A 67416-nucleotide genomic window follows, 5' to 3' on the forward strand; every position below is an offset into this window, starting at 1 on the left:
AGGGTGGTGTATTCATATGCAACTGAAGGGATGGATTTTAGTGAGCATTTATCATGTTTTTGTCTTCTGAATTTCTGCAACTCCTTCCAAAGCTTAGGTAATCTGTTGCCTCATAACTATTGGGAAAATAACTTATTTCTTATAAAACAGGAAATCCAGAATAACTGATTTCCCACCCTCTCTTGCCCCAAAGATGTGGGCATGTGACTGCCCATCAGTTACCGCTGACTCAGCCTTTGGCACAAAGAAGAAGAGATCAAGACGAACCTTTTCTGGCAGTGGTAGCCATTGCAGCAAGATGGATTCCTGGGGCAGCAGTGGCAGCAGTGCTACTAGTGTCACCCCATGTCCAGTGATAACTGTGTCAAAACTATGAGCAGCAACATTTATGCTTGGAGGCAGCAGCAGCATTGGCATTATTTTTTTCACTGTAGCTGCTGTGTGGTCTTCCGAGCCTGGTTCTCCAGCTACCCGGTGTTTTTGAAAGGTATCCATTATTATTTTCATGAAATCCTTCCCTGCTTAACTCAGCAAGAGTTGGTTTTTGTTATTTGCAACTAAGAACTGTGAATGAGGCCAGAATGTAACCAGTCATTAGAAAACGACTTGAACTATGAACTGGACAGCCATCAGTGCTTTCTCCAGCTCTTCTCTCTATGTGTTTACATCTTTTGCTCTTATCTATAGACTTTTGATTTTTATCAATCTATAAGTCAGCCAAAAGAGAGTTGCAACCTTCTGGGATTACCTGTGACAGGTCAAGTCCCAGTGAGTATGATCCATGGGCCCTCAGTCCCAGTTCCATTTGCCCTACTCCAATCATGAATCCTCACTGGGAAGGGGATGATAGAGTATAAACTGGGCTGCTGGAGTCCATACCCCTATGGATTAGGGGGCCATTTTCAGAAAAGGCTGACGCAATGTGAGCTAGGAAGGCATCCCCAAATGAAGTCTACTTTAGGAACATGGAGTTCTTCAGTCATGGAATGCTGTGCATCTCCTGATATATTCTCCCATTACAAAAAGGGTATCCTTTACACCAAACACTTTAAAAGATTAAACACAGGCCAGTGGCTCACGGCTGTAATCCCAGCACTTTGGGAGGCTGAGGCGGGCAGATCACCTGAGGTCAGGAGTTCAAGAACAGCCTGAGCAACATAGTGAAACCCTGTCTCTACTAAAAATACAAAAAGTAGCTGGGTGTGGTGGCATGCACCTGTAGTCCCCCCCTACTTGGGAGGCTGAGGCGGGAGAATCACTTGAACCCAGGAGGCAGAGGTTGCAGTGAGCCAAGATCACACTACTGCACTCCAGCCTGGGCAACAGAGCTAGACTGTGTCTCCAAAAAAAAAAAAAAAATTAAGCACAACTCTGCAATGCCACCCCTGCCCCACCCCTGCCCTTGCCCCACCCCTGCCCTTGCCCCACCCTTTTACCCGTGCCCCACCCCAGCCTCTGCATCTCTGTCTGCAAACGCATCATTAAGTCAATGCAGTAAATGATCATATATGGGAAAAAAAGGAAGGGTTCAGAATAACACTGCTGTAATCTCAGCTTCTGAGCTAGGAAGTTAAGAAGAACAACTTTTTGATAACCAACTTTTCAAACCTATAAACATAAGCCCAGATCAGCAAAGTGATGCAATTTGAGGTCTCAGTGAATTTTCTTTGGGACTTATCTCCACCAAGATTGCTTTATCTCCAAGTTCTGACCCAGGAGTTACAGAATATACTTTGTCATCATTGCTGGGTCCACAGGGACCAAGAAATAGGCGGGATAATTCATTTCTGCTTGTCTCTGATGAGACTCTCAGGGAATCTAGTCCCAATGGCCATGGAAGCTACTGTAAATACCTGTCTGTGATTCTCCTAAACATTCATCCTGCACAGAGGGATAAGGCCATGAACATCTGCTCTTCACTTGCTCAGGACTTGCCTGTATTTCTAAGACTTTGCCATCCTTAGAATAATTAGGAGCATTAACTAAGTTCCTTCAAGGTAAAATTATAACAGCAGAGATGTATATACATATGACTAATGAGTGGAGCTGAGAAAGCTCCTTTTCTAAATATGCGACATCCAGGGAGAAATAATAAGAGTCCTGAATCCATCAGCTGGAGCTTGACGTAGACATAGTAATAATCAGCTGTTTTGCCTCTGTGAGTGACTAGGGGGTGGGAGAAAGCCTGGAAATATTAAAAGAGACCTACATAATAGCACAGGAGGGCTGTGTATGTGTCTGCATGTTGTTTTTATGTTATATTTTATAAAATTGAAAGAATTAGTATAGAAGGACCCACATCATCCAGGACTGGACATCGGAAGTTGGGGGTGTAGGGACGAGGGGTGGATCCTGACCGAGCGACCCTAATACAGGTTTGTTAACATGGCCATGGTTGAAGCTTGATTTGTTGCGTCTAGAGCCTCAGCTTCTATAATGCTGGTCTGTGTCTTATCTGCATCTGGGATCAGGCCCATGAGCAGGACAAACCAGGCGAGCATCTCCGAGTTCCTCCTCCTGGGACTCTCCAGGCAGCCCCAGCAGCAGCATCTCCTCTTCGTGCTCTTCCTGAGCATGTACCTGGCCACCATCCTGGGGAACCTGCTCATCATCCTGGCCGTCAGCACAGACTCCCGCCTGCACACCCCCATGTACTTCTTCCTCAGCAACCTGTCCTTTGTGGACATCTGCTTCTCCTCCACCACCGTCCCCAAGATGCTGGCCAATCACATACTCGGGACTCAAACCGTCTCCTTCTCTGGCTGTCTCACGCAGATGTGTTTTCTCTGTGTGTTTGCTGACATGGACAATTACCTTCTGGCTGTGATGGCCTATGACCGCTTTGTCGCTGTGTGCCACCCCTTACATTACACAGCAAAGATGACCCATCAGCTCTGTGCCCTGCTGGTCACTGGATCATGGGTGGTTACCGACTTGAATGCTCTGCTGCACACCCTGCTGGTGGCTCGACTCTCATTCTGTGCAGACAACACCATCCCCCACGTCTTCTGCGATGTGACTCCCCTCCTGAAACTCTCCTGTTCAGACACACACCTCAGTGAAGTGATGATTCTTACTGAGGCTGCCCTAGTCATGATCACCCCATTTCTTCGCATCCTGGCTTCCTATATACACATCACCTGCGCTGTCCTGAGGGTCCCATCCACAAAGGGAAGATGGAAAGCCTTCTCCACCTGTGGCTCCCACCTGGCTGTGCCTCTCCTCTTCTACGGCACCATCATGTCTCTGTATTTCAGCCCTTCATCCTCCCACTCAGCTCAGAGAGATATAGCAGCTGCTGTGATGTTCACAGAGGTGACTCCCATGAAGAATCCTTTTATCTACAGCCTGAGGAACAAGGACATAAAAGGGGCTCTTGTAAAAGTGGTTGCTGTGAAATTTTTTTCTGTTCAATAATGTTATAGGCTTAAGAAATTCCTAGAAGGAGCTAATTTCTGAGATAATCCTGTTTATTTTTTCTACTGTGTGAAACTTAGCATTGTTTGTTTGTTTGTTTGTTTTGAGACGGAGTCTCTCTTTGTCACCCAGGCTGGAGTGCAGTCGTGCGATTTCGGCTCACTATAACCTCTGCCTCTTTGGGTTCAAGATATTCTCCTGCCTCAGCCTCCTTAGTAGATGAGATTACAGATGTGTGCCACCACAGGTTTTTTTTTTTTTTTTTTTTTTTTTTTTTTTTTGTATTTTTAGTAGAGACGGGGTTTCACCATGTTGGTCAGGCTGGTCTCGAACTCCTGACCTCAAATGATCCACCTGCCTTGGCCTCTCAAAGTGCTGGGATTACAGATGTGAGCCACCACGCCTGGCCAGCATTTGTTTTCATAATAGAAACATCTGGTATCTATTTTGGGAGAATGAAACCCTTCATATAGACTCTTTAGGTTAAAGATGGAAAGAGAGATCCTTTAAATGACCTGACAATTCCAATTGTCAATGCCCTCCTGCCAAAACCTAGAAGGAACACACCTGTAGTTGAATAAGTTGGATTTACTAATTATATAACAAGGGAGAATACACAGCATCGGGAATAGTGAGGTGTCTCAATAGAAGAGTCCTAAAAAGGACTTCTGCTTGTGTAATGTTGGTGAGGAGTCAGGAATGAGTCTGTGCTCTGGAGTAGATGCCATTACAGAATAGAGATAATTCTGACTGAGTATCTTTTCTTTTTTTTTTTGAGACAGAGTCTCACTCAGTCGCCCAGGCTGGAGTGCAGTAGCTCGATCTCCGCTCACTGCAAGCTCCGCCTCCTGGGTTCACGCCATTCTCCTGCCTCAGCCTCCTGAGTATCTGGGACTACAGGCGCCCGTCACCACGCCTGGCTAATTTTTTTGTATTTTTTTTAGTAGAGACGGGGTTTCACCATGTTAGCCAGGATGGTCTCGATCTCCTGTCGTGATTCACCCGCCTCTGCCTCCCGAAGTGCTGGGATTACAGGCGTGAGCCACTGCGCCCGGCCATGAAAGAGTGTCTTAATACATTTTATCTAGAAGGAAAGAAGAGGCCAAAGCTGTGATTGCCAAAGAAACAGCAGTCACTCATATCACCATCACAGGGTGATGTTTGGTTATTTTTGTGGCTATGACAATGTTCATGTTTTTGTGTTGAGACATCATTACAGAATGGTCTTGCTTTGTTTTTCTCTAGCACAGTCAGAGTGTGGCCTTATCTGATACTGATGTTCTGTGAAATTCTCTATGTTGAACACAAAAACCTTGCTGTGAGGGCCAGGCCAACTCCTATCAGGGTTGTTTACTCTTTCTCACAACAGAGACCTTGACATGAACACATCCGATGGAAAGATCAGACATTTGTTGGGGCAGGAAGGGGAGGATTCATTTTATTTTATTTTATTTGAGACGGAGTCTCGTTCTGTTGCTCAGGCTGGAGTGCAGTGGCGAGATCTCGGCTCACCGCAACCTCTGTCTCCCAGGTTGAAGTGATTCTCCTGATTCAGCCTCCTGAGTAGCTGGGATTACAGGTGCGTGTCACCACGCCTGGCTAATTTTTGTTATTTTTAGTAAAGATGGGTTTTCACTGTGTTAGCCAGGATGGTCTCGATTTCCTGACCTCGAGATCTGCCAGCCTCGGCCTCCCAAAGTGCTGGGATTACAGGCGTGAGCCACTGTGCCTGGCTGAAGGGAGGATTTATTTAGCATTTCAGAAAGCCCTAATTCTGCCACTCATTTAAGCTATTTTTATTTTCTTATCTAAGCTTTATATATCACACATTACAGCAGGAATATGGGTAAGTTAAACAAGAAAAATATCTTCCACAGTCCCAAATATCCAGCCATATCAATCAACTACATCTATTTTTTTACACTCTGTTCTGTGTCAATGCACACATATATTTTTATTTAGATACTGATTTATATCCTGGTTTTTCACCTTTCATTTTATAATAAAGCTTTTCCAAATCACTACATAGTCTCCACAATTTTATCTTAATACTTTATATGTCTCCATCAAGTTCTCTAGCAAAAGACTCTTACTAATAATTCTATTTCTAAATTAAAACATAAAGGAAATTTACTATTTAAGAGCGTGATTTGAATTTTACTTGTAGGCCAGGCGCAGTGGCTCACGCCTGTAATCCCAGCACTTTAGGAGGCTGAGGTGGGTGGATTACCTGAGGTCAGGAGTTTGAGACCAGCCTGGCCAATATGGTAAAACCCCGTCTCTACTAAAAATACAAAAATTAGCCGGGTGTGGTGGCGTGGTGCCTATAATCCCAGCTACTAGGGAGGCTGAGGCAGGAGAATTGCTTGACCCTGGGAGGCAGAGGTTGCAGTGAGCCGAGATCACGCCACTGCACTCCAGCCTGGGTGACAGACCGAGACTCTGTCTCAAAAAAAAAAAGAAAGTGATTGCAGAAAATAACAAAACTGACCAATTATGAAACTGGTTATTTTTTCCTTGTCTTTGACATTCAGCATTTCTTTCTTTCTTTTTTTTTTTTTGAGACGGAGTCTCGCTCTGTCGCCCAGGCTAGAGTGCAGTCTTGCGATCTCGGCTCACTGCAAGCTCCGCCTCCTGGGTTCACGCTAGTCTCCTGCCTCAGGCTCTCAAGTAGCTGGGACTGCAGGCGCCGGCCACCACGCCCGGCTATTTTTTTTTTGTATGACTGAGACGGGGTTTCACTGTGTTAGCTAGGATGGTCTCGATTTCCTGACTTTGTGATCCGCCCGCCTCGGCCTCCCAAAGTGCTGGGATTACAGGCGTGAGCCACCATGCCTGGCCAACATTCAGCATTTTTACTATGATGCATCTGTTTGTGGGTCTCTTTGTGTTTATCTTACTTGAAGTTTACTAAGCTTCCTGTTTGTATAGGTTATTATGTTTTAATAAATTTGGGGCCGGGCTCGGTGGCTCAAGCCTGTAATCCCAGCACTTTGGGAGGCCGAGGCGGGTGGATCACGAGGTCAGGAGATCGAGACCATCCTGGCTAACACGGTGAAACCCCATCTCTACTAAAAATACAAAAAAATTAGCCGGGCGTGATGGCGGGCGCCTGTAGTCCCAGCTACTCGGGAGGCTGAAGCAGGAGAATGGCGTGAACCCGGGAGGCGGAGCTTGCAGTGAGCCGAGATCTCGCCAGCCTGAGCGACAGAGTGAGACTCCGTCTCAAAAAATAAAAATAAATAAATCAATAAATAAATTTGGGAAATGTTTAGCCATTATTTTTCCAAAATTTTTTCCTCTCCTTTCTCTCTTCTCCTTCTGGTACTCCCATTGTGTGTATTTGGTGCACTTAATGATGTCCACATTTCTTTGAAGTTATATTCACTTGTCTTTTTTTTTTTTTTTTTTTTTCTTGAGATGGAGTCTTGCTCTGTCACCCAGGCTGGATCTCCCCTCACTGCGGGTTCAAGAGATTCTCCTGCCTCAGCCTCCCAAGTAGCTGGGACTACAGGCACTCTCCCACTGTCATGCTGGAGTCAACCTCCCATTTACTCTGATTTTTTTTTTTTCTTTTTAAAGGCATGAGCCCAGCGCTTTGGAAGGCCAAGGCAGGAGGATCACTTGGGCCCAGGAGTTTGAGGCCATCATGGACAACATAGCAAGACCTCGTTTCTAGAAAAATAAAAATAAAAAAATTAGGTGGGTGAGGTGGCATGTCCCTGTAGTCCCAGATACTTGGGAGAATTAGGCGGAAGGATCTCTTGAGTCTACGAGTTCAGGGCTGTAGTGAGCTATGATCACAGCTCTGTACTCCAGTCTGTGCAACAGAGTAAGACCCTGTTTCTTAAAAAAAAAAAAAAAAAAAAAAAGATGTGGTCTCAGTAAGTTGCCCAGGCTGGTCTCCAACTCCTGGATTCAAGGAATCCTCCCACCTCAGCTTCCAGAGTAGCTGGGACTACACGCACATGCCACCATGCCGTCTTGATATTGTTTTTTAGATTTTAAAAGTAATTGTTTTTTGAGACGGTATCTCACTCTATAGCCCAGGCTAGAGTGCAGTGGCACAGTCTCGGCTCACTGCAACTCCGCTTCCCGGATTCAAGCAATCCTCCTTCCTCAGCCTCCTGAGTAGCTGGGACTACAGATGCCTGCCACCGCATCTGGCTACTTTTTGTATTATTAGTAGAGATGGGGTTTCACCATATTGGCTAGGCTGGTCTTGAACTCCTGACCTCAGGTGATCCGCCTGCCTTGGCCTCCCAAAGTGCTGGGATTACAGGCGTGAGCCACTGCGCCTGGCCTATTTTGTGTAGTTACTACCAGAGTTGGATCTTTGGTCTCTTACATTTTCCAACTCTCGCTCTACCGCTATATTGCGAAACTGTTCACTGTTGTTTACTTTTTCAATTTAACTGGTGATCAGGCTCCTCAGGTAAGAGAACTTACTCATCCAACAACTTCCCAGGGGCTCTCGCGTTTGGGTGCGGCCCCTGGTCCTGGTCGGAGCGCTCCTCTCAGTCCCAACCGGCCTCACTAGTTGCGGAAGGAAACCCTGCAGCCCATGTCCTGCCCTCTGGGACATTGGGTGCGGATTGACGGCAACCCTGACCGTTGGCACCTCCCCAGTCCAGGAGATAGTGTGGGTTGTGGTGGCTTCACCCACCTACACTGAAAAGAACAGAAAGCTACGCAGGAGGCTGAGGCAGGAGGATTGCTTGAGCCTAGGAGGCGGAGGTTGCTGAGAGCCAAGATCGCCCCACTCCAGCCTTAGCAACAGAGCCAGTCTCAACTAAAGAAAAAAGTGTCTCAGGTACCGTGCCATGGCTTCATGAGAACTGATGTAACACCTGACTCTGGGCAGGGGTGCCAAAGAGTGAGTGAGTGGAGACTCTCACCACTCACTTCCTGGCAGCTACTTTTCTGGATGCATGGGGCAGGTCCCCTGCACATGAGATGGTGTGGGTTGTGGTGGCTTCACCCACCCACACTTAAAGAAAAAGCTACTCAAGAGGTTGAGGCAGGAAGATCGCTTGAGCCTAGCAGGTGGGAGGCTGCAGCGAGCCAAGATCACCCCACTCCAGCCTTAGCAACAGAGCCAGTCTCAAAGAAAAAATTAACTGTCTCGGGTACTGTGCCATGGCTGCATGAGGACTGATAAAATACCCGACTCTGGGCAGCAGTACCAAAGAGTGAGTGAGTGGAGACTCTCTCACCACTCACTGCCTGGCAGCTACTTTTCTGGGTGTACAGGCAGGTCCCCTGCACATGGTAACAGCCTGCCGACTCCAGAAACACAGTTCAGGATCCCAGTCCTAGTGCACTGGCCAGACTTTCAAATAAGCGAATAACGTTGTGGGCAGCCAGTTTTGTTGGCTTTGCTGGCTTTACAGGGTACCTCCTGTTGGCCTGAAATACAATGTTGGTAAAGACAGTTTTTCTGTGGCCTTTCTCTGTTGTGGAGGATTTGTTGTTTTTAAATTATGATTCAGGACTGAACTGTATCATAGAATGTCCTTCTTTCAGAATGCTTTGTGCCAAAACAAGAAACCTCAGAATTACATGTTAATAACAAACAAAACAAAAAAGACCAATAGGCAGAAGGCAAGAAACAAAACCATTCTTTGTAGATGGTGTCATTTTACCAAAAGTTGTAACAGAACTAAACCAAGAAACTATTGAAAATTAACAACATTCAGTGAGGTGACTAATTATACAAATATATAATTAAAAATAACTTTCCCATGTAAAAGCAATAATCAACTATAAAAATATAATGGAAAAAACAATAACAAAATTGTGTAAAACAAGCGAAGATAATTAGAAAAATTTTCACAGGAATATAATACTCTAATAAATAGAAAGGCATGTTTCCAGATGGGAAACATACACTATAATTTTTCCCAAATAGCGTATAGGATTTCTTTATTCCAATCAAAACACCAATGTATAACTTTTGGAAACCTAAAGCAAGCAAAACTGATCAAGAATCCCTAAATCGCACCACAGGATCAGTCTCGTAAAGGCACCGCTGGCCTTGCTTCTAGGCAGAAGACAGGAAGATAGGGATATCAAGAGGCTGAAGACAATGAATACCCACTACAATGAAGACACCTGGAAACCTGTCTCTTGAGGGGCAATGTGAGCTAACCACTAGAGACGTAATTTCTAATTATACAACACTTTGCCTTGTGAGGTAGTGACCACCCCATTGCCAAAGGTCTGATGACGGCAGAGGGGACCTAAGCATATGGTAAGGTTATTGATGAGACATGGATCCAAGCCAACTTTTTCCTGCCTCCAGGTTGACCCTTCCTCTCTGGGTCTTGGGGTTTCCTTCCTAGCACATGAGATCTGGGCTCAACAGAGGGACAAGATTCTGAAGAGCTTTTCTAGTGGTGGGGCTGGATGGCCCTGCCTGAGTAATCCAAACTTCTTTTAGCAAGGGAGAGGCATGAGACGGCTGCTGGAGAGATCAACAGCTGAACAAAATACAGTAAGAACAGTAGACACTTAAATTATGTTGTGAAAAGGAATCTGTAAAAGTCAGTTTTATCGCAAATTGCAAATATTATTGAAATTGATTGCAAATTTAGATCACATACAAATGAGAGTCTGACATTCAATTGTTTTTCTATATTCCAAAGTAAACAATTCCTTTCAACACTCAAGACTTAAACAGGTATTCTTAGAGGGTTATATGAATTGCTATCAGAAGCTGTTGGCTAACAAGCCAGTAGTTTGGTTCTTTCACCAGAACACAGTTCCAGATAAGCATCTTTGCACTATTTCTCAAGTATGAATCCCCATGTTGGGGGAAAATGGATATACTTTCAATAGACACAAGTCACTCTTTGCCTTGCAAGTAAGCAGACTCCAGATTCATCTTCAAAGTGTTGGGAAAGGGGATCTGTGACCTGTACATTATCATATAACTTCAAAAAGGAAAGCTCCTTAGTCCAAAAAGCCTAGATGCTGAGGTATAGCCGTTGAAATGTTTTCTTCCCTGTGAATTTTCTAGCAATTTGAGGTTTTAGCTAAGATGGACATTTATCCAATTTTGGCAATAATGAGGTTTTTACACATTTATATCTTTTTAGGCAGCTTGGGAATTCAGAACTACTTATGAAAGCTCTCCGGTTGAGGCAGCACCATCAGACCCAGAAAGGGTTCCCAGTATTACTTCTGCTTTCGGGTCTTACAGGCTGAGTGGGTTTTCTCATGCCGGGTACAGTTTGACAGCCGACCAAATCTTCTCCCACATTTTTTGCAACCATATGGTCTCTCAGCCTCATGACTCTGCAGATGAAGCACAAACTCCTCATTCTTTGGGAAGGTTTTCCCACATTCTGGACACTTAAATATCTTCTCCCTTATATGGATTCCTTCATGACGACTCCGATGAGAATTCTGACGAAAGTTTTTTCCACACTGAGAGCAGGAATAAGGTTTCTCTCCTGTATGAATTCGCTCATGTTTATTGAGGTTTGTTTTATGATTGAAGCTTTTCCCACAGTGACTACAGTCATAGGGTTTTTCTCCAGTGTGGGTCCTCTGGTGGGAAATGAGGTAAGAACTTTCATTAAACTGTTTCCCACACAGTGGACAAGTGTACCATCTCCTTGTCCTCCGATTTCGAGTAAGTGCAATAATACTGATGTCTACATATTTTGAGAGTTCCTCTAGAGGAGTATCATTCTCAATGGTAACTAACAGATTTCTCATTTTCCTTTTTTGTGGAATGGATGTATTTAGTCGTTCCTTTTCCTGGTTATCGGGAGGCTGCTGAGAGACCAAGGAAGAATCCATTTCATCATTATCTGAAGACTTTTCTCTATAATCTTCATTTTCTACAGGTTCCCTCTCAGGATCTTCACCTTCAGGATTACTGCCATTGACTGTTGAAACAAAGAGAGAATTTAACAACTTCTGAGAGATATGACAACACCAGGCAGGAAAAAACAAGTCAGGTTTCTTATGCCACAGCCACCTTGAAAGTCAATCTGAGGAGTGGCGGATACTGCCGTCGCACTCCTTTTCCATACTTATTGAGGGTGGGATACATAACTGATAAATCTTTCCATCTACCACAATGCAAGCACACTTCAAAGAAATAAAATGAGTGGGATTTCACTGAAAGACTTCATATGTTTGTTCTCTTCATAGGTGTTAATTACTCAACAAGTTCATATTCATCTTATACTCTGTAGAGCACTCAGCTAAGGACTTGGGATGAAGACTATAAATCTATACAGGGAACCACACTCATCATCTTGAAGCAGTCTGGTAACTGAATAGTAAGATGAACCGCTTGTAGGTTTTCACTATATTAAATATTATCACACTATTATAGCACTAAATAATATCATAATGTCTTACAATGAGAAAATTGAAACAATTCCAGTAACCAAAATTAAAGAGGGCACAGCATATTCATACAAAAGTTTATTATTGGCCAGGCGTGGTGGCTCACATCTGTAATCCCAGCACTTTGGGAGGTCAAGGCAAGCAGATCACCCAAGGCTGGGAGTTCAAGACCAGCCTGACCATCATGGAGAAACCCTGTCTCTACTAAAAATACAAAATTAGCTGGGCATGGTGGCACATGCTTGTAATCCCAGCTGCTAGGGAGGCCGAGACAGGAGAATCGCTTGAACCCGGGAGGCAGAGGTTGCGGTGAGCCGAGATCGCGCCATTGCACTCCAGCCTGGGCAACAAGAGTGAAACTGTCTCAAAACAAAAAAAAGTTTATTATTCGGCAATTAAAGAGATTACTACAACTAATGAAGCTTTGGGATTAGAAGTCAGTAGTGTTTCTCTTTGTGTAGGTAAGGAAGTAGTGACTGGGTACAGGGCACAAAAGGGATTTTTGGGATGCTAAGAAAAGTCCATTTTGGGTGGTGATTAGTGTGTACATTTTGTGAAAACTTGAGCTATATATTTATGATTGGTAGGCTTTTTCTATATTTCTATTATACTTCAGAAAAAAGTCAGTATAAGCAGATTATAAAGACTAGGTAACAGTGAAAAACAAGCATGCTGTGGATATACTTGTGTGACAAGGGACCCCTCAACTCAGGCCTGAGAGTCAAGGGTTCAAATCAACCACCAAGACATGGGGCTGATCCTGAAGCTGGAGTAGGAATCTCTGCTGGATTTAGCAGTTTCACACCAGTAGATTTTTTTTTTATTTCACTTTTTTTTTTGGCAGAGATAGGGTCTTGCTATGTTGCCCAGGCTGGTTTTGCACTCGTGTACTCAAGCAATCTTCCCAAAGTGCTGGGGATTACAGGTGTAAGCCCCCACACCCAGCCTTAATTATTCTTTTCCTTTTTTTTTTTTTTTTTTGAGACGGAGTCTCACTCTGTCGCCCAGGTTGGAGTGCAATGGCACCATCTCGGTTCACTGCAAGCTCTGCCTCCTGGGTTCACTCCATTCTCCTGCCTGAGCCTTCCCAGTAGCTGAGACTACAGATACCCACCACCATGCCCGGCTAATTTTTTGTATTTATAGTAGAGACAGGGTTTCATCGTGTTAGCCAGGATGGTCTCGATGATCTCCTGACCTCGTCATCTGTCCGCCTCGGCCTCCCAAAGTGCTGGGATTACAGGCATGAGCCACTGCGCCCGGCCTAATTATTCTTTTTAATCACTCCCTTAGGATAATGAAATGCCAATTTTTACCATAGCTCTTGACATGAACTACCATTCTGCTTTCAAAAGCAGCTCTACTAATTTCATGTGAATATTAACTTTACCTAATCTTGTTAGCATTAAATTTTAAAATATTTAATAGGTATAAAATGGTTTCTCATTGTAGTTTTACTTTAGATTTTGATTATGCAAAATAATCTACTGGTTTAAGGCTTTTATAAATGTATATCTCTGTCAATGATTTCTTGTCTAAATAATTTTTAACTGAACTCTTCCTCTTTAACTACACTTGGACTGCTTCCAACCTTGTGTTTTTACAAACAATATCACAGTGAATAATCTTGTTTGTACATCATTTCGAATGTGTTCTGTTCCTATATCTGTAGGTCAAATTCCCAGAATTGAACTGCTGGAACAAAGGATAAGATGGGTAGTTACAGATGCATTTACTCTTATACAGAGACTGTACCATTTTACATGCCCACCAGCAATATACCTGTTTCTCAACAACCTCATCATCAATGTGTTTTTATTTCTATAAATATGAAATACAAAAAATGTTAATTCACTAGAGGTTTAATTTGCACTTCTTTTTGCTCCTGTCACGCAGGCTGGAGTGCAGTGGCGCAATCTCGGCTCACTGCAACCTCCACCTCCCAGGTTCAAGTGATTCTCATTCCTCAGCCTCCCGAGTAGCTGGGATTATAGGCATGCCCCACCACACCCAGCTAATTTTTGTATTTTTAGTAGAGACGGGGTTTTGCCATGTTGGCCAGGCTGGTCTCAAAACTCCCGACCTCAGATGATCCACCTGCCTCGGCCTCCCAAAGTGCTGGGATTACAAGTGTGAGCCACCATGCCCAGCCTTTTGTATGTATTTGAATCTATCAATCTTTTCTTTCAAGGCTTCTGGGCTTTTGAGTCTTAATTACAAAAACTTCCTATCCCAGGTTATAAAGGAATCACTCATATTTTCTAAATGTGCTTTTTATATTTGTTTTAAACATTTAAAATCTTTGATCCATGTGGACATTTTCTTGGTATGTAAAGTAAGGTACTAATTTATCAAATGGCTATCAGTTGTCCTAACACCTTTTATCAGAAAGTCCCCCTTTATGGTTAGGCTTTGTGTCCTCACCCAAATCTCATCTTAAATTGTAATCCCCACATGTCAAGGAGACATCGGATGAAGGTAACTGAGTCATGGGTTGGGGGCCTTCCCCCATGCTATTCTCATGATAGTGAGTTCTCATGAGATCTGATGGTTTTATAAGGGGCTCTTCCCCCTTTACTCGTACTTCTCCCTCCTGCTGCCTTGTGAAGAAGGTGCCTTGCTTCTCCTTGCCTTTGCCATGATTTTAAGTTTCTGGAGGCCTCCCCAGCCAAGCTGAACTGTGAGTCAATTAAACCTGTTTCCTTTATAAATTACCAAGTCTTGGACAATTCTTTATAGCAGTGTGAAAATGGACTAATACACCAACTTTATCACACACTAAACTCCCATGTGTATTTGAGGCTATTTCGGGACTTTCTGAGATCACACTGTCTTGTTCCAAGGGAAAAATGCTATTGGTATTGTTGAAAAAAAGAACATGACATCAAATTCATAAATCAACAAGAGGAGAAATGACCTTTTTATGATATTGTCTCCCTAACCAAAAACATAGTATTTTTTTTTGCATTCATTGAAATCTACTCTTGTCCTTTAGCCTTGTTTTAAAGTTTCCTCATAAATTTGCACATTTCTTGAGTTTATTCCTAAGTATTTAAACTTTCATGTTTCTATTCTAATAGGGCCTTCCACTGTATCTTCTAAATGACCCCGTTTATATATGTGAAAGCCAATGATTTCTGTTTATTCACTTTATTTCCCACTACCTTAGTGAATGGTCTCATTTTTTCCCATGAGCGTAGCTAAGACAAATAAATGTTCTTATTTTTAAGTTTTCTGATTACTCTGTTCTACCTACTAAGGAAGTATCTGTTAACTACTATTTTGTTAAATGTTCTTATAAAGGAGAGGCTTCCATTTTGTCAAGTATCTTTTCAGTAACTATACAAGTAAACGAAGGATTTTTCTCCTTTATATGTAAGAAATATTAATAGATTTGTATTATTTCTAATTTTTTAATTTTTTTTTTTTGAGATGGAGTCTTGCTCTGTCCCCCAGGCTGGAGTACAATGATACGATCTCAGCTCACTGCAACCTCTGCCTCCCGAGTTCAAGTGATTCTCCTACCTCAGCCTCCAGAGTAACTGGGATTACAAGCACGCGCCACCACACCCGGCTAACTTTTGTATATATTTTTTTTTAGTAGAGATGGGGTTCTGCTATGTTGGACAGGCTGGTCTCGAACTCCTGACCTCAGGTATCACCTGCCTTTGCCTCCCAAAGTGCTGGGATTACAGGCGTGAACCACTGTGCCCAGCATGGGGACTGGATTTCAACACGAGATTTGGAGGGGACAAATATCCAAACTATATCAGCAACCTTGCGTCAGAGGGGTAAAGACAAATTAAAATTGCGTATTTTTTCTAGAAAACATTATACAGACCTTCATATTTATGGGTTCTGCATCTGAGGATTCAACCAACCAAGGATTGAAAATATTTGAGAGAAAAAAAAAAAGGATGGTTTTGTCTGTACATATTCAGTTTTTTTGTCATTCCCTAAACAATTTAGTATAACAACTATTTATGTAGCATTTACTTTGTATTAGGTATTATAATTAATCTAGAAATATGATATATGGTAGGATATGTGTGGAGTATATGTAAATGCTACACCATTTTATATAATGAATTTGAGCATCCATGGATTTTGGTATCTGAGTGGGGGTCCTGGAACCAATCCCCCATGAATATCAAGGACAAGTGTATATCAGCATCTATGGTATAACCTAAAGTGATGCTCATAAGAGAGTTCATGGCTGTAAAAACATGTATAATTTAGAAAAATGAGAATAATAAAGCCTCTGATTCAAAGTTAGAAAAATGATAGGATAAATTTAAAAGAATGAAGGTATTAATAAACACCAATTAGAAAGTAATGAGTTAAAAATTAAAAAAACTAATAAGATTTAAGCAAAAATAAACCAATTTCCATAGAGAAAATTGAAATTATCAAAAAAGACTAGCCACCTACCCAAGAAAAGCACCAGCCTCAGACAGTTCCACAGAAAATTCTTCTAAACTTTTAAAAATTAAATAATCCAAATGCTAGGAAAATTTCCAGAGTATAGAAAAAGAAGGTTGGGAGGCCAAGGCGGGCAGATCACAAGGTCAGGAGATCGAGACCATCCTGGCTAACATGGTGAAACCCCGTCTCTACTAAAAATACAAAAAATCAGCCGGGCGAGGTGGCAGGCGCCTGTAGTCCCAGCTACTCGGGAGGCCGAGGCAGGAGAATGGCGTGAACCGCAGGGGGCGGAGCCTGCAGTAAGCCAAGATTGCACCATTGTACTCCAGCCTAGGCGACAGTGAGACTCCATCTCAAAAGAAGGAAACTTGCAAATTCAAACAAGAGTGAAACTCTGTCTCCAAAAAAAAAAAAAAAAAAAAGAGAGAAATCTGATCCCCAGTGATGGAGGTGGGGCCTAGTCGGAGGTGTTTGCATCATGCGGGTAGATCCCTCATGAATGGCTTGATGCCACCTCAAGATAATAAATGATTTCTCACTCTTAGTTCACTAACGATGTGGCTGTTTAAAACAGCCTGGTACCTTCCTACTCTCTTCCTTCCTCTCTTGCCATGTGAAGTCTGCTCTCCTTCCACCATGAGTAGTTTCTTGAAGCCCTCACCAGAAGCAGATGCTGACACCATGCTTCTTGTACAGCCTACAGAAAACTGTGAGCCAAATAAACCTCTTTTCTTTATAAATTACCCAGCCTCAGGTATTCTTTTATAGCAGCACAAAATGGACTAAGACAGTTGCTTAAAAGTTTTAAATTTTCCAGGTGGAAAGAACTTTAATTTACTGATCTTTATTATTAATTTCTAGTTGTACTGCATTGTGACAGATCCTACTTTATTTCTACTCCTTGGAATCTGAGTCTTTCTTTGTTGCCTAGTATTTACTCAATTTTCTTCAATCTTGAAAAGGTGTATTCTCCTATCACAGCACACAGTAGCTATAGTAAGAATTATCTTACTGATAATCTAAGTGTTCTACGTTTTTCCTTATTTTTACGTGGTTCACTTGGCCAACACACACATTCTGTTTCCCTAGGTTATCAAGGACTCTCCTTTGATTCCTGCCACCACAATGTTCAATCTGTTATAGTTTTTCCTTTGCAAAAATTGGTTAAATGTTACTGTTTCAATTAGCATCACCTATAAACTGATGGCTCCCCAATCCCTATGTCCTCACATCTGAACTCCAATCCCCAATTTCCAAATATCTGGAGGATAATCTCATTTTATTTCCCATCATGGATTCAATCTCATCCAAAATCAATTCCACCTTCTTCCCTACTCTGCCCTGGGTCCAAATCTTGCCTCAGTCTTGCGATAGCTCATTATACCTACAAAAATTTCACACTGCTTATCATTTGATGAATGACTTGTCTTACAAACCAAATTGGAAGGTTACAAAAGGCAGGAATACAGCATCTTCGTAACCTGATGAATACAATTCCAGAACCCAATCCTGCCTGAGGAAAAAACAAGTACGTTTATGAAATGCCGGTAAATGACTAAGCTTAAGCCACCAGCTTCAGGGTACGGGTGGAGGAAGAGGGGAATAGAGGGTGAGGATTGGGTCTTAGGGGCCCCAAAGTGCATAGTTGAAGTGATCTTGGAGGCAATATATCCACTAACCGGTCACCCAAAATAAATGCCAGCTCTGCCCAAGAGTCAGGAAAAACTCAGTGTTAATAAATCTGATCTTTTTATACTCTTCTCTAAAATAAAGAAGATATCACATAGAGCAACCTGTGGGAAATTAACTACACTCATTACATACCAATACTTCTGACCATATGGTATAATTACAGCTAAGAGTTTGATAGTCATAATGCATTTTTGTCACCCCAGGCAACTTCTAAAACCTAGTCTCTGTACAACTTCACCCTCAGAAGCAAAAAGCCCCGAAGGCAAAGTAAAAAGTGTCCGGCACTCAGTAAAGACATTTGTGCGGGCCTCTGCCTCTAGAGTTGCAACATTTCTAGAGAAAAGGTAAAGCATCTCTAAGCAAATTATAGAGAGGCTGCTGCTTGATCAGTTCATACACAGCACTGGGGGACACTTGTCAACTACTACTGGGAAATGAGGACAAATAAAGAATGCCCCATTCACCAACCATATACGGAATTCACTGACAAAATTATGAGAAATGCGTCTAGGAGGCAGTACAGCCCTGGGCCATTACTGCAAATTCTGATGTCAGATTCCCTGAGTCTGAATCCGTGTTCCACCGCTTACAACTGTGTGAACTTTAGCAAATTTTGTAACCTCTCTCTGCCTCAGTTCTGTCACCTGTAAGGTGGCAGTAATTTCTATACCACTCAGTATTACTCTGAGAAGTACATGAGACAATAAACACATGAAAAGCATTTGGACTGGCGCTCAGCATGTAACAGCATATAAGCGCTCATTAAGTGTTAAACATTACTTTCACCAATAGTGGAATATATTTTCACTTAGGCTAGTAGTCTTCACATCTATTGAACATCAAAAAGGGGAGGGGGATTAGAAGAGTTAGTCATGTGTTCAATGAAAACATTCAAATATACCTGTTGAGAACAGAGTTCAGAAAATGGGTCCAGAACAGTTTCTATGTCCACAGTTTCTATGTCTGCAGGTTTTCCCTACCTCTCCCCTCACTGCCCACAAGATACAGGGAAAAATGGCCACCCACCCACAGCTGGAGTTCTGTGGCAAGGCTCTGCCACACTGAATAAAACAAAAGTAAAATAAAATGTGTGTGTGCACTTAGGCTTACCAGGCATGAATCGTCCCCCAAAGCTAAAGAGATGAAGGACGTGCTTTTCCCAAAGCAAACAACCTGAACACATAAAGGCTGTGATTTCTTACCCAGTAACATCATCTCCCCGACACTGCTGTCATCTTCCTTCTCTGAGGTGAGTTGTTGAGTAGGATCCAAGCTCACACATTCTTCCTGGCAGTGAAATACATTTAAATCCTCAAAGACCACCAGCTCCTGAAAGAGCAAGAGGCCCCTTTCATCTCAGTAACTGAGGTTCACTGACAGCCCTACTGGTAAGAAAAGCTGACACACAAAGATCAAGGGAAGGGATGGCAAGAGGGACCTATAAATCCCACAGAGGTGCAGCAAAGACAGGACGGCCAGGCTGAGAAGGGCTCAAGGAAAAAGCAGAAGAAAAACACCCAAGAAGGCCAACTCCTAAGAATGTGTTTTTACACACAGGTTGGCCAAGCACGGAAGGTGATGGATTCAGGCAGTAAATGGGAAAACCAAACCCACCTCAGGGTTAGCTTTCAAATACAGAGACACTGTCTCTTGTTCTTTTTGGACTCCTTTGGGCAGAAGCTTCACCAAGGGACGAGGATGCACTGGGGAAAGAGGAAGGTGTAGTTAGTGAAAAACTCAGTGACTCTAACACAGAGACTCCCCATACCATGAGGCCAGGCTGTCCTCATTCCTTTGACAGGTTAACTCATGGCCTTTTCTGCTCCTGTGAGCCCTTATAGAGTTCAAGCCATAAACTCTAGGGTCTTAAACCTACGGCATCTCCCTGTTATGAAAAGAATGACTTCTCCAAGCACCTTTCAGAATTTCCCATAGAGTATTACAAAAGGAGAGCTTAGGGCAACGTAAAGTGTGAAGATGCCCAGAAAAAACACAAAATTTCTAAAATTCCACATCAACCTAACTCAATAATTCATCTGATTTATCCTTAAAAGGTATTTCTCTCAGAATGTTTGGGTAAAACCGACACTCCAGAAAGACGCACACTGTTTATTCTGCGGCTTTACTCACACCCAGCACTTGAGAAGAACTTCCTCCTTCCAACACTAGAATTGACTCCTTTTCCAATATACACCATCCTAACTTGAATTTATAACTAACACACAAGCCCATCTTAGACTCCAGTACCTCCTCCTCCTCTTCTAGTGAAACAAGCATGTGCTTCTCACCTCTGTTCTGAAGGCTTGAGCTCACATCTTTCATAATAACCAAGGTCTCTTTGACTTTCTGACTGGGCTGGACCAGGCTTGGCTTGGGCAAGAAGGTGAGGAAGTGCTCCAGCACTAGCTGGTGGATGGTCTTGGGCCCATTAGTGGCATCTCGAAGTAGGTCTTGGCCCAGCTTGGAGTCTGGCGGAACTCTCAGTATAAAGGACTGCTTTGGCTTTGGGGGCATAGGAACCACTTTTGCAGCCATCATGCCTTGCAACCACACACCACACTCGTTTCGCGGGGCCTCCAGAGCCACCTCTTACTAGAGGAAATCTGCCAGAGAGCCAAGCTGTAGACAGAGAAACCAGGGATTACCCAAAAGACCAGGCAGGGCATTACTGCACTCCAATATGTGGCATGGGTAGTGAGGCTACATGAGATCTAAAGAAAACGACAGCTGGGGTAGGGAAATCATAACTGAAATGCAGTATTTGACAGGATATGCTTAGGAAGATGTGAAAGGAAGATCCTGAGAATGAAAAACAGAGACTGTGCAAACCTCAAGTCCAAAGGGAAGGGAGGGTGGTGCGGAGAAGGCCAAGGTCCAGCCTCCTGAGAAATACAAAGTGTGGCCAGGCACCGGTGGCTCACACCTGTAATCCCAGCACTTTGGAAGGCCCTGGCGGGTGGATCGCTTGAGTCCAGGAGTTCAAGAGCAGCCTGGGCAACACAGCAAGACCCCGACTCCATTAAAAAAAAAAAAATTAACTGGGCGTGGCGACACAAGCCTGTGGTCCCAGCTACTGGGGAGGTGGGAGGATTGCTTGTGCCCAGGAGGTCGAGGCTGCAGTGAACTGTGATCGCGCCACTGCACTGCAGTCTGAGCGACAAAGCAAGACCCTGACTCTAAAAAAAGAAAGGAAAAGAGAAAGGAAAGAAGGAGGAAGGGAATCAGGGAAGAGAAAGAAAATAAAAGGAGAAAGAAAGACAGAAAGAAAGACGGTGTGTAAAACCCACCAGGAAGAGGTTAAATCAGGCTTGGAGAAAGCAATGGGCTAGAAAACAGGAAATCTGGGGTCAATACCGAGGACATCTGCCTAGAAGCAGGTTGGTCACTGAATCTGGCCATACTGTACCCCTCGAACCGAAGCTCCCTCCGGTGCCCTTTGGGGGGGGAGGCGGTTGGTGACTCTCCCGGGGAGCAGACGCAAGGCCGAGGAGGTGTCCACACACCGCCTGCCGACTCCTCTCCGCCGTCAAAGCTCTGCTGAGAGCGGCAGGCGACATCCCACTAAGGCCCGCCGGGCCAGGCTCACTCTGGGGCCTCTTCCGCTGGTCAAGGAACACCTTTACCATAAAGCTCAGCGTGCGCCCCTGCCTGAGGCGCTCACCAGGCTCCCTACCCGGCCTCGCTCCCTCAGCAACGGACACGCTCCGCTCCCCAGAGGCGGCCTCAGCCTGGTTCCCGCCCTCACGGAGCCCCTCACCTCTCGGGGCCTCTGCAGCCCCTGAGCGTTTGCTGGGGACGGCTCAGAGACTCAAGCTCCGGGAGAGATAGAAAAACTAGGCGCGAGCGGCCGAGCCCTCCCCTCGCCCTTCCGAGTGCCCTCACAGGTCGCCGGCGACTATTCGTTCGCGCCGCTGCCAGTTGAGGAGAACCGCAGGGACGCGGTGCCTTCTGGGAGGTCGGGCGTTCTGCGGCTGTGACGTCACAACCGGTGCCTTGTTCCGGTGCAGAAGCTTGGTCTCCCCGTTCGGAGCCGGCAGTCTGCGCTTCAGACGTTAAGGCTTGAGACAGGCCAGAGGAGCTCTCAGGGCCGGAGGGAGACCAGGACGGCTGTAGCCTCTCTGTGGTTCTGCCTGGAAGACTGAAGGCAGGAGGCTGGCTCTAGTCGTCCATGACGGGCTGGCACCTCTCCATCTGCGGCCAGGCTAACCCCAGGGCCTGCTGGGAAATGTAGTTCGAATGCAAATAACCAATGAACGACCGTCAGGCCCGGCGGTTAGGCCGGGGCAGGCCCTCCCCCCCGCGCCCGTGCCCCGCCCCCGCGCCCCGCCCCCGCGCCCGCGCCTCCGCTACGCCCCCCCCCACCCCGAGGCTTGAAGGAAGCGAGCTATCTCTCGGACCGGCAGATCAAGACGCCTCCGCAGTTTCCGCCTTTTACTAAAAGGACTGCGGAGGCGGACAGGGTGTGGCCGCCATGGGACTCCGCCCCCGCTCCGGTGACTCCCATTGGTTAGAGCTGGAGCACCTACATTGCCCACTCCAGCTTGCTAACTTCACTGCCGTCGGCACCGGCCGTCTTGTTTTTAACGAAATCTTAATTGCCCTTCTCGTACTGTCTCGGTTTCCTTTCTCAATTTCAGCTTCCTACGGAGGCCGAACAGAGTTCTGTGTTTGTGCGTTGTATCCATACTCAGTTCGTTCCCCCCAGTGAAGCACTGATCAGGGTTGGGACAACTTGTGGGCAGGGATGGCCTTATTTCTCGATGTAACACCAGCCTCCAGAAAGTTGACAAAAGTAAAAATATAAATGAATGCTTCTTAAAGTTAATTATACCTGACTAATGGCTGACGATGGCTTAAAATATGTTACAAAGAAACGAGTATGAAAACTGTGTGGCACCAAGACATTCTAGAAAAATGAGGAATATCTGCCTTTTCAGATCAAAATTTACTAAAAAGCCTTCGTTAATCAAAGCATTATGGTTTGAACTTTGAGGCAAAACAGATAACTGAGATGTCTTGAAGTAAAATATAAACCTGTGTGATTGTATTTTTTAAGAACTTTTTCTTGACTGTTAACAAACAAGAAATAGACTGGAAGATAATTGTAAAGATTAGCTACACAAAAGATTATACATTCCTAAGACGAAATGAACCCCTGCCAACTGACAAAAAGCAAAGGCAACGAGGAGCTCTTCCCCAGAGGAGGAAAACTAATTGGTCATTAACATTTAAAAAGATGCTTAACCACACTACTAGTCAAGATTATCACTTTTAAAGGGAACAATATTTTTCACCTATCAAACAATGAAGGTGGAGAAATAGGCACTCCTTTCGCTGGTAATGTGGTGTGTGAAGTCATCTTGTAATATATATTAAAATTAAAAGTACACATATGTACCCTTTGACCTTCACAATCTCATCTGTGAATCTGATGTCTACAAATTTCTTGTAGAATTCTTTGTAGTGACAAAAACTAGAAATGACATGCATGTTCATACGTAAGGAAAGGAGTAAATTGGTGCATTCATACTCTGGAAATTACCCAGCTATGAAAAAGAATGGATTGGAACTATATGTACACCTGGAGGGATGGCCATAAAATATTACATGAAAAAGTTTCAGAGCTACATATATTATGCATAATTATATTTTTGGAACAAACAAAACACCTTGTGTATGTTTGTGTTGAGGGATACACATTAGACTATTAAAATGGTTACTCATGGGATGGCCAGGCGCAGTGGCTCATGCCTGTAATCCCAGCACTTTGGGAGGCCAGAGGTGGGCTGATCACTGGAGTTTAGGAGTTCAAGACCAGCCTAGCCAACATGGGGAAACCCCATCCGTACTAAAAATACAAAAATTAGCCGGGCGTGGTGGCGGGTGCCTGTAATCTCATCTACTTGGGAGGAGGCTGAAGCACAAGAATTGCTTGAACCCAGGAGGTGGAGGTGGAGGTTACAGTGAGCCAAGATCACACCACTGCACTCCAGCCTGAGTGACAGGCGCACCAGCCTGGGCGACAGAGTAGTAAGACTGTGACTCAAAATAAATAAAATAAAAATAAAATGGTTACTCATAGGGAGGGAATGGAAATGGAGAAAAGGGGGAGATTACACTTTTTTTAATTATGTCACCCCATTTAATGAGCACATGTCAATTTGGTAACTAAAAATAATAAAACCTTAAAAAATAAAATAGAACAAGAGGCCGGGCATGGTGGCTCATCCCAGCACTTTTGGAGGCCGAGGTGGGCAGATCATCTGAGGTCAGGAGTTCGAGACCAGCCTAACATAGTGAAACCCCGTCTCTACTAAAAAATACAAAATTAGCCGGGCGTGGTAGTGCATGCCTATAATCCCAGCTACTCAGGAGGCTGAGACAGGAGAATCATTTCAACCTGGGAGGCGGAGGTTGCAGTGAGCTGAGATCGTGCCACTGCACTCCAGCCTGGGTGACAGAGCAAGACTCCATTTTGTGGGGGCGGAAAAAAAAGAAAAAAGAACGATAAAGATTTTTTAAAACAATTTGATGGAAAAAAAAGAACAATAAAGATTTTTTAAAACAATTTGATGGAAAAAAAGAAAAAGATTTTTTAAAACAATTTGATGGAATCCTGTTTTTAGAATCTAATCCGTAAAATAAATGACATAAATGGATTTGAAACGATACCATAAATTAAGGGTGTAAACACAACATTTATCTCTATAAATGCCTTTTAACATGAAAAGATGGCTATTGTCACATACAATTAAAGAAATGAAACTTAAAATAATAATTACAAAAATAATATTCAGTATTCTGAAAGCAAATTGATACAATTATTTAAGAGGGCAATATGGCACTTCCTATTTTAAGAAGTAAACTGTTCATAAACTTTGTAATGGTCAATTCTCAACTTATTTTAAAGAAAAACTCACGCCTGTAATTCCAGCACTTTGGGAGGCCGAGGCGGGCAGATCATGAGGTCAGAAGATCAAGACTATCCTGGCCAACATGGTGAAACCCCGTCTCTACTAAAAATACAAAAATTAGCTGGGTGTAGAGGTACACGCCTGTAATCCCAGCTACTTGGGAGGCTGAGGCAGGAGAATCACTTGAACCAGGGAGTTGGAGGTTGCAGTGAGCCAAGATTGTGCCACTGCACTCCAGCTTGGGTGACAGAAGGAGACTCCATCTCCAAAAAAAAAAAAAAAGGTTACATCATGATATGTTTTTACAGTGGAAGCCAACGGAACCATTAAAAAGAGATAATTTAAGTGAAAAGGCAAGTTATAAAGCAGTATGTATAGTCGTTTTAAAAATAAAATATTAGGCTTTTTTTTTTTTTTGAGATGAAGTCTTGCTCTGTTGCCCAGGCTGGAGTGCAGTGGCGTGGTCTCAGCTCACTGCAACCTCCATCTCCCAGGTTCAAGCAATTCTTCTGCCTCAGCCTCCTGAGTAGCTGGGACTACAGGCGCCCAGCTAATTTTTGTATTTTTAGTAGAGATGGGGTTTCACCATGTTGGCCAGGATGGTCTTGATCTCCTGACCTCGTGATCTGCCCGCCTCGGCCTCCCAAAGTGTTGGGATTACAGGTGTGAGCCACTGCCCCCAGCCTAGGCTTTTTTTTTTTTTTTTTTTTTTTTAACTGGAGGAATATACAACAACAAGAGTTAACAGTTGCTTTCCAGAAATGTTGGCCAGCGGGGGAAAAAAGAGAGTTAATATTGGTTGTTTCTAAGGTGTAGGATTAAAGGGAATTTGTCACTTTTTATGTTTTAAAATCCATACATTTTCAAATAATGAGTGTTCCTTTTGTAGTTGAAAAAAACAACTATTTGAAAGGTGAGTTAATTTAGTATCTGATCATCTAGGAGTAAAACTAAGTGAAGAAAGAATTTCCTATTTAAAAGATCTTGAATGCAAATCAAAACCATAATGAGATACCACTTCACACACACTAGAATTACTATAATAAAAAATACCATAAAAATGTTATTGGTGAGGATGTGGATAAAATGAAACCCTCCTATATTGTTGGTGGTCCAGCTACTTTGGAAAACAGTTTTGCAATTTCTTTTTTTTTTTTAGATGGAGTCTTGCTCTGTCACCCAGGCTGGAGTGCCGTGGCACGATCTTGGCTCACTGCAAGCTCCGCCTCCTGGGTTTACGCCATTCTCCTGCCTCAGCCTCCTCAGTAGCTGGAACTACAGGCACCCACCACCACGCCCGGCTAATTTTTTTGTATTCTTAGTAGAAACGGGGTTTCACCGTGTTAGCCAGGATGGTCTCGATCTCCTGACCTTGTGATCCGCCTCCCTCGGCCTCCCAAAGTGCTGGGATTACAGGCGTGAGCCACCGCACCCGGCTGGCAGTTTCTTAACATAGTTACCATGTGAACAAGCAGTTCAATTTCGAGGTATAAACTCAAGGGAAATGGAAATGTGTGTTCACACTAGCCTAAAAGTGGAAACAACCCAATGTCCCCTAAGTGATGAGTGGATGAACAAGAAGTGATATATACATGTAATCATATAATGGATTATTCAGTGATAAAAACGGATAAAGTACTGACACATGCTACAACATGGATGGACCATGAAAACATACTAAGCAAAAGAAGTCAGTCACAAAAAACTCACATATTGTATGATTCCACTTAACATCATATGTCCAGAATAGGCAAATCCATAGAGACAGAAAGTAGCGTAGTGGTTTACATGCTCTGGGGAGTGGGGGAGAATGGGGAGTGACTGCTAATACATATGATAAAATGTTCTGGTATTAGTGGTGATATTTATACACACAGTGCATATACTAAGAAACACTGAATTTTCCACTTTTTTAAAAGGACGCATTTTATGGTATGGATTTAGAGCTCCATAAAATAACCACTAGGCAGAGAAATTTCATCCGACAGACTCAAATGTGTACTATCTAAAACATTTATGTTTTTGTTTTCCTTTTTTAATTTTTTTATTTTTTGAGACAGGGTCTTCTGTTGCCGAGGTTGGAGTGCAGTGGCACAATCTTGGCTCACTGCAGCCTCTGCCTACAAGGCTCAAGCAATTCTCCTGCCTCAGCTTCCCGAGCAGCTGGGACTACAGGTGCTCACCACCATGCCTGGCTAATTTTTGTATTTTTTGGTAGAGACGAGGTTTTGCCATGTTTCCCAGGCTGGTCTCGAACTCCTGGATGCAAGCGATCTGCCCACCTCCGGCTCCCAAAGTGTTGGGATTGCAGGCATGAGCCACCGCACCCAGCCTAAAACATGTATGAAGAAGTACAGCAAAACATGAAGTTCAATATGTAGATTCCAAATAGCAAGTATTCAAAGGAACTGTACAATTTCCATAGAAAGAAGCAAAAAGCAGAAATTCACATGGAAAAATTCACAGCCTCATTAACAGGTAATGAAATAAAACAGAAGTAAGGCCTCATTACATCCCCACTAAATCAGCAAAAACATTTTAAATGGCAGTCATTGCTTTGGGCATGAAATATTTTTAAAATCTTTGCAAAGGATGGTATGGCAACCCGTGGCAAGCATTATCAGATATTTCACATTCAGGAACCATTTTAGGAATAACACAGGAGAAAAAGTATGTATATGGTGAGGTGGTAGAAAATATACACAAAGATATTCATGAAAAGCTTATAACAAGGCAGAATTGGGAAGAAGACATTACCCACCGCAGAGAACAGCTAAGCCGTAGGTCACATGAACTGTCCTGGGATGTGGATTACTCTTATAGAATAAAACTCGTGGAGGAAAGCACAGCAACTTTACCTGCTCTCATCATAGCCATGGAGTATCTGAGTCCAATCTACACTCTAGTAGTGGAGACAGAGGAGTTGGCATAGGAGTTTGGAATTTAATCTTCATTTGATTTTTTTCTTCTTACATCCACCTTTTTTTGGAGACGGGGACTCACTCTGTTGCCCAGGCTGGATTGCCGTGGTGCAGTCTCAGTTCACTGCTGCAGCCTCGATCTCCTGGGCTCAAGCCATCCTCCCAACCCCATCCCTATGACTAATTTTTGTATTTTTTGTAGAGACGGGTTTTCACCACATTGCCCAGCTGGTCTCAATCCCTGAGCTCAGGCGATCCACCCACTTTTGCCTTCCAAAATGCTGAGATTACAGATGTGAGTCACCATGCCTGGCCCCTTTACATCTCTTTAAATGAAGGACAAATGCGCGGGATGTGTGTGAAGTAGAACCTAATATTCCACAACCCACAGATTTTCCCATACAAACCAAGACAGAATAATCTGACACTTGGAATACATGCCAAATGTTTTTCCACACAATAGTCCCATCTGCTTCATGAAATGCAGTTGGAAAATGGGATTCCACAGTGATTGAGTGACAAATGCAAATGACCAGATTTTCTAATTTTTTATTCATGAGGCCCAGTCAATTCTCTTAAGAATCATGGCCAGGCATGGTGGCTCATACCTGTAATCCCTGCACTTTGGGAGGCTGAGGTGGGTGGATCACCTGAGGTCAGGAGTTTGAGACCAGCCTGGCCAACATGATGAAACCTCATGTCTACTAAAACTGCAAAAAATTAGCTGGGCATGGTGGCGGGCGCCTGTAATCCCAGCTACTTGGGAGGCTGAGGCAGGAGAATCTCTTGAACCCGGGAGGCGGAGGGTGCAGTGAGCCAAGATTGCATCACTGCACTCCAGCCTGGGTGACAAGAGCAAAACTTTGTCTCAAAAAAAAAAAAAAAAAAAGAATCATAGGCAGGCACGGTGGCTCATGCCTGTAATCCCAGCACTTTGGGAGGTTGAGGCGGGTGGATCACCTGAGGTCAGGAGTTCGAGACCAGCCTGGCTAACATGGTGAAACCCTCGTCTCTACTAAAAATACAAGAAAACTAGCCTGGTGTGGTGGCATGCGCCTGTAATCCCAGCTACTCAGGAGGCTAAGGCAGGAGAATCGCTTGAACCTGGGAGGTGGAGGTTGCAGTGAGCTGAGATTGTGCCACTGCACTCCAGCCTGGGCCACAGAGCAAGATTCCATCTCAAAAAAAAAAAATCATAGTTCATTAGTCCAGGCACACAAATACTTCTACCCCAATCCAGTCTGCTTGTGTTTCTCTAGGCTTCCCATATCCTCAAGACAGAAGCAGAAAGAACAAGGGGACATATCCTTGCCGTGGGGTTCTGAGGGAAAATGAGGGCCAAATCTTCTGTTCAGGAGCACCTGAGAGTGTCACTCACCAGGGGCAGATTATGCAATGACCCCGTACTTCCTCCTCTGAAATCCATGGTGTGTCATCAGTACATGTCTTCACCCGGATTTACTAACATGTTCGTTCCTACCTTACCTCTGCTATAATCGGGTAGGCTCCTTGGGCACAGTAACTATTTTGTTATTTTTGCATTTCCCACAGCAGCTAGCACCTAGTCGGCATTCTGTGACTATTGAGTGTGTGAATGCAAGATACAAGGCCAGACGCAGGAAGAGAGATCCACTGTCGGGCATTCAGTCAGGTCCCTGACCACCCACTGGACAGATAGTCAGAGGAGCTGTGTTCTTCCCTCTATCACGTGTCCCAGGGCCAAAGATAGGTTGAAGGGGCCCAGAGAAAGAGCAGCTTGTGAATGTATACATGTGGGATCTGGCTGTCACGTTGTAAAAGGAGATGCTTCCAACTCTGTAGTCCACGAAGATGCCCACACGCTTGGGAGGCTCCTTTATTAGCAGGCGGGTCGGGGGAACGCTGGACGCCTGGTACTCATTTTCCTTCATCATTATCACCACCCAGTAGCCATTCTCTGGCGACAGAGTCATGTTCCCTTTCCTGCTTATGGATGCCTTGCAGGCTCCCAGGATCCATGTTGTTTTGTCTCTGACCTCCACCTCCCAGTAATGGCGGCCAGAGAGGAAGCTCGGAGAGCCCAGAACAACGATGCAGCTGTCAAATCTTTGCGGGCCATTAGGCAGCCTCTCCCGCTTGTTTCCAAGTCTAACACTCTTCAGATCATCAGAGAAGATGAGGTTGGGGTAAGCGGTTTCTGCATCCAGAGTCACATTAACTGCAAAGAAAATTTGAATACCTAGGTAGGGGTCCATGGGCAACATCCCTACAGGGTTCTCCCCACCTGCAGGAAACAGGGACAGGGTAGTTCTTCTGGAACATGGTGGGGGAGAGCACAGGGATCCGGCAGGCCAGGGCCACTTGCCTTGATCTGGGCACTTACCGGCATATGCCTGAGCGCCAATCAGCTCTGGAACTACGGAGAAAAATCAGATAGGGAAAAAAGTCCTGAGCATTAGCATTAAGAGGGGCTAAATTACACTGTCACGACAACAAGAAAAGACAAGGAACCCCCTGCTTAGGGCCCTGCATGCTATGTTGGGTATAATCCCATTCCTCCCAAGAACCCAGGCCATGTTGGGGACTGTGGTCTAATGAGTCAACTCAGCCAATGAGTCACACACAGAGCCTGGGGGGCCTGCCATGACCTTTCTCCTGCCTTTGCTCCAGGTGTTTTTTTTTTTTTTTGTCTTCTAAATAGGGCCCCTCAAGTCAACAGCACAAGGGAACACTGCAACAACCCCAGGCCAGCACACACCATTACCGCTGGACTCACCATTGAACATTTCCATTTCTGAATGCAGGCTTTCTAAAATGTGGGAAAGGGAGCAGAGAGAAGCTGGAGTTAGGTCCCTCAGCCAGGGACAGATGGAGGAGAGGCAGAAGGCAGGTCAGCAAGACCAGGGGAAGAGGAGGAAGTGAGGGGCTCTGGGCTATGTGGATCTTAGGGAGGAAGTGAGCATGCACCTCCAATCTTCTCCCAAGCCCTTCTACCTGAGAAGTACTTTGCACTCTTCTCCACAAACTCTAACTTCTGGTGGAGGAGTTGGATCTTTTGTTTCACCTCTTCAGGAGTGGTCCACTGTTCAGGGACAGGCACTGTCTTAGCCCTAGAGACAAAAGACTGTTGACCAGAGAAGGCTGGAGCGAGAGGGTGGCCCAAGTACCTGTGAGCTGGAAATGAACTACATTCTCCACAGGGCACACCTAGCCCAGCCTGAGCTACACAAAGAAAAGTCTTCCCTGGATTCAGAGGTCTAAATGCTGGTCCTCAACTTTGGCCACAGACTGTCAAGTACTGGGGTGCTTTAAAGACATGGATATCAAAACCACAAGGAGTTTTCGGAATGGACTTAAAATGACATTGATATTATCTACTAGAATTAACTATGTCAAATTGATTATACACCCCTTTCTATTGAAATAAAAATGATAATTAATGAAAAAAAAACACACACACAACAAAATATCCCTTCACATCCATTAGGATGGCTATTATAAAAACAGCAACAGGAAAAAATAGACCAGGTATGGTGGCTCATGCATGTATTCCTAGCACTTTGGGAGGCCGGGGCAGCGGGATCGCTTGAGCCCAGGAGTTCAAGTCCAGCCTGGGCAACATGGCGAAACCCTGTCTCTATTAAAAATACAAAAAAGTAGCCGGAAGTGGTAGCACATGCCTGTAGTCCCAGCTACTCAGGATGCTGAGGTAGGAGAATCACCTGAGCCCAGGAAGTTGAGCCTGCAGTGAGCTGTGACTGTGCCACTGCTCTCCAGCCTTAGTGATGGGAGTGAGACCTTGTCTCAGGAAGAAAAGAAAGAAAAGAAGGAAGGAAGAAAGGAAGGAAGGGAGGGAAGGAGGGAGGGAAGGAAGGAAAGATAAACGGCCGGGCGTGGTGGCTCACGCCTGTACTCCCAGCGCTTTGGGAGGCCAAGGCGGGTGGATCACTTGAGGTCAGGAGTTTGAGACCAGCCTGGCTAATATGGTGAAACCCTGTCTCTACCAAAAAATTTAGCTGGGCGTGGTGGCGCACTCCTGTAGTCCCAGCCACTAGGGAGGCTGAGGTAGGAGAATCCCTTGAACCTGGGAGGCGGACGTTGTAGTGAGCCAAGATCGCGCCACTGCACTCCAGCCTGGATGACAGAGCAAGACGCTATCTCCAAAAAAAAAAAAAAAAAAAAAAAAGAGAGAGAAACAGAAGAAAATAAGTGATGGCAAAGATGTGGAGAAACTGGAGCCCCTGTCTACTGCTGGTGGGAATGTGAAGCGATGCAGCCCCTGTGGGAATTAAGATGGTGGTTCCTCAAAAAAAATTAAACACAGAATGACCACATGGTGCCGCAGTTCCACTTCTGGGTATGCACCCAAAATAACTGAAAGCAGGGTCTCAAGCAGATATTTGTACACCCATGTTCATAGCAACGTTATTCACAAACCAAAAGTTAGAAAAGTCCCAATGTCCATGAATGGATAAACAAAATGTAGTATGAACACACAATGGACTACTATTCAGCCATAAAAAGAAAATAAATTCTGATACACGTTACAACATGGATGAAGCCTGAAAACATTATGCTAAGTGAAGAAGCCAGACACAAAAGGACACCGGGATTTTATAAAGCTCCCAGGTGATTTTAAGGCTTAGCCTCTTCCTGTCCCTTCCCTCCCCTTCCTGCTGGGCTTAGCCCAGCTCCACTCCAAACAAGCTTCCCAAGGCCACCAGTAGGCCTGAAGGGGCAGTTTTCATCAGGTGAATTGCACGGGTCACAATGCACTTGGAAGGTTTCTTAGGGAGCCTCCATCTTGTTTCAGCAGGATGGGCTGAATTCACCCTTCCCAGTCTGCAGCTCCACACCTGGTCAGCCTCCCTGCTGACCAGATGCCCTTTTCCCTACGCAAATCCAGAGAGGCTTTGGGAAGCTGCAGAAAAAAGGAGGAGTCTGGAATCACAGACCCCGGGGTTGGGAACATCTCCCTCCCAGGTCCCTTCTGGGACTGTCTCCCCCAAAATGCTTCCTGCAAGACACCCCAGGGTACACCACAGGACCTCGCTGTACCTGTGCAAGATGTCTCCAATGTCCTAGGAGAGAAAAGAAGGAAACGGTCGGTTACCAGGCTCCTAGTGGCTGTGCTGATTCCTGGCCTCTACTCCTGGGCTCCTGGACTTTTAGCTCCTCACTGCACTTATCAGGGCTCCCTGCCCTAGGGTGTCAGTGGAAGTGGAGCACCTTTCTTCAATTCTAATTCTAACCACGGGAATTCAGGCATCCCAGGTGGCGAGGCCTGCAATGGAACGGCCCTCAAGCCCTGCTGATACCTTCTGGGAAATGGCAGGGATCCCCTGGATACTGGGCCACCCTGGGCTCCTGAGAGACCTCATCAAAGGGGTCTGGGCACAAGAGGCATTGTGGGTCACCAAGACCAAGTCCTATCCTAGGCCTTAGGGGCTTCACCCACTTGTTCCAGCACAGCTGATGGCAGAGCTGGGAGCCTGAGGCATCCTGATAGGCACAGGGGACCCAAGAAAGCCGGGCCCAGGCACACCCACCTGCAGAAGCTCCCATTCTGACTGGCACTCCTTGGCCTCCAGCTCCCCAATCAGTGTGTCGAGCAGGGCGATGTCCTGGGATACGCGGGTGTCATATGCCTTCCTGATCTGCCCAACCATCTGGCCCACGTCCTCCAGCGAGGCCACAAAGAAATGCTCTTGCTGCTCCAGGAAGTGGTACACCTGCTCCAGCTTCCTCTGCACCCGCTGCTTCAGTGCTTCAGTTTGTTTCTGGGGAGCAGAGGACAGGGAGGTATGGGGGTCTGTGCTGTGGGTGGACGTGTATGTCCAGGAACCCCCAGAAGCCCACCTCCTGGAGGTGGATAAGAGGTGGGCTTATGCTGCCTCTTCAAGGCCTAGATTCCAGAGCAGGAGGCGATATTGTCTGGAACCTTGCAGAACAGACTGAGCATGGCTGGGGCTAGCTCTGGGAAAATGTCCTTAAACCTGGTGTTAAGGTTTAACTGTGTCCCTTCCAAAATTTACATGTTGAAGCCCTAACCCCCAGTACTCAGAATGTGATCTTATTTGGAGACAGAGTTCTTGCAGATGTAATTAGTTAAGATGTGGTCCTACTGGAGTTGGGTGGGTCCCTAATCCAATATAAATGTTGTTTTATAAAATGGGGAAATTTGGGCTGGGTGCAATGGCTCATGTCTGTAATCCCAGCACTTTGGGAGACCGAGTTGGGCAGATCACCTGAGGTCAGGAGTTCGAGACCAGCCTGGCCAACATGGGGAAACTCTGTCTTTACTAAAAATACAAAAATTAGCCAGGAGTGGTGGCATGTGCCTATAGTCCCAGCAACTCGGGAGGCTGAGGCAGGAGAATTGCTTAAACTGGGGAGGCGAAGGTTTGCAGTGAGCCGAGATTGCACCACTGCACCCCAGCCTGGACGATGGAGAGATTCCATCTCAAAAAAAAAAAAAAAAACAAAAACCCTAAAAAACAAAAAACCAGCCCAGGCATAATGGCTCACACCTGTAATCCCAGCACTTTGGGAGGCCAAGGCAGGTGGATCACCTGAGGTCAGGAGTTTGAGACCAGCCTGGCCAACACGGTGAAATCTTGTCTCTACTAAAAATACAAAAATTAGCCAGGCGCGGTGGCGGGTGCCTGTAATTCCAGCCACTAAGGAGGCTGAGGCAGGAGAATTGCTTGAACCTGGGAGGTGGAGGTTGGAGCGAGCCAAGATCATGCCACTGTACTCCAGCCTGGGTGACAGAGCGACACTCCATCTTGGAAACAAAACAAAAAAACACAGAGTAGATTTTAAAGTTAAAAGTGTTCTTGGCCGGACGCAGTGGCTCACATCTGTAATCCCAGTACTTTGGGAGGGCAAGGCGGGCGAATCACGAGTTCAGGAGTTCGAGGACAGCCTGACCAACATGGTGAAACCCCATCTCTACTAAAAATACAAAAGTTAGCCGGGCATGGTGGCACTCACCTATAATCCCAACTACTCAGGAGGCTGAGGCAGGAGAATCGCTTGAACCCGGGAGGCAGAGGTTGCAGTTAGCCAAGATCACACCACTGCACTACAACCTGGGTGACAGAGTGAGACTCTGTCACAAAAAAAAAAAAGGTGGCATTCTCCTCCCCTTTCCTCAATCCCATCTTTCTGTGATAGTCACTGGCATAGGTTGCTCTATACTATCTTCTGGTGAGTATGAGAAAGCATGACAGGATCTCAGAGGTGACCCCTGCCTGCTGGGGGTGGTCTACCTCTACAGGGATGAGCTCACCCTTGGCTGCTGGTTACCCTCTGCCCCCTGAGAGGAGGTGGCCATCCCTGCTGCCCTGTGAACCACAGCAGAATCTCGGGGACCCCTGCTCACTCTTCCCACCCTCCTCCCAGGGACGGATGGGCCACCGGCCACCTCTGGCCTTACCAGAAAGCTCACTGCCTTCTCCTCCCCATAGGATCGCTGTTCCTCCCCTGCTTTTCTCAGCTTCTTCACATGCTCCAGCTGCTTCTGAATTTGCTTCTGGAAAAACAGCACTTGTTGAAAAGCTTGAATTTGGCTCCTGCCGTCTTTAGCTGGTGCCAACTCTGGAGGGGAACATCTCCTTCTGGTAGCAAGGCTGAGGGTGCTGCTGCCAGCAGCATGGGGAGGGGTGCTCAGGAAAGAGGAGGGAGGAATGGCTGCATCGCCAAAGGCAGAAGAGCTGAGAGGCACTTCCTCTGAGCCTCTGGATTCAGCCATACCTGAAGCCAGCTCCCCCTGGATCTCTGAACAACATAAACCTGTAACTCCCCTCTTTGCTGGACTGGTTTATATGGTATTCTTGCCATTTCCAGCCCAAGAATGCTGGTTAATGCACCAACATCCCAGAGTTGTTGGGAAAATGAAGTAAGGCCCAGTGTGTCCAAGTGCCTGGCAGAGAAGAGCCCACAGGCAGGGAGTGCCTACCTTGTGTCCCAGGGCAGCCTCCTCAATGGGGTGCACCCAGTGGCCTTGGTGCTCCTGACTCAGACTGCAGATGAGGCAGATGGGCTCACCGTGATCCTCGCAGAAGAGCAGGTGGACCTGCTTCATGTGGCGCTTACACTGTGGCAGGGGCTGGGGGCTTAGGCTTCCCGTGCTCTTCCTTTCATGGGAGTCCTGGCACCGGGGGCAGCCAGGTGAGCGGCTGCCTGAGGCCTGGGGGTGCCCAGAAACTGCCTCGGGGCAGCTGCAGGAATCACGCACACAGGTACCGCCAACTGGGTCTCCTTCCTGGGCGTGGCAACGGGGACTCGCAGCCGTGTCTGGTGGCCTTCCTGGGGACATGCAGTGGAAAAATCCCCTGAATGGCAAACCCAAGTTGCTTACACAGAGGTATCACAAAGCACAGCAGAGACAGCCCTTGCCTGAGATGTGCGAGTTCTCAGACTCTGCCCACTTCCTAGCTTGTCCTCCCCTGACTTCCATCCAGTGGGGCAGCAAACAGGCCACTGGGCCTGAGAGCTAAGGGCCAGACCTCAGACATTCCTGAGACTTGGAATTCTTGGGCATTTATCCTAAAGAAAGACCCATGGCCTTGTGCTATTCCTCCTGCACAGACATAGATCTAGCAGGTGATGCCAAGGAAAGAGACATTCTGACCAGTGTTCCTTTGCCACTTGAACCCATCCCTGGCTGCCCATAACATGAGTGGAGGCTCCCAGGGGATGGTGACTTGTGTGCCTTGCTCCTAGCTGGATCCCAGCCCCTGGCAGAGTACCTGGCAAATGGTAAACATTTGGAAAATGAGTATTGAATGAAGGAATAAATAGACCACTGCTCACATCTGAGTTCAATAACCATTAAATGAAAGCAAAGAAGGCGCTGGGTGGTGGCTCATGCCTATAATCCCAGTGTTTTGGGAGGCCAAGGTGGGAGGACAGCGTAAGCTCAGGAGTTTGAGACCAGCTTGGGCAACATGGCAAGAGCCCACCTCTACAAAAAATTAAAAAATTAGCCAGGTGTGGTGGTGCACATCTCTAATCCCAGCTACTTGGGAGGCTGAGACAGGAGGATTGCTTGAACCTAGGAGGTTGATGCTGCACCACTGCACTCCAGCCTGGGCAACAGAGTAGACCAGCCTGGCCAAAATGGTTAAACCCCGTCTCTACTAAAAATACAAAAATTAGCCGGGCATGGTGGTGGGCACCTGTAGTCCCAGCTACTCGGGAGGCTGAGGCAGGAGAATTGCTTGAACCTGGGAGGCGGAGTTTGCAGTGCGCTGAGATCGTGCCACTGCACTCCAGTCTGGGTGACCAAGAGAGACTCCATCTCAAAAAAAAAAAAAAAAAAAAGAAATAGAAACACACTCAATCCTTTAGCCCCTGCTACCTCCTCCCACCTCACAGTGTCCCAGAAATTCACAGCACATCTGTAAATGAGACTGCTAGTAGCCACCAGAAATTATTCTTCCTCCTCCTCTCGTGATAGAATTAATTGTCCACATGACTGTTTCCCTGCCTCCCATTGCCCCCCAAGTGCCCTGCATTTCTCAGCCTCCTTTGCAGTTAGGTGTGGCTATTTGACCATAATATGACCAAAGGGATGTAAATGGAGGTGTCACAAGCAGCTTCTAGAAACTTCTAGAGCTTTCTCCGAGGGATACTATTCCCCTCTGTTCCTCCATCTTGCTGCCTGGCATGAGGACATCACCTTCTGAGAGCACAAGTTTGAGGACAAACTTGGTGGAACAGAGCAACAGCAGGACCCCAGGGTCCTAGCCCACGGATCTGCCTAGGACCACCTGTGTATCATTTATGTGAAGGAGGCACAAACTTCTTTTCTGTTGAGGTTACTGTTATTTGGGTGTTTCGATTATTCACAACCAAATATAATTTTAATGACTACCTCAGCAGTAGATAGTTAGGGCTTTAGCCAATAGGCTTTCCTTTCTGCTCAGAGAAAGGCAAATGGTAGACTCAACCCCATGATGATGCATTGCTGTGAGGTTATTGTGAGAGGGAGTATTTTTAACCTATCTTCCCCAGATTTTCTACCTGGTGTCCACAAACCCCTTGGATTCTAAAGATGGACTTCAGAGTGTCCAAGAACTACCTGAAATTTGATGTGACATTTGTGAAGCTGTGCATATATGCATTTTTCAGGGTCTAAACCTGCATCAGATTAACAAAGTGGCCCCAGGAGACACCCAGGAATCCCAATGATATAAATACAGTGGGGACCTGGTGCAGTGGCGCACACCTGTAATCCCAGCAGTTTGGGAGGCAAAGATGGGAGGATTGTTTGAGATCAGGAATTCGAGACCAGCCTGGGCAACATAGCGAGACCCCATATCTAAAAAAAAATAAATAAAAATAAATAAAATACAGTGGGGATAAAAGAAAATTAGGGGGGAAGTACTTTAGTACTTTTCAGGTCAGTATTCCTAAGGATGCTAGGTTTTCCAGATCCCAGGGTCCTTTCTCACTAGAAGACCCAGGGACTTCTGGATTTGAAGACTAATGCTGCATACCACATCCTGTCCCCTCCCAGGTCTCAGGGGTCCCTGGACTCCCAAATCTTTTTTTTTTTTTTTTTTTTGAGACAGAGTTTTGCTCTTGTCACCCAGGCTGGAGTGCAGTGGCATGATCTTGGCTCACTGCAACCTCTGCCTCCTCGGTTCAAGCAGTTCTCCTGCCTCAGCCTCCTGAGTAGCTGGGATTATGGACACCCGCCACCACGCCCAGCAAATTTAGTATTTTTAGTAGAGATGGGGTTTCACCATGTTGGCAGGCTGGTCTTGAACTCCTGACCTCAGGTGATCCGCCCCCATTGGCCTCCCAAAGTATTGGGATTACAGGTATGAGCCATCGCACCCGGCCTGGACCCCCAATTCTATTTCTCCTCCTTGAGTGCTGTGATTTCTCCTCTCCAGCCAACACTGCATTGGAAAGTGTGTTCCATAGGCTGGGTATAGTGGCTCACACCTGTAATCCTAGCACTTTTAGAGGCTAAGGCAGGGGGATCGCTTGAGCCCAGGAGTTCAAAACCAGCCTGGGCAACATAGAGAGCCCTCGTCACTACAAAAAATACAAAAAAAAAAAAAAAAAATTAACTAGGTATGGTGGTGAGCACCTATAGTCTCAGCTACTCGGAAGGCTGAGGTGGGAGGATTGCTTGAGCCTAGGAGGTTGAGGCTGCTGTACACTGTGCTCACACTACTGCAGCATGGGAGACAGACTGAGACTCTGTCTCAAAAAAATAAATAAATAAAGGAAAGTGTGTTTCTGAATGCTGCCCCCACCACGAGCATGGAATTGTCACCTGGACAACCTCAGTCCCCTCTAAACTGGTGGCATTTTTCTTTTACAGTTTTTCTTTAGTCTCTTTACCTATAGGGACAGCTGCTTAAAAAAATCCAGATGGCCTGGAGCCTCCTGATCCCTTGCCAAAAACCAGAGGAAGTTAAGATCAGAGCAAAACCAGTGCAAACTGGAACAGGTGACTTCCAGTTACCTTTAGATCATTTACACATCGTTATAAGGCTAAAGGCCCCTCCCCTAAAAGAAGATGGCCAGGGTTTTGTGTCCATGCGATGTAGGAAGAAGCACGCTGGGGACAGCGCCTGCATGTATGGAACCCTGCCCTGGGCCTGCTTACCTATCTCCCATCCCCTCCCTGGACTCTAAAATCCCCCTGCCTCCCGTCCCTGGCAAGCAGACGCCTGCAGAGGTGAACTTCCCTTCTCCATTCTTTGGCCACTGAATAACACCTGATTGCCTTTTTCAATTGGACATTCTGTCTTTCTTTTTTTTTTTCCCAAAATGTTTAAGAGACAGGGTCTTGCTGTGTTGCCCAGGCCGGAGTGCAGTGGCACAACCTCAGCTCACTGCAGCCTGGAACTCCCTGGCTCAAGCAATCCTCCTGCTTCAGCTTCTTGAGTGGCTAGAATTACAGGCGTATGCCACCATACCCAGCTAATTTTTTTTTTTAGTTTTGTAGAAGTGGAGTCTGGCTACGTTGCTCAGGCTGGTGTGCAGTGGCATGATCTCAGCTCACTATAGCCTGGAACTCCGCCTGCTCAAGTGAACCCGAGCAGCTGGGACTACAGGCGCGTGCCACTATTGTATTTTGTAGAGATGGGGTCTCACTGTGTTGCCTAGGCTAGTATGGAACTCCTGGGGTCAAGAGAGCCTCCCGTGCAGGCCTCTCAAAGCTCTGGGATTACAGGCGAGAGCTACCACGCCCTGCCCAACCTTTGGGTTTTTATTTTTTTAATTTTATTTATAGAGATGGCGGGGGTCTCACTACATTCACCAGGCTGGTCTCAAAGTCTTGGCCTCCAGCAATCCTCCCGCCCTGGCCTCCCAAAGCGCTGAGATTACAGGCATGAGCTATCGTGCCCGGCCAGCCATTCTTTCTCTGTAGCCGATATAAAGTAGGAAAGAACACAATTTACCGGTGACCGAATGTTCTGGATTCCCAGGGCCTTCCTCCAGGTCCGCAGATGCCCCTCCATCCAGAGTGGGCCTTGCCCGGGGTTCTGTTGCCGAGTCCAGATTCGCAGCTGTCGTTTCCTCTAGAGTCAGGAGAATTTCTGGATTTGAGGGCGCCTTCTCCCCTGTAGAAATGGTGAACTCAAGGCTTCTAGGCCGCGTCCTTCCCGAGGGCAGGTACACTTTGAAGGGCCTGCACTCCTTCCGCCCCGGCGCGCCCCCCGCCAGCCCCTGCAGCCTCCCCGCGGAGCTGGCGTTCCTGCGCAGCCGGACCTCGGCCTGGTCCGCCTCTGGCGCCCTGCAGGGGCCGGGGCTTCTCCCGCCGGGCAGGGCCGGGCTCCGAGTCCGAGGCTTGCCCTGCGCGTCCAGGCCCTCCGAGGCCTTCTCTCTGCGTTTGCTCAGGGGCTTCCTCGACAGCCCCCTCCCGGCCTCGGGCTGGCTGCACCGCAGGCTGGCAGCCCCGTCCCCGAACGGCCGAGGGCCCTTCCCCTCCTTCCCCTCGGGTTGGTCTGGAGTCTTCAGGCTCCTGGGCTTATTCTCCCCCAGGGAGCTGGACGCTGCGGAATCGTCTGTGCCATTTTCTTGTGTGGAATATTCTGGAAGGACAACCAGATGCAAAGTCATGAAGCTGTCCCACTTTTAGCGCCCAAGGTTCAGGGGAGAGGAGAGAGAATCCCCTCGAATATTAAAGTTTAGAAACTGAGGAAAAAAACGGGCCAGGCGCGGTGGCTCATGCCTGTTTTCCCGGCACTCTGGAAGGCCGAGGCGGATCACCTGAGATCAGGAGTTCAAGACCAACAGGGTGAAACCCCGTCTCCACTAAAAATACAAAAATAAGCTGAGCGTGGTGGCGCATGCCTGTAATCCCAGCTTCTCGGGAGACCAAGGTGGGAGGATGATTTGAGGTCAGGAGTTCGAGACCAGCCTGGCCAACATGGCAAAACCCCGTTCCTACTAAAAATAAGAAACTTAGCCAGACACGGTGATGCGCACCTGTAGTCCCAGCTACTCCGGAGGCTGAGGCATGAGAATCGCTTGAGCCCGGGATGTGGAGGTTGCAGTGAGCTGAGATCGGGCCACTGCACTCCAGCCTGAGTGACAGAGCGAGACTCCATCTCAAAAACAAAAGTTCAGGACTTCCTAGACAATGGCAGTCAATTACCATTCAGTAAGAACATGCTTGATGTTGCTATATATTTCTCTCTCTCTTATTTTATTTTTTGAGCCAGGATCTTGCTCTGTTGCCCTGATGTGATCTCGGCTCACTGCAACCTCTGCCTCCCAGGCTCAAGTGATCCTCTCACCTCAGCCTGTTTTCTGTTTTTTCAATAGCTGAAAATACAGGTGTGTGCTACCACGCCTGGCTCATTTTTTTGTATTTTTGGTAGAGACAGGGTTTCACCATGTTGCCCAGGCTGGTCTCGAACTCCTGAGCTCTAGCAATCCACCCACCTTAGCCTCCCAAAGTGCTGAGATTATGTGTGAGCCACCATGCCTAGCCTATATTTCTCAAATAGTACTTTTCAAACGTTTTAAGCAGGACAACTGTTTCAAATAAGATCTTACACAGGTCAGCAAAACCCAGATTATACGTTTTAAAAATAAAAATAAGCCGGGCATGGTGGCCCATGTCTGAAATCCCACCACTTTGGGAGGCTGAGGCAGGAGGATCACTTGAGGTCAGGAGTTCGAGACCAGCCTGGCCAACATGGTGAACAGCACTGAGAAGATTCTATACCAACCCCGTTCATATGATTGCATAGCAATCCCTTTTTGCTAACCTAGAGATGTTTGTCTGACATGAGTATTAATCATAAATGAAGTGAAGAAGTCTCAAAGAACAGGTGCTCCAGCTCCTGCCTTTCCTGACCCTGACCTGCTTCTTAAAAAACCCATTAGGAGCCTTAAGGAAGTTTACTAACCCAGTTCCAAAGGCCAGAGTGAAGGAAGGGACGTTCCTGAACTAAAGTCATCTGGATCTTGGTAGACCTGAGACTCCCAACCCCCAAGTCAGAGTGAGCTGCTCTGAGCTCCTGGTCCCCTTTCCCACAAAGCAGCCAGCACTCAGCACTGGGTGAGGAGGAGGCCTGGGCCCGCTTACCCTGAATGGCTGCCCTGTGGAGCTCCTCGGCCAGCAGGCGCTGGTTGATGGCCCGCAGGACCTGCAGGGTCAGCTGCACGGCGTACTCTTCCCCGTAGTAGGTGACCAGCAGAGTGGCCATCTTCACCGGCCTGGCTCTCTGGATCTGGCTCCGGGGGATCCTGGAGTGCTCCTTCTCCACACTGGTGTTCTGCAGCTTGAACTTGAACTTCTCAAAGTCATAGGGCACCAGCTCCTCCAGGGTGGACAGCAGATGGTCACTAGGGGTCTTAGCCATGGTGCTGAGCAGGAGAGGCTGGAGCCGGCTATCTGGCTTCTGGCAGGAGAAGAAGCCTTTGTCCTTGGTGAGCAAGAAAAGGCAGGTTGTGAAATAGCGGAAAAGGCACAAGAAATGCTGCTCTGTGTCTTGGTGGGAACTGAGACTAAGGGTAAGGGTGTGTCCATGCCGGCTGTGTTCTCTTCTTACAGGTTCAGAGGATTCTCCAGCTGGGAGGGCTCAATGCCTTGGCAGACATGTGCCCCCACACCCCTCCCAAACCCCGGACCTCACCTCCACACTAGACCACAGACAGATGGGCAAGTCTGCAAGGGAAGGTCTGGGATTGGATTCCAGACACCCCCTCCAATCTCCCTTCCTGCCAGGATCTGGGGCTGGCAGAGCGGGTGAGTGGGAACAGAGAGGACTATGCTGAGGGCCCGCCCTGCTGGTCAACTGTTCTCCTCCAGACTCGGGGTTTCACCGACCCTCCAGAGCCAATGGCACAGGACGGGGGAAGGGGTGGGCAGTGAATACAGTCCTGTGAGCTTTGCCTTTCCTGGCCCAAGAAGGCAAGTGAGGCCAGAAGGGCACTGCCAGGAGATAACTCTTGCCACGCCAACACCCCTGTTGATCTGGTTCCAGTTGTCTGGTTCTTCCAGCCACATGAAGGGCTTGAAAAGCGATGCCTAGACCACCAGCCTGACTCATCTGTTCCCAGAGCTGACTCAGTCCTCGCTCCCTGGAGCCAGAATGCTCTTCCGTGCACATTCATTGAACATTCTAGACAGTGTGCCAGGATGCTGGAGCTACAGGGGTGAAAAGGCACGGGTGTCCTTCAGCTCATATCTGGTGCAGGGCCCCAGAGGTGGCTTTGAAGCTAACAGAAGTTACATGTTGGGGGCAGGGCACAGTGGCTCACGCCTGTAATCCCAGCACTTTGGGAGGCCGAGGTGGGTGGATCACCTGAGGTTGGGAGTTCAAGACCAGCCTGGCCAACACGGTAAAACCCCATCTCTACTAAAAATACAAAAATTAGCCAGGCATGGTGGCACGCGCCTGTACTCCCAGCTACTCAGGAGGCTGAGGCAGGAGAATCACTTGAACCTGGGAGGCAGATGTTGCAGCGAGCCGAGATTGTGCCATTGTACTCCAGCTTGGGCAACAGAGCGGGACTTTGTCTCAAAAAAAATAAATAAATGAAAAATTACATGTAGGGTGAACTGACTTCTCACTTACCTACTTCTGACCGTTGCATACCCTAATTTTTATTTTTTATTATTAGATAGGGTCTTGCTCAGTCACTCAGGCTGGAGTGCAGTGGTGGGATCTTGGCTCACTGCAACTTCTGCCTCCTGGGCTTGAGCAACCCTCCAACCTCAGCCTCCCAAGTAGCTGAGACTACAGGTGCATTCCACCACATCCGGCCAATTTTTGTATTTTTTATAGAGACAGGGTCTCACTATGTTGCGCAGGCTGGTCTTGAACTCCTGATCTCAAGCGATCCACTCGCTTTAGCCTCCCAAAGTGCTGGGATTACAGGTGTGAGCCACTGTGCCTGGCCAGAACTTTTGTTAATAATGCAATTTACCCTTCACCAGCACTTCCTCTGCACCAGCCTCCGCTAGCTTTATAAACACTACCTCCTAGAATCTCTGCAGCACCCTGCAGAGCTGCGTTTATCCTCCCCCTGTGCAGCCGAGAATCTGTAGCTTAGTGACTTGCCTAGAGCCAAGATCCAAACATCAAACCACTTCACAACATCGTCTCCTGCATGACAGTAATTTGTGATTTTACTATTCATGACTACCCATGGATGTCACATTTCCAGCTGACCACTGAGGTCCAGGATGGGTCACTTCCACAGGTCAGTCACAACATTGCGATGCCTAGCTGAACACCCAGCTCTGGGTGTGAGCACCTCTGTGTGTGCCCAGCCTGGGATTCAAGGCTTTGATGAGTTCTGGTTGGTTGAATTTAACTTACTGTCCAGCTGGTCCACCTGTTTCCTATTTCACAGAGTATTTGGTGTTTTTACATTGTTTTCATAGCTGACAACAAACATGCAGTTCGCTAGATCTTTCTGAGCCCAAACCCAACATCTTCCCTAAAAAAAGGGTGAATTGGGCTGGGTGTAGTGGCTCACACCTGCAATCCCAGCCCTTGGGAGGCTGAGACAGGAGGATTATTTAAGTCCAGGAGTTTGAGATTAGCCTGGGCAACATAAGGAGACCCTGCCTCTACAAAAAATAGAAAAAATATTAGCTGGGTGTGGTGGCACACACTGGTGGTCCCTGCTACTCAGGAGGCTGAGGTGGGAAGATTGCTTGAGCCTAGGTTGAGGCTGCAATGAGCTGTGATTGCACCACTGCTCTCCAGCCTGGGTGACACAGCAAGACACCCTGTCTCAAAAAAAAAAAAAACAAAACAAAAAAGTGGATGAAATGCACATTGATGGTGCAGACAGCAGATTTTTGGAATTTTTAGGCTGGGCCAGAAGAAGGGTGTTGAATGGGGTATCACTGGGGCCAGCACCTGTCCCTGACTCTGGACGGTGGCAATCCAGCACCTCCCAGGCAGTCGCCCACTACCAGATGAAGAAAGGATGAGACTGTGCAGTGACGCTATGGGTGCTGTGTGATCCCATCTCGACTGGTCAGAAAACTCCTCAGAGCTGAGACCAAAACCCCATGACAGAATTGGGCAGGGAATGATACTTTCTGGTCTAAAGCAGGATATTTTGCAATTGCGGTGACACGTTTTGCAACAGAGGCTGTTCTGAAGCAGGACTTCTGGAAGGCAGTGTTTTGATGCCACTTTGGACTTTCTAGGGCAAGGCAGGCTCACAAAGCTTTTGTTTGGAGGGGTTCCGGTAATTTCTCACAGTGAAAATAGAATTATTGCCCTTGTAACATCATTTAAGTGTTTAATAATCAAAGCGGAATGGTCATGGGCTCTCTTGTGTGCCCCTGCCATTGGATGTGTGACCTTATTTGGGGTGACATGGCAAATCTAAACCCAACAAAGCTGCTGCAAAGGGTCTACTCTCTGCTGTTATTCCTGGGAAATGTGCGGCTCAGACACCACGACCTTCACTCCATTCCTGGTCACCAGGAGTTTCACATTCTATGGCATTCACTTCTGCACATTTTGGGATTTTAAAAAATGAAGATTGTATTACTTTCATAATAAGCAAAAAAGATAGCTTTAAAAAGTCTTTCAGACCGGGTGCAGTGGCTCACGCCTGTAATTTCAACACTTTGGGAGGCCGAGGCAGGTGGATCACTCAAGGTCAGGAGTTCGAGACCAGCCTGGCCAACATGGCAAAACCTCGTCTCTAATGAAAATACAAAAATTAGCCAGGCGAGGTGGCATGCGCCTGTAATCCCAGGTACTCTGGAGGCTGAGGTAGAATTGCTTGAACCTGGGAGGCGGAGGTTTCAGTGAGTCGAGATTGCACCACTGCACTCCAGCTTGGGCAACAGAGCAAGATTCTGTATTAAAAAAAAAAAAAACAGTCTTTCAGAATTAGCTTAACTTCTAAGGGAGTATCAGTCCCGTGCCCCTAAACCATCATGATAAAGGAGGTACATAGTATTTACTTATTTATTTACTTTATTTATTTTGAGACAGAGTCTCACTCTATCACTTGGGCTGGAGTGCAGTGGCAAGATCACGGCTCACTGCAACCTCTGCCTCCTGGGTTCAAGTGATTCTCCTGCCTCTGCCTCCCGAGTAGCTGGGATTACAGGCGCCCGCCATTACACCCAGCTAATTTTTTTGTATTTTTAGTAGAGACAAGGTTTCACCATGTTGGCCAGGCTGGTCTTGAACTCCTGACCTTGTGATTCGCCCGCCTCAGCCTCCCAAAGTTCTGGGATTACAAGCGTGAGCCACCGTGACCAGCCAACTATTTTTTCATAGACGACAAAATGTAGGCTTAGAGGTAGGGTGACCAACACATTTTGTCTAGGAGCAAAACCCAATTTGCCCAGTCTTAGCACTGAAAGCCTAGTTCTGGGAACGACCACAGTCCTGGGAAATTGGGACAATTGCCCACCCTGTTTAGATGGGTTAATTGACATACTGAACACATGTCTAGCTAGGAAGAGGCACCACAGGGTCATTCATTTACTCATGGAGCACCTGCTGTATGCCAGATGCTATTCTAGGTATTATGGATACAGAACTGAACAGAAAAAAATTTCTTGCAGAGCTCACATTCTTTTTTTTCTGATATAAATGCCCTTCAGAAGAGGCCACATTCTTTTTTTTTTTTTTTTTTCGAGATGGAATTTCACTCAGTCGCCCAGGCTGGAGGGCAGTGGCACAATCTCGCCACTGCAACCTCTGCCTCCAGTGTTTGAGCGATCCTCCTGTCTCAGCGTCCCAAGTAGTTGGGATTATAGGCACCGACGACCATGCCTGGCTAATTTTTGTATTTTTAGTAGAGACAGGGTTTCACCATGTTGGCCAGGCTGGTCTTGAACTCCCGGCCTCAAGTGATCTACCCACCTCGGCCTTCCAAAGTGCTGGGATTACAGGCGCAAGCCGCCGCGCCTGGCCCAGAAGAGTCCACATTTTTTTTTTTTTTTTTGACGCAGTCTCGCTGTATTGCCCAGGCTGGAGTGCAGTGGTGCTATCTCAGCTCACTGCAAGCTCCACCTCCCGGGCTCACGCCATCCTCCTGCCTCAGCCTCCTGAGTAGCTGGGACTACAGACGCCTGCCACCACACCCGGCTAATTTCTGTATTTTTAGAAGAGACAGGGTTTCACCGTGTTAGCCAGGATGGTCTCGATCTCCTGACCTCGTGATCCGCCCACCTGGCCTCCCAAAGTGCTGGGATTACAGGCGTGAGCCACCGCGCCCAGCCAAGAGCCCACATTCTTATAGGAAAGTGTGAATTGATATAAACAAACAAATACACAATGTATCAGGGAGTGATAAGTTGGGGGAAAAAACAGCAGAATAATAGGGTGAGTGCAGGGGATTGGTTTCATATTTTATTTTTTATTTTTATTTATTTATTTTGAGATAGAGTCTCACTCTGTCATCCAGGCTGGAGTGCAGTGGTGCTATCTTGGCTCACTGCAACCTCTGCCTCCTGGGTTCAAGCAATTCTCCTGCCTCAGCCTCCCAAGTAGTTGGGATTACAGGCTCACACCACCATGCCAGGCTAATTTTTGTATTTTTAGTAAAGATGGGGTTTCATCATGTTGGCCAGGCCGGTCTCGAACTCCTGACCTCAAGTGATCTGTCCGCCTTGGCCTCCCAAAGTGCTGGGATTACAGGCATGAGCCACCGTGCTCAAGGGCACTTGAAGAAGGCTTTTGTGCTTGAACAGAGACCCAAAGGAAGAGGAGTAAGCCAGGTATTCATTTTGAGGATGAGCAGTCTTTGCCTATTTACAGAGTTCAAAAGGGGTAACTTTGTGCTTAGTGTTTGAGGAAGAGCGGTGGCTGGAGCAGAGGCAGGGAGGAGGAGTGGATGGAGGTGTTAGAGAGGGAGCTGGAGTCCCCTATCAAGTAGGAGGGCTCCCAGGACACAGCAAGGACTTGGCTCTTACTCTGAGATGAGGGGACACTGTAAAGTTTGAGCAGAGCAGTGACATGATTGGAGTTACGCTTTAAAAGAAACACTCTGGGCCGGGAGCGGTGGCTCACACATGTAATCCAGCACTTTGGGAAGCCAAGGCAGGTGGATCACCTGAGGTCAGAAGTTTGAGATCAGCCTGGCCAACACGGTGAAAGCCCGTCTCTACTGAAAATACAAAAATTTGCTGAGTGTGGTGGTGATGCGCCCGTAGTCCCAGCTACTCCGGAGGCTGAGGCGAATCACCTGAACCTGGGAGGCGGAGGTTGCAGTGACCCGTGATCGCACCACTGTACTCCGGCCTGGGTGAAAGAGCGAGACTGTTTCAAAAAAAGAAAGAAAAGAGAACACTCTGGCTTCCATGAGAGACAAGAGACGAGAAAGGTGGAAACAGAGAGGAGAAAGCAATCTATTAGCACAATGCAGGAAAGCGACTGCAGGGCCCTGAACCACTGTGGAGGCAGAAGAGTCACATTCTGGGTAATTCTGAAAGCAGAGCTGGCATGATATGGATAGATTGGATATTGGCAGGTGTGAAGAGGCATCTAGGATACCTGTTTCTGGCCAGATTTTACAAAGGGCCCTCGTTGCTACCTTAAGGAGTTAGTGTTGAATCCTGCAGCAGCTAAGATCTGTAGGATCTCGTTCTCAACTTGGACCAACCCACCTCCCTATCCCAGCCCAGATCAATGAGATCTGCTGCCCAGGCCCCTACGCAGATAACCATATTTGTAACTGATCTTTCTGAGGGCACCTCCTGAGCAGCTTGGAAACGGAGGGAGAGGAAGCCAGCTTCTCAAAGTTGGGTGTGGCAGGTGGCCTTAACCCTGCTGAAGGGCTGCAGTCATGGAGCTCTGAACAGATCCCCACACCACTCACCAATGAGCTTCATTTGGAATGCGGTAACGTTAAACAAGAGGGTTTGTAAAAAATAAAAGGCCTACACAGATAATTTATTCTGATTATTAAATCTAGGTGGAGAGTACGTGGGTAGTCATGTTACTCTCTCAACTTTCTTGTGCTTAAAAATCTTATATTAAAAACTTTAAAACGCTCTGTCCTACCAATATTTATAGGAACCTGACTAGCAGCCAGGCTTTGGACACGCAATCCCCGGCCACGAAAGGGCTGACAGGCTAGCGAAAGGGGCAGAAAAATAACAAAACTGTCTGGAAGGCAGCTACTCCCTTTGTTTTTTTCGGTTTTTTTTTGTTTGTTTGTTTGTTTTTTTGAGACGCAGTCTCACTCTGTCGCCCATGCTGGAGTGCAGTGGCGCAATCTTAGCTCACTGCAACATGTGCCTCCGAGGTTCAAGCGATTCTCCTGCCTCAGCCTCCTGAGTAGCTGGGACTACAGGCGCGCGCCACAACGCCCGGCTAATGTTTGTATTTTTTAGTAGAGACAGGGTTTCACCATATTGGTCAGGCGGGTCTCGAACTCATGACCTCGCGATCCGCCCGCCTCGGCCTCCCAAAGCAGTGGGATTACAGGCGTGAGCCACCGCGCCCGGCCCTTTGTTTCTTACCAACTAAGCAGCAGCACTGACACTGTTTCCTTTGAGGTTCCGTTTGCTGAATCCTGCCCTCTAAGGTGCTCCCCGCTTCCCCTCCCCACCCAGTGCTGCTGTCTTTCCCACGCCTCACCCTGTTTTGCAACTGCTTGTTTATGAGCCTGGAAGCCACGAAGTGGGGGGAAATACGAGATTCAAATATCTGGTGGCCGTGTGACGTGGGTAAGTTACTCGATTTTTCTCAGCTTCCATTTCCTATCAAATGGGTTGTTCTGGGAATTCGGGAAAGTAACAGTGCCGGGAACCGCGGGAGGAACCACCAGCTGCGTCCTCGGACGTCCCCAGAGCCCAGGGCGGCGACTGGCACGACTGTCAGGGGCTCGTCTGTGAAGAGAACAGGGTGTCGCGCCCCGGCACAGCCGTCCCCTCCAGGACCCCTCCCGCCGACGCCCCGCTGACCCCACGCCCGAGCGGAGGCCGGCGCCACTCCGGGGTCTCCGGCCCGGCAGCCCCTCCCTGGCCCGGCGCCCCAAAGGGAAGCGGCCTGGAGGAGGAGACGTGTGGAAAGACCAGCAGAGGATAAAGAGGAAGTAGCGGTAGACGATAAAGAGGAACTGTCCGCAGTGTGCCCGGACGCGGGGAGGCTCTGGGGTCAAACAAGACCCGACCTGCGCGCAATTCCCGCCGGGGTCCCGGCTGCCTGCGGAAGGGAAGGGACCCAGGGCGGCTTCTGCCAAAAGTGCGTCTTCTGCCGAAAGTGCGTCTTCTGCCGAGGGGCCCACAGAATGGGCGACAGACACTCCAGCCCGACCCGACGCTCCGCCCTCACGCATGCACATGCGCAGAACACTCCCAGAAACATCTCCCAGAGTGCCCGGGAAGCACGCGAGCCAATTGGAGGGCGGATTAGCGGGGGCCCACGTCTCCCAGAGGTCTCCGGGTCGCGGCTCCGTTGGTCTGATTGGCAGCCGCGACAGCCTATAGGTGCTTTTCGCCGAAGGGGCCGCGCGCCGTTTGCCGGGACTGAGCTGCTGTTGTCGCTGGTATCCCGGGAGCAGCGCCGGGAAGTGGAGTCGTCGTATTTTCGGGCAGCCGGCGGCCCACGGGGATGGGACGTCACGGGGCTGTGCTGACGCCAAAACCCTTCCACCCTTTATTAGCCTGTCGCCCTTCTTTCGTGTTTACAGCAAATATTTTCCGACGTCTAATGTGTCCCACTTACTGTGCCACGTGCGAGGGTGCACGTGTCAGGCAAGATCGCTGTTCCAAGGAGGCTGAGAACAGGTAAATGGTAATTACCAGTTATGACCAAAGCTGTGAAAGGAACAGATATTTCAGCCTAACAGCAGCACTGCCTTTTTCTCCCTTATAATCAGCAGAGGCGGGCTAGAGCAAGGATTCTCAAACTCTGCCCCCTTACAACCCTAGAGTACAGTTTCTGGAACTTCTGTTTTTTCCTTTTGAACAAATCTAGTAACATGCTGTGAGCCAGAGAGGTAATGGTTTGGCTCAAAGAAGGCACATGCATCTGATTTCTCTCTTTTTTTTTGGGATGGAGTCTCGCTCTGTCGTCCAGGCTGGAGTGCAGTGGCGCCATCTCCGCTCACTGCAAGCTCCGCCTCCCGAATTCACGCCAGTCTCCTGCCTCAGCCTCCCAGTAGCTGGGACTACAGGCGCCCGCCACCACGCCCGGCTAATTTTTTGTATTTTTAGTAGAGACGGGGTTTCACCATGTTAGCCAGGATGGTCTCGATCTCCTAACCTGGTGATCCGCCCGCCTCGGCCTCCCAAACTGTTGGGATTACAGGCGTGAGCCACCGCGCCCGGCCCAGGTTTCTTATTTCAGGAGCTTCATAGGCATAGACCTCCCTCCTTGCCTTCTACCCCCTCCCCTCTCTCCCAACTAATGCCAGACCGGCCACTACTTTTTAACTGTTTTACGTATTTAACCTTCAAGAAAGATTTCCTTTGATGCAAGTGTATTGCAGCCCACAAAAAAGCTCGGAAACCCAGCTAGATGGTCTGTTTTTCTAGTTCCTACATTCGATTTAAGTCCTACCCATCGAGACTAATGTCTTCAGGTAAGCATATCGAGGCTGTATTCCCTTCATGGTAGTCTCAGGGGCACTTTCTTACACAAATGATGGTAATCATCCTAGATCATTTCCCTGCCTGCCACACTTGCCGGTTAGTTAGAAACTGTAAACCACGTAAATGTCTGTCACCAGGGCACTGGCTGAATGGCTGAGTAAGTTTTGGTGAATCCATTCCTTGGACTACTGCATCCACTGAAAACAGTGCGGTGAATTTCTGTGTGCTAATGTGCAAAGATGGTTTATATATTAGTCAGTGGAAAAAGCACATTTGCACTACAGTGCAGATAGCATGATCCCATGTTTGTAAATAAGAGAAAAAATGTTAAAATTTAAGTATCTGGAGGGAAATGCAAGAAATAAATATGACTACCTTTCAAGAGTAGAATTGGAGGTAGAAGTTGGCCTTTTCCCTCTATGTCATCTATACGTTTTATTTTATTTATTTATTTATTTATTTTTTTTTTTGAAGCAGGGTCTCACGCTGCCGCCCAGGCTGGAGCGCAGTGGCATGATCTGGGCTTACTGCGACCTCTGCCTCCCGGGTTCAAGCAATTTTCTGTCTCAGCCTCCTGAGTAGCTGGGATTACAAGTGCACGCCACCACGCCCGGCTAATTTTTGTATTTTTAGTAGAGACGGGGTTTCACCATGTTGGTCAGGCTGGTCTCGAACTTCTGACCTTGTGTTCCGCCCGCCTCAGCCTCCCAAAATGCTCAGATTACAGGCGTGAACCACCACGCCCGGCGTTCAATGGCATTTTAAAGTTTTATGACTCATGAAACATAGTCCACAAATATATGCTCATTGTGAAATAGTAAGGGAAAATAAAATATGGCAAGCTAAATGTTAGAGGAAAAATTTCATATTTTGCTCCATTACTTTTACAGCAGAAAAATTAAAAAAATTTATTAACTGAGACTTTGTTTCACTGGGGTGCAGAAGATTAGACAAATGATTTTTAAAAGCAGACTCTGCCCATAGAGAAAAAATATTCGAGGTTTCCAAAGTAGAATGAGTGTAAATTAGCAAGTCAAATAAGGAACCTTGAGCCAGTACCGAAGGAAACACGTCCCAGACGTATCTCCAAACACACACACACACACATACACACACACACACACACACACACACACACACACACACACAGCAGGCATAACATTTATGCAGACAGACTGTTCTTTAGGGCATAGTTGTCTCATGTCTCAATTCCCCTGAAGCTCCAGAGCAGAAACTGAAATTTTAAAAATGCAGTTGAGATAAACTGAAATGACTGAGAGGCCATTTGCCAAGGAAATCTTTGGTTCTTTGGAACAAAGACAGTGCCCATATCCCAGCCAACATCAGGTGGTATTTCTCTTTCTGTCCTGTAGAGGGCATCTTCATGTGTGGGCACCAGGGCTGCAGCTGGAACCACAGTGGACACCCCATGCTCCAAGGACAATCCTCTGCAGAAACCAGCAGCTGGAAACAATTCTTAATGCTGCAGGAAGTGGTTAGGAGAAAACGACTGTGTGAATCAGAGCTAAAACTGGAGTTCAAAAACCACAGAAAATATTTCCAAGGCTGTCTGTGAAGTGGGGATGTCAAAATACCAAAAATTACAGCTTTGGAACTGCAGTGGATGACCTTTAATTGATGCAGTTTATAGGTGCTAAATATTGTGGGTGCTTTACATTGCCTCATGTGAGTGCTTCATAGCAGGGTGTGACGCTGGCCAAGTGATATACCTACCCTCTCTGTCCCTGTTTCTATCAACTGTAAAATGGGGGTTCTAGAGTTGTTGTGAAGATTAAATGAGCTAATACACATAAAGCACCAAGAACAGTGCTGGATACAATGTAATAGGTGTTTCTTCCTAGTCTTCACTATCCTCATGTGAGGTGGTTATGTTTATTTATTTATTTAGAGACAGGGTCTCGCTCTATCACCCAGACTGGAGTGCAGTGTTGCAATCATGGCTCAACTCCCTATAGCTTTTTAAATTTATTTATTTATTTATTATTATTATTTTTTTGAGATGGAGTCTCACTCTGTCGCCCAGGCTGGAGTGCAGTGGCACGATCTCTGCTCACTGCAAGCTCGGCCTCCCGGATTCACACCATTCTCCTGCCTCAGCCTCCTGAGTAGCTGGGACTACAGGCGCCTGCCACCACGCCCAGCATATTTTTGTATCTTTAGTAGAGGTGGGGTTTCACCGTGTTAGCCAGGATGGTCTCGATCTCCTGACCTCGTGATCCGCCCACCTCAGCCTCCCAAAGTGCTGGGATTACAGGCGTGGGCCACCGTGCCTGGCCTCAGCTCCCTACAGCTTTGACCTCCCCAGCTCAAGTAATATCCCACTTCAGCCTCCCGAGTAGCTGGCGCTACAGGAATGCACCAGCATGTATACCTGTGGTCCCAGCTACTTGGGAAGCTGAGGTGGGAAGATTGCCCCTGAAATAAGACTCTAGATACAGGTCCCTTTCTCTGAAATTTTTGAAACAAAACGCCTAATTCAAAAAAAATTATTTTTGGTAGAGACTGGGTCTCACTATGTTTCCCAGGCTGATCTCAAACTTGGGTTCAAGCCATCCTCCCTCCTTGGCCTCCCAAAGTGTTGGGATTATAGGCAGGAGCCACTGCGCCTGTCCAAGGTGGGTGTTGATATATTCAGTTTAACACAGAAAACAGGAAGTTTGTACACACCGACTTGCCCAAGGCTACACAACTACAAAGAGTCAGATAGCCAACATTCAATCTCAAGGTCTGTGTCTGCAGAGCTAAAGTCCTTTCCCTTTGGCTTTGCTGTCTCTCGGCATCCGGTAGCTTAGCAGTCATCAAGCCAACCCCCTCATGTTACAGAGGAGGACACAGGCTTCCAGGGGAATTGACTGACTTGAGTTATACACATCAGTGCAGAGCTGGGACTAGAATTCAGTCCACCTAACTGTATTTGCAAGAAAGTTAAGTGCTATTGACTACATCTAATATCTGAAAGATAAAGGGAGAGGCAGAAGCAAGAATGAATAATGGGGCTGGGCGCGGTGGCTCACACTTGTAATCCCAGCACTTTGAGAGGCCGAGGCAGGTGGATCACGAGGTCGGGAGTTCAAGACCAGCCTGACCAACATGGTGAAACCCCATTTCTACTAAAAATACAAAAATTAGCCGGGTGTGGTAGCGTGCGCCTGTAACCCCAGCTACTCAGGAGGCTGAGGCAGGAGAATCGATTGAACCCGGGAGGCAGAGGTTGCAGTGAGCCGAGATCGCACCACTGCACTCCAGCCTGGGCGACAGAGCGAGACCCTTTCAAAAAAAAAAATAATAATAATTTTTGAAGCAGGCTGTGAAGAACTAAAAACATGAGGACACAGAAATTCAGAAACACCCATTTCAATATGATTCCTTTCAGATAACTTGAAGCCCAAACAGGACAGAAAATCACAGGCCAAAGTCATCTGAAGGAAGGCTGACACCCATGACAGACAACCGGGATGTTGCTCTCCATTCATCCCAAGGGCAGCAAAGTCTATCCTGGAACTTGGAATGGTTTCTTTATACAGACAAGTACGACTGGCTCCAAGAGAAGAGTTGCTACCACTAACCCCTACACGCTGCCTTAAAAGAGTTGGTGGTAGGTGTTGGAAAATTAATCTGAGTAATTCTTTGAAACAAAGAATCCCATGCACAATAGCAGCAAAACCCATAACCAGACATAAATTAATAAGAAATTTGCAAGACCTATAAGAAGAAAAGTATATAGGATTACAGAATTTTAAAAGTCCCAAATCATTGAAGAAATACACCACAGTCCTGGATGGAAGAGTTAATATTACAAATATATCACGCATTCCTAAATTAATCAACAAATTATAAGCAAACCCAATTAAAATTGTAACAAGATTTTTTTTTACATTTAAAAAAAAATGAGACGAGATCTTGCTATGTTGCCTGAGCTGGTCTCAAACTTCTAAGCTCAAGCGATCTTCCTGCCTTGGCCTCTCAAAATGCTGGCATTACAAGTGTGAGCCGCCATGCCCAGCCATAACAAGACTTTTTTTTCTTTTTTTTTTTCAGACTGGGTCTCACTGTTGCCCAGGTTGGAGTGCAGTGGCGTGATCTCAGGTCACTGCGACCTCTGCCTCCCAGGTTCAAGTGATTCTCCTGCGTCAGCCTCCCGAGTAGCTGGGATTACAGGTGCGCCCCACCATGCCCAGCTAATTTTTGTATTTTTAGTAGAGGTGAGGTTTCGCCATGTTGGCCAGGCTGTTCTGCCCACCTCAGCCTCCCAAAGTGCTGGGATTACAGGCATCAGCCACCGCACCTGGCTGCAAGATGTTTAAGAATGGGATTTGACAAGTTGATTTTTAAAATTCGTAGCCAAAAAAATTGTGAAAAAAGTACAATGGTGTGAGATGTATTGTACCAGATACAACAACAAGCTGCGAAAATACAGTAAATTAGAACAGTGATATGTTTTTACAAGAATGGATAGAAGGTAAATGGAAACAAGAGTCCGTAAGACGTGTGTATATACAAAAGATGGTATTTAAAACCCAAGGGGAAAAGGTGGCCCAACTTATAAATAGTTTTGGGACTGTTGACAGTTGAGCTGGAAAACATAGACTTCTGCCTGACATATATAAAAAATAAACTTCCATATATATATAATATATAATATATTATATATACATTATATATAATATATTTATATATAATATATATATTATATATAATATATTTATATATATAATATTATATATTATATATTATATATTATATATTATATATAGTATATATAGTATATATACTATATATAAATATATTATATATAATGTATATATATAATATATATATTATATATAGTATATATATATATACTATATATATATATTTTTTTTTTTGAGACGGAATTTCGCTCTTGTTTCCGAGGCTGGAGTGCAATGGCGCGATCTGGGCTCATTGCAACCTCTGCCTCCCAGGTTCAAGTGATTCTCCTGCCTCAGCCTCCCAAGTAGCCGGGATTACAGGCATGTGCCACCACACCCAGCTAATTTTTTGTATTTTTAGTAGAGATGTGGTTTCACCATGTTGCCCAGACTGGTCTCGAGCTCCTGACCTCAAATGATCCACCTGCCTCGGCCTCCCAAAGTGCTGGGATTACAAGCGTGAGCCACTGCACCTGGCCCAGATAATTTAAAGAAATACAAAGTATAATATCGGTAAATTTGTTTAAATTTTGCAGTGAGGAAGATCTTTCTAACCAAGACAAAAAAACTGAAAAAGTTAAAAAATTCAGGTAAATAGAAAAATTAGAAAACTTCAGTATGACAAAAACAGCCATGAATATAGTTAAAAGGCCGGATGCAGTGGCTCATGCCTGTAATCCCTGCACTTTGGGAGGCCAAGGTGGGAGGATTGCTTGAGCCTAGGGGTTTGAGTCTCCACAATGTAGGGAGACCCCATCTCTACCCTCCCTCACAAAATTAACTGGCCATGGTGGTGTGCGCCTGTGGTCCCAGCTACTCAGGAGGCTGAGTTGGAAAGATCGCTTGAGCCTGGGAGGTCAAGGCTGCAGTGACCTGTGATTGCACCACTGCACTCCAGTCTGGATGATGGAGCAAAACCCTGTCTTAAAAAATAAAAAAGGTGACAGAGAAAATATTTGTACATACGATAATACCTGGAATGTTAAAGCACTACAATTTTTTTAATGCTCAAAGGCTTAAATAGGCAACTCACAGCCGGGCGTGGTGGCTTACACCTGTAATCCCAGCACTTTGGGAGGCTGAGGCAGGTGGATCACGAGGTCAGGAGAGCGAGACCATCCTGGCTAACACAGTGAAACCCTGTCTCTATTAAAAATACAAAAAATTAGCCAGGCACGGTGGCACGTGCCTGTAGTCCCAGCTACTTGGGAGGCTGAGGCAGAAGAATTGCTTGAACCCAGGAGGCGGAGGTTGCAGTGAGCTGAGATCCTGACACTGCACTACAGCCTGGGCAATAGACTGAGACTCCATCTCAAAAAAAAAAAAAAAAAAAGGCAACTCAGAGAAGAAATACAAAGTACCATGTGAAAAGATGCCCAATCTCCAACTAATCAGAGCATGACAAGCAACAAGGGGATATTATTTTTTTAAAAATAGCGGCAGAGTCTTGTTATGTTGCCCAGGCTGGTTTAGAACTCCTGGGCTCAAGCAGTCCTCCTGCCTTGGCCTTCCAAAAGTGCTGGGATTACAGGCCCTAAGCCACCACACCCGGCTGAGGGGACATAATTTTTCACCCACTATATTGTCACAAATTAATACGATTGCCACAGCCAACTTCAATGAGTACACAGACATAGAAGCACTTTCACACCTCAGGTTAGGAGTTAAATTTGTGAAGCTTTTTTTTTTTTTTTTTTTTTGTGATGGAGTCTCACTCTTTCACCCAGGCTGGAATGCAGTGGTGCAATCTCGGCTCCCTGCAACCTCCACCTCTGAGGTTCAAGTGATTCTCCCACCTCAGCTTCCTGAGTAGCTGGGATTACAGGCACCCGCCACCATGCCCGGCTAATTTTTGTATTTTTAGTAGAGATGGGGTTTCACCACGTTGGCCAGGCTGGTGTCAAACCCTTGACTTTAGGTGATCTGCCTGCCTCGGCCTCCCAAAGTGCTAGGATTACAGGTGTCAGCCACTGCTCCTGGCCTGTGAAGCTGTTTTGGAAGGTGATTTGGTGCAAGTTTTCAAAATTAAAAATGCATAAGCCTAGGCCAGGCACGGTGGCTCACGCCTGTAATCACAGTACTTTGGGAGGCTGAGGTGAGCAGATCACTTCAGCCCAGGAGTTTGAGACCAGCCTGGCGAACAAAGTGAGACCTCGTTGCTACAAGAAATAAAAAATTAGCTGGGTGGCACATGCCTGTGGTCCCAGCTACTCTCAAGGGTGAGGTGGGAGGACTGCTTGAGCCCAGGAGGTCAAGGATGCAGTGAGCCAAGATTATACCACTGCACTCCAGCCTGGGTGACAGAGCAAGAACATATCTCAAAAAAAAATGCACAAGGCTTTTGCTTCAGTGATTCCATTTCTAAGACTATATCCAATGTACCCAAATATGCATGTCTGAGATGTTCATTGGAGTATTGGTTGTTAAAGGAAACAGTTGGAGACAATCTAAATGGGGAGATAATACAGCTGTGGTATATCCATAGTATGCATGCTCTACAGTTGTTAAGAGTGGCAATGGCCTATTCATCTGGACCTAGATAGATATCAAAGGCACACTGCTAATATTTAAAAAGATGATCTGGAAAATATGTATAGCATGATATATACATATAATTAATCCATATAGGTACATGAAGTTCCTCAGGAGACTGGGAGGATGCACAGCCGGGTAAACCTGTAGAGCATGGAGACATTAAATGGGAGGTGATGGAAAAGTCCCTCAGTTTTTTGTTTGAGACAGTCTCGCTCTGTTGCCCAGGCTGCAGTGCAGTGGCATGATCTCAGCTCACTGCAACCTTCACTTCCTAGGTTCAAGCGATTCTCCTACCTCAACCTCCCAAGTAGCTGGGATTACAGGCGCCCGCCACCACGCCCAGCTAATTTTGGTAGTTTTAGTAGAGACGGGGTTTCACCATGTTGGCCAGGCTGGTCTCGAACTCCTGACCTCAAGTGATCCTTCCCCCCTTGGCCTCCCGAAGTGCTGGGATTACAGGCGTGAACCACTGTGCCCAGACCTTCATTTTGTTTGTATACATCTGTATTCATTGAATCTTCTACAAGGTTTATTTATTCATGTATGCCTATTGTTCCGGTTATCTATTGTTGCATGAAAAACACCCCAAAACTTAATAGTGTAAAAGAGCAGCCCTTTTATTATGCTCACAACTTGGTGGTCAGATTTCAAGCAAGACCCAGAGGCACAACTCATCTTGTTCCACAATGGCTGGAGCTTCAGCTGAGGTGGCTCAAATGGCTGGAGAACACTTCCCTGCAGCAGAACCTACAACCTTCTTCCTCCCCTTTCTGGAAAAGATTTGTTTCTGAGGCTGGAGTCAGAGTCTTCAAACCAACAGCTAGAGATAACTCTGCTAATTATGCCCCTTTCCTTGGTCTTTTTTTGAAATGAAATGGTTCTGTTACCGGTAGAGGGTCTTGACGCAAATTGTCCAGGTTCTTGGCATTTTGAACAAAGAATTGGACAAAACGCACAGTAAAGCAAGGTAAGAATGAAGCAACAAAAGCAGAGATTTATTGAAAGTACATGCCACAGTGTGGGAGCTGGCCAAGCAGCAGCTTAAACACCCCCTAGAGGTTTCCCATTGGCCACTTGGTGTTCAACCATGTAAATGAAGTGGTGGCCCACAATCAGTCTGATTGGTTGCAACCAATCAGAGGCTGAAGTGAAGTTACAAAGTTACACTCCTATGCAAACGTCTGATTGCAAAAAGCAACCAATCAGAGGTACTTTCAATTTCCCATATGCCCCTCAGAAAAGCTGGGCATTGGCAAAGGGAGTAGCCTCTGGTCCTTTTGTTACTTATGCGTGGAAAGTTGGGGTTTTTCTTTCGATTTAGTTCTAGGAAGTCAGGGTGAATTGACCTTCAGTTCCCCGCCTCCAGACCCTATTCTGCCTCAGTTCAAATAAACAAAACCTAACAAATACCTATATGACCACCATCCACAACTAATCAATGGCAGTGTCTATTTGTTTGACTTTGTTCCTATTTTACAAGAAGCAAAAGCACCTCTGGACTCTCCACTAGAGACCTATGTGCAGCCACTCCAGCATGGTGCTCTCAGGGTAACCAGACTTCTTAACACTAGCTCCAAGTGCAAGTTCTCCTAGCAAACAAGATAGAGGTTGCAAGGCCTTTTATGACCTCACCCTGGAGGTCACACCACATCTGTATTTCATTGTATTTCATTGGTAGCAGTCACAAGCTGCCCAGATACAAGGCAGAGGGACAGATGCCCCACTTCTTGATGGGATGAGTGGCAAAAAAAATCTGTGACCATGTTTAAAACCCAGAAGATTTGGCTGTTACAGATTTGTGAAGTTTTTAAAAGTTAAGAATTATTAAAACAAAAATAAAACCCAGGAGACAAGGTAGTGGAAGTGTGTCCCTCCCATTCACTGACCAAGGTGAGGGGACTCTAGTCCTCTGCTGCTGACCTTCAGCCTCCCTTCCTCTTAAAAAGAGGTCCTAGTTGGGGAGAGATGGCTGAAGAGTTACCATAAAATACCAAGTAGGAGCCAGGTGCGGTGGCTCACGTCTTTAATCCCAGCAGTTTGGGAGGACAAGGTGGGAGGATAGCATGAGCCCAGGAGTTCAAGACAAACCTGGGCAACATAGCAAGGCTCTGTCTCTACAAAAAAAGAAAAGAGTACAAAGTAGAGCCATTTAATATGGTTTCATCTTTATTAAAAGCCTTGTTTTAGATTTTTGAAGTTATCACCAATAAAATATCCAGTTGTGGTCTTGTGTTGAGTGATGTTATTTAAATGCAGATATTTAAAATATACCACAATTTTTGTGCTATTTTAATTTTCTAGGAGCCTTAAAAAATGTGTGGCTACTGAAACTGTGCCCCAAAGAGTTAGAGAAATCAGTAACTAACAGAAATTCTTGAGTCTGCAGGATGGCAGATAAGAAACAACTCGCTGGCCAGGTGCAGTGGCTCACGCCTGTAATCCCAGCACTTTGAGGGGCTGAGGTGGGTGGATCACGTGAGGTTAGGAGTTCGAGGCCCGGCAGGTTGGTGGGCACCGGTAGTCCCAGCTGCTTGGGAGGCAGCCTGTTGTCCAGGCTGGTCCCGTCCTCTTGGGCTCAAGTGATCCTTCTGCCTATGCCTCCCAAAGTGCTAGGAAAAGCCTCCCAAACTGGAAAATATGGGATGGCTTCCCAGTTGTTAAAATACCCTGATTTGGGAGCTGATTGCTTATAAACACTAAGAAAAAGCTAAGAGCTGAGTTCGCCTTCCCATTCTGTTCTCAGGTTTCTCTCCTTATAGAGAGGTTCTGATCATCTACAAGCTTTGCTAAATCTGGGGTGTTTCTCTACTGATTTCCTAAATGTTTGCAGTCTTTTTTGTAAAACTGATGATTCAATTTTATTCTCCTCTGAAGTAACAATAGATGCAGAGTCTGACATTTCTTCAGCTTTGAAGAATCTGCATTTTCTCTCCTGATCTCAAAACCTGCAAGAAAAAGAAATTGCAGATATCACCCTGTCCAAGGAGAAAGAGAGAGGGGAAAAAAAGAGTTGTATTAAAGTAGTAGAGAGAAAACAGAAACTGCTAAATAGAATCCCAAAGCCTTTTATTCCAAGTAAGGCTGAATTTTTCTTTTCTTTCTTCCCCTGTTTCTTTCCAGTGAACACTCACCTCTCCTGGAGTCAAGTCATTGTTTCTTTCCTTTGGAATCCTGCTATTCCTGCACCCATGGCTCTTCTCTAGGCTCCAATGGGAAGTACAGGTCAGGGTTTGGGACTAGATATACTGGTCATAAGAAATACAGGGAACATGATAGTTTGGGTCACACTGACTTTTCCTGAGTTCAGGCTGATTTCCAGGACAGATGGCCTCTCCATATTTATTTCCTTGTCAATTAGGATTATTTCACCTGGAGCCTCTAACAGGCAGTTGGCTTTTTTTGAGACAGGGTCTTGCAGTGTCTCCCAGGCTGGACTGCAGTGGCACAATCTCAACTCACTGCAGTCTTGACCTCCCAGGCTCAAGGGATCCTCCCACCTTAGCCTCTGGAGTAGCTGGGACCACAGGCATGTGCTGCCATGCCCTGATAATTTAAAAAAAAATTCTGTAGAGAGAAGGGCTCTCTCTGTTGCCCAGGCTGGTCTTGAACTTCTGGCTCAAGCAATCCTCTTGCCTCGGCCTCCCAAAGTGCTAGGATTACAGGTGTGAGCCACTGTGCCCAGTATAACAGGCAGTTTTTCAACATTAGAGCAAAATCTAGGAGTACAAAAGCCTTACTGGAAAAATAATAAACAAACATTAGAACAAAAACAAAATAGGGGGAAGATCCTTTTGTGCTCAATTCAAAGCTATTCTCCTCCAATCTCTGGGAAGAGGAGTGAATTAATTCTGCTAAAGTCAATGCACTGATTTAGTTTTACCTCATTTTTTGAATATTTTGATAATAAAATTATCTAAGAACCAAAATATCAAGTTAATCTTCCTAAAATTCTGACTATATTAAAACTGAGAACTATTCTCTTGTAGAATCCAAGAGAAGACAGAGGTAAATGTGGTAGTTAAACTATGTCCTGGATTAATTTCAGTTAAGAGACTTTCAAATAAGAATTGGTATCTGAACTGGTTTGGTTGGCAACCAGCAAAAACAATCTTTACATGTTTGTTTTAGCTGAAGCCTAGAAGTAGATTGTCTTGATATTAACCAAAACAAATATCTAAGAGTGTTTCCATCAATCTAGACAATTAGTAGAATGTTCTCCAGTGTGGTCTCCCGTGTCCTGCCATGCCCCACCTCACTGACAAAAGTTTGGGGTGCACCCTCTTTCCAAGTTCTTTCCTCTCCCTCCTCATCTCTGACAGTTTACTGGTCTGAAAAAATAATAGGTTGGTAAATAGTGATCTAATATGCAAATAGAGGAATATATCTAAATATTAACATTATCAAACAATATTAGTAAGACAGTTTGGTTAATGTTAATCCAAAGGAAAATTTAAACTCCATAACATTTAATCAAAATATAAGTGGAGTAAAATGTCTAATTTTATCTTTTCATGAGGAAAGGTAATATATTCCATATTAATAAAAATAAAATGCATTTCAAATGAAATGCCATTTAAATTTGCTATTTTGTTTATGATTGGATTTCAAAGCTAGGAGTAGGATCAAAGAGCATGTGGTACAGGTAAAAGAAAACCCTAAGTCCAGCGCTTTGGGAGGCTGAGGCAGGTGGATCACCTGAGGTCAGGAGTTCAAGACCAGCCTGGCCAACATGGCAAAACCCCATCTCTACTAAAAATACAAAAATTAGCCAGGCATGGTGGAGTGTGTCTGTAATCCCAGCTACCCAGGAGGCTGAGGCAGGAGAATCGCTGGAACTTGGGCAGAGGCTGCAGTGAGCCTTGATTGCGCCACTGTACTCCAGCCTGGGCGACAGAGCAAGGCTCCGTCTCAGAAAAAAAGAAAACCCTAAGTCATAGATCAAAGGAATGCTGTAGTCAAGTAAAAGAGGGGAGAGACCAAAGCTAGGGGGAGTGGCAAGTAGCAAAGGCTTAGAGTGGCAGAAGCTCCCGGAGGCTGAATGTACCCTAAGATGAAAGACAGGAAAAGCATCGATTTAAAATGACTGCTATGTTGCCCAGGCTGGTCTCAAACTCCTGGGCTGAAGCAATCCTCCTGCCTCAGCATCCCTAATAGGTGGGGCTACAGTTGCATATCACCACAACCAGCTAATTTTTTAAAATTATTTTTTTGTAGAGACGGGGTCTTGCTATGTTGCCCAGGCTGGTCTCAAAATCCTGGCCTCAAGTGATTCTTCCACCTCAGTCTCCCAAAGTGCTGTGATTACAGGCATGCACCGCAATGCCTGGCCTAGACTTGAAAGTCTTAACACTGTAGATTTCAACAAATGTCACTTTGAAAACCAGGCACAGATAACTGGCCCCTTGAGTACAAAGGAATCTGCAAGAGCTAGTTAGGGAATGAAAGAAGTCCTAGAGACAGAGTCTAGTACCCATGAGACCTAAAACCAGGAGTAGTAAGGGTTCGTTGTCGAAGATTCAAATTTATTTTTCTCTGCAACAGTCACGAAGTCACCTGCAGCTGAGGATGAGAAAACACAGTAAGTCCTCACTTAACATCACTAATACAGTAAGTCCTCACTTAACATCATTGATAGGATCTTGGAAACTGGGACTTAAAGGGAAAAGACATATAATGAAACTAATTTATTTTTGTCATCAACGTTATTATAACAAAATGTGCTTTCACTTAAGATAACAGTTTCCAACCTATCTAGGACATTGAGGACTTACAGTGTTAAGAAAGTAGAATCTGTAGTGGTTTCAAAGGCGCTTACTTCTCTTTACTTACTTTTCACCAAAGCCCTAAAGTAGCAGTTCTTAGTCTTTTTGGTGGTTTTTAGAACTTGATGAAAGCTATGAACCCACTTACTAGAACATACAGATACAAACACACACACACACACACACACACACACACACACACACACATCCAATTTTGCATACAGTATCAAAAGGTTTACAAAAATCTCCAAACCCATCCATGGATCCTCTGGAACTGCATTGGCCAATATGGTAGCCATATGGTAATACTTGGCAAGACTAACTCCATTTTAAGTGCTCAATGGCTACCATCACATAAAGTTCTATTGGATAGCACTGCTCCAGACATGGAGGCAGCTTAAGAACCCTGGCCCTGGCCGGGTGCAGTGGCTCACACCTGTAATCCCAGCACTTTGGGAGGCCAAGGTGGGCGGATCACCTGAGGTCAGGAGTTCAAGACCAGCCTGGCCAACATGGCGAAACTCTGTCTCTACTAAAAATACAAAAATTAGCCGGGTATGGTGGTGTGGTGCCTATAATCCCAGCTACTCGGGAGGCTGAGGCAGGAGAATTGCTTGAACCCAGGAGGCGGACGTTGCAGTGAGCTGAGATCCCACCACTGCACTCCAGCCTGGGCGATAGAGCGAGACTCCATCTCAAAAAAACAACAAAAAAACCCCTACAAATCTGCTGGCCTGTTAACACCACTCCTAGTCTAATACCAGCTAGTCTGTTTTCCACATACTAGCAGATCACAAAGAATTGGAGGAGGACTTCTACCACCACTGATTTTGAATAACCCTGAAAGTTCATCTGCTTTTTTTTAAAATTAAATTATTATTACTATTTTTTGAGATGGACTCTTGCTGTCGCCCAGGCTGGAGTGCAGTGGCACGATCTCAGTTCACTGCAACCTCTGCCTCCCAGGTTCAAGTGATTCTCCTGCCTCAGCCTCACCAGTAGCTGGAAATATGGGTGCGCACCACCATGCCCGGCTAATTTTTTTGTATTTTTAGTAGAGACGGGGTTTCACCGTGTTAACCAGGAGATGATCTCGATCTCCTGACAAATTCATCTACTTTTAAGTACCTATTAATAGCAAAAAATCAAAAGGACCTTAGATAGAAAATGATTAATCCCTCATTCTCCCTATCTCAAGGTATGTGTAGTTCTGCAAACATTCCCATGCCAGATTCTGCAATAATAATCTGAGTGGCTTTTTTTTTTTGAGATAAGGTACGCATTCAGGAAATTGCTGTGCATGCGTAACAGCTACTATTTATCGGATTCATACTATGTGCCAGGTACTGTTCTAAGCATCCTGTGTAGCTCAGCTCATTTCATCCTAACCCAGTGATATGAGGTGAGGTGCGTATAGTAGTCCCTCAAAACACATGAGGAAACTGAAGTTTGGGGTTTAGTGAGATTACATAATTTGCCTGAGATTACATAGTAAATGTCAGAGAGAAAAGTGGTTTTGAGACTAGAGTCTTCTGCAATTGGTTATGAGTCTAGAATCTATGTCTCTTGAAATAGGAATGTCTAATGATCGTGCCATTGCACTTCAGCCTGGGCGACAGAGCAAGACCCTATCTCAAAAACAAAAAAACAGGCATGCCTAAAACCACCAGAATGGTCCTAGGGAGCAAACAAGGCTTTCCAAACTGGACCTTGAGTGCTATGGGGTCGCTGGCTCTGCATCTGCCACGACAGCCTGTGGATATGTCATCTTCCCTGGAATAAAATAAGAAAAAAAAAAAGGCCAGGCATGGTGGCTCACGCCTGTAATCCCAGCACAGTGGGAGGCTAAGGCGGGCAGATCACTCGAGGTCAGGAATTCAAGACCAGCCTGGCCAATATGGTGAAACCCCGTCTCTACTAAAAATACAAAAATTAGCCAGGCGTAGTGGCAGGCGCTTGTAATCCTGGCTACTCAGGAGGCTGAGGCAGGAGAATCGCTTGAACCCGGGAGGGGGAGGTTGCAGTGAGCCGAGACTGCGCCATTGCACTCCAGCCTGGGCAACAAGAGCGAAACTCCGTCTCGGGGAAAAAAAAAAAAAAACAACTAAAATATCAGTACTCTTTTCACTTAGTCATCCCAAACCGACCTCTTTAATCCCATATTACCCTCTACTATCATGGTAGCCTCACCTTTGGCGACAGACTAGCTGTGTGACCCAAGCAAATGACTTCAGTGCCACCACCTGTAGGAAGGGGCTGCTAATAGCATCTGCTTCATACAAACGTGTTTTCAGGATCGATCTGCATATAAGCGCTCAATACACGGTAACTGATTGTCAGATTCAATCCCAGGACGCTTCCATTTGCGAATCTCACGGCCCGGAGGACCTGGGCCGCCTCACAACTGGGCAGCCCCGCTCACCGACACAAAGCCCACAACCGCGCCCAATAGGGAATCGGCCCTGCGGCCCTCCTGCCACTCGCCCCCAACTATCAAAGTCCACGGCGGAGCTGGAGGCAGATCCCGCCCTTGCAGGGCTGGGTAAGAGACTGAAACTTGGAGAATGAACTGCAGGCGCCGCACGTCTCGGGCAGATATAAAATCCGGTCTAAAATCGGAAGCAGGTGCCGCGAGCCCGGACCCGAGCGCTCCTCTGGGACGTCCAGCCGCAGAAGCGAGCCCAAAGCCCA

General features: G+C 46.3%; 3 protein-coding genes and 1 pseudogene across 8 annotated transcripts; 2 read left to right on the plus strand and 2 right to left on the minus strand.

Moving 5' to 3' along the window:
* Nucleotides 1-2449: 2449 nt before the first annotated feature.
* On the plus strand, nucleotides 2450-3417 carry LOC129016332 (putative olfactory receptor 1F2). Its single transcript, XM_054455702.2, has one exon. It carries the CDS (start codon nucleotides 2476-2478, stop codon nucleotides 3415-3417), a length of 942 nt encoding a protein of 313 aa, XP_054311677.2. The 5' UTR covers nucleotides 2450-2475.
* A 6550-nt stretch (nucleotides 3418-9967) lies between these two features.
* Nucleotides 9968-23940, minus strand: ZNF200 (zinc finger protein 200). 6 transcript variants are annotated; one of them, XM_054455696.2, is made up of 7 exons: nucleotides 22264-23940; nucleotides 21659-22116; nucleotides 21308-21503; nucleotides 20190-20520; nucleotides 19516-19604; nucleotides 19104-19230; nucleotides 9968-11315 (listed from the first exon to the last, which is right to left on the minus strand). In XM_054455696.2, exons 4-7 carry the CDS (start codon nucleotides 20437-20439, stop codon nucleotides 10597-10599), a joined length of 1185 nt encoding a protein of 394 aa, XP_054311671.1. In that variant the 5' UTR covers nucleotides 20440-20520; nucleotides 21308-21503; nucleotides 21659-22116; nucleotides 22264-23940; the 3' UTR covers nucleotides 9968-10596. The 6 variants fall into 6 exon arrangements, with proteins under 6 accessions (XP_054311671.1, XP_054311676.1, XP_054311675.1 ...); XM_054455701.2 differs by lacking the exon at nucleotides 22264-23940 and having other exon boundaries at nucleotides 21784-22133; XM_054455700.2 differs by lacking the exon at nucleotides 22264-23940 and having other exon boundaries at nucleotides 21256-21503; nucleotides 21784-22133.
* A 4329-nt stretch (nucleotides 23941-28269) lies between these two features.
* MEFV (MEFV innate immunity regulator, pyrin) lies at nucleotides 28270-42610 on the minus strand. The gene is made up of 10 exons (XM_054455703.2): nucleotides 42288-42610; nucleotides 40150-40782; nucleotides 35679-36028; nucleotides 35157-35252; nucleotides 33265-33495; nucleotides 32774-32796; nucleotides 30710-30825; nucleotides 30492-30524; nucleotides 30099-30131; nucleotides 28270-29933 (listed from the first exon to the last, which is right to left on the minus strand). The coding sequence occupies exons 1-10, from the start codon at nucleotides 42562-42564 to the stop codon at nucleotides 29380-29382; spliced, it is 2346 nt and encodes a 781-aa protein (XP_054311678.2). The 5' UTR covers nucleotides 42565-42610; the 3' UTR covers nucleotides 28270-29379.
* Nucleotides 42611-49786: 7176 nt separating this feature from the next.
* Nucleotides 49787-50556, plus strand: LOC129016341 (uncharacterized; annotated as a pseudogene).
* Nucleotides 50557-67416: the final 16860 nt, after the last annotated feature.

This window comes from Pongo pygmaeus, chromosome 18 (assembly GCF_028885625.2).
Source record: "Pongo pygmaeus isolate AG05252 chromosome 18, NHGRI_mPonPyg2-v2.0_pri, whole genome shotgun sequence".
Lineage (NCBI taxonomy): Eukaryota > Metazoa > Chordata > Mammalia > Primates > Hominidae > Pongo > Pongo pygmaeus.

What these genes read in the sequence shown, in the direction of transcription:
- LOC129016332 (XM_054455702.2), top strand. Translation starts at nt 2,476, where the DNA reads ATGAGCAGGACAAACCAGGCGAGCATCTCCGAGTTCCTCCTCCTGGGA.
- ZNF200 (XM_054455696.2), bottom strand. Translation starts at nt 20,439, where the DNA reads ATGATGGCTGCAAAAGTGGTTCCTATGCCCCCAAAGCCAAAGCAGTCC. An exon ending in ATTTGAAAGCTAACCCTGAG is followed by an intron (nt 19,231 to 19,515) that starts GTGGGTTTGGTT and finishes TTGCTCTTTCAG; the next exon opens with GAGCTGGTGGTCTTTGAGGA. An exon ending in CGGGGAGATGATGTTACTGG is followed by an intron (nt 11,316 to 19,103) that starts GTAAGAAATCAC and finishes TTGTTTCAACAG; the next exon opens with TCAATGGCAGTAATCCTGAA.
- MEFV (XM_054455703.2), bottom strand. Translation starts at nt 42,564, where the DNA reads ATGGCTAAGACCCCTAGTGACCATCTGCTGTCCACCCTGGAGGAGCTG. An exon ending in CCACAGGGCAGCCATTCAGG is followed by an intron (nt 40,783 to 42,287) that starts GTAAGCGGGCCC and finishes TTGTCCTTCCAG; the next exon opens with AATATTCCACACAAGAAAAT. An exon ending in AGAAATGGAAATGTTCAATG is followed by an intron (nt 30,132 to 30,491) that starts GTGAGTCCAGCG and finishes TTTTCTCCGTAG; the next exon opens with TTCCAGAGCTGATTGGCGCT.